General features: G+C 40.1%; 9 protein-coding genes across 11 annotated transcripts; 5 read left to right on the top strand and 4 right to left on the bottom strand.

Annotated features, from left to right (window-relative positions):
- Window positions 1-7,814: 7,814 nt before the first annotated feature.
- LOC104451021 lies at window positions 7,815-19,026 on the top strand. Of its 2 annotated transcripts, XM_010065765.3 has the most exons (17): window positions 7,815-8,134; window positions 8,760-8,952; window positions 9,696-10,001; window positions 10,084-10,173; window positions 10,698-11,168; window positions 11,320-11,427; window positions 12,530-12,660; window positions 12,743-12,875; window positions 13,572-13,917; window positions 14,012-14,529; window positions 14,629-14,808; window positions 14,881-15,039; window positions 15,245-15,319; window positions 16,114-16,294; window positions 17,364-17,554; window positions 17,872-18,087; window positions 18,223-19,026. In XM_010065765.3, exons 1-17 carry the CDS (start codon window positions 7,926-7,928, stop codon window positions 18,868-18,870), a joined length of 4,155 nt encoding a protein of 1,384 aa, XP_010064067.2. In that variant the 5' UTR covers window positions 7,815-7,925; the 3' UTR covers window positions 18,871-19,026. The 2 variants fall into 2 exon arrangements, with proteins under 2 accessions (XP_010064067.2, XP_010064068.2); XM_010065766.3 differs by lacking the exons at window positions 7,815-8,134; window positions 8,760-8,952 and having other exon boundaries at window positions 9,790-10,001; window positions 10,091-10,173.
- An 837-nt stretch (window positions 19,027-19,863) lies between these two features.
- On the bottom strand, window positions 19,864-23,510 carry LOC104451022 (DNA-directed RNA polymerases I and III subunit rpac1). The gene is made up of 9 exons (XM_010065767.3): window positions 23,306-23,510; window positions 22,980-23,165; window positions 22,447-22,576; window positions 22,251-22,331; window positions 21,956-22,146; window positions 20,840-20,935; window positions 20,644-20,737; window positions 20,332-20,448; window positions 19,864-20,231 (listed from the first exon to the last, which is right to left on the bottom strand). The coding sequence occupies exons 1-9, from the start codon at window positions 23,420-23,422 to the stop codon at window positions 20,128-20,130; spliced, it is 1,116 nt and encodes a 371-aa protein (XP_010064069.2). The 5' UTR covers window positions 23,423-23,510; the 3' UTR covers window positions 19,864-20,127.
- Window positions 23,511-24,427: 917 nt separating this feature from the next.
- On the bottom strand, window positions 24,428-29,793 carry LOC104451023 (putative uncharacterized protein DDB_G0270496). Its single transcript, XM_010065770.3, has 14 exons — window positions 29,633-29,793; window positions 29,369-29,460; window positions 29,076-29,287; window positions 28,639-28,711; window positions 28,338-28,412; window positions 28,148-28,258; window positions 27,608-27,650; window positions 27,180-27,276; window positions 26,739-26,841; window positions 26,565-26,660; window positions 26,343-26,375; window positions 25,555-25,654; window positions 25,143-25,227; window positions 24,428-25,049 (listed from the first exon to the last, which is right to left on the bottom strand). Exons 2-14 carry the CDS (start codon window positions 29,447-29,449, stop codon window positions 24,923-24,925), a joined length of 1,236 nt encoding a protein of 411 aa, XP_010064072.1. The 5' UTR covers window positions 29,450-29,460; window positions 29,633-29,793; the 3' UTR covers window positions 24,428-24,922.
- Window positions 29,794-29,934: 141 nt separating this feature from the next.
- LOC104452398 (style cell-cycle inhibitor 1) lies at window positions 29,935-33,169 on the top strand. Its single transcript, XM_018876428.2, has 4 exons — window positions 29,935-30,124; window positions 30,506-30,622; window positions 30,897-30,949; window positions 32,704-33,169. The coding sequence occupies exons 1-4, from the start codon at window positions 30,082-30,084 to the stop codon at window positions 32,935-32,937; spliced, it is 447 nt and encodes a 148-aa protein (XP_018731973.2). The 5' UTR covers window positions 29,935-30,081; the 3' UTR covers window positions 32,938-33,169.
- A 1,183-nt stretch (window positions 33,170-34,352) lies between these two features.
- LOC108960252 (pentatricopeptide repeat-containing protein At3g24000, mitochondrial) lies at window positions 34,353-37,606 on the top strand (the record flags this gene model as incomplete). The annotated part of the gene is made up of 1 exon (XM_039315082.1): window positions 34,353-37,606. A coding segment is annotated over one exon (3,102 nt), but the record flags the coding sequence as incomplete, so codon positions are not given.
- Window positions 37,607-39,475: 1,869 nt separating this feature from the next.
- On the top strand, window positions 39,476-42,427 carry LOC104451024. 2 transcript variants are annotated; one of them, XM_010065772.3, is made up of 4 exons: window positions 39,476-39,624; window positions 40,267-40,567; window positions 40,666-40,782; window positions 40,881-42,427. In XM_010065772.3, exons 1-4 carry the CDS (start codon window positions 39,614-39,616, stop codon window positions 41,994-41,996), a joined length of 1,545 nt encoding a protein of 514 aa, XP_010064074.2. In that variant the 5' UTR covers window positions 39,476-39,613; the 3' UTR covers window positions 41,997-42,427. The 2 variants fall into 2 exon arrangements, with proteins under 2 accessions (XP_010064074.2, XP_010064075.2); XM_010065773.3 differs by lacking the exon at window positions 39,476-39,624 and adding an exon at window positions 39,972-40,182.
- An 883-nt stretch (window positions 42,428-43,310) lies between these two features.
- On the bottom strand, window positions 43,311-48,153 carry LOC104451025 (carbamoyl-phosphate synthase large chain, chloroplastic). Its single transcript, XM_010065774.3, has 3 exons — window positions 46,578-48,153; window positions 45,660-46,352; window positions 43,311-45,103 (listed from the first exon to the last, which is right to left on the bottom strand). Exons 1-3 carry the CDS (start codon window positions 47,940-47,942, stop codon window positions 43,550-43,552), a joined length of 3,612 nt encoding a protein of 1,203 aa, XP_010064076.2. The 5' UTR covers window positions 47,943-48,153; the 3' UTR covers window positions 43,311-43,549.
- Window positions 48,154-49,068: 915 nt separating this feature from the next.
- LOC104451026 (thiosulfate/3-mercaptopyruvate sulfurtransferase 1, mitochondrial) lies at window positions 49,069-55,816 on the top strand. The gene is made up of 12 exons (XM_010065775.3): window positions 49,069-49,374; window positions 49,868-50,053; window positions 50,563-50,622; window positions 50,741-50,803; window positions 51,959-52,083; window positions 52,160-52,322; window positions 53,193-53,252; window positions 53,370-53,428; window positions 54,290-54,371; window positions 54,723-54,786; window positions 55,137-55,204; window positions 55,359-55,816. Exons 1-12 carry the CDS (start codon window positions 49,273-49,275, stop codon window positions 55,452-55,454), a joined length of 1,128 nt encoding a protein of 375 aa, XP_010064077.1. The 5' UTR covers window positions 49,069-49,272; the 3' UTR covers window positions 55,455-55,816.
- A 6,818-nt stretch (window positions 55,817-62,634) lies between these two features.
- Window positions 62,635-65,780, bottom strand: LOC104451027 (putative rRNA methylase YtqB). Its single transcript, XM_010065776.3, has 6 exons — window positions 65,496-65,780; window positions 65,070-65,136; window positions 64,748-64,940; window positions 64,567-64,640; window positions 63,853-64,008; window positions 62,635-62,886 (listed from the first exon to the last, which is right to left on the bottom strand). The coding sequence occupies exons 1-6, from the start codon at window positions 65,659-65,661 to the stop codon at window positions 62,763-62,765; spliced, it is 780 nt and encodes a 259-aa protein (XP_010064078.2). The 5' UTR covers window positions 65,662-65,780; the 3' UTR covers window positions 62,635-62,762.
- Window positions 65,781-67,855: the final 2,075 nt, after the last annotated feature.

Here is a 67,855-nt window from a genome sequence, read left to right on the forward strand (position 1 = left end):
TCTTCCACAAACTTCATAAATTCCTTAGCATTGTTAGTCTTGGGAAGAGAAGTCTTTAAGTTGTTTGCAACTGTCATTCACATGAACATTAAGTTCAGTTTGTTCGATCTTTCCCAAGCTTTATGGAAAGACTTTTCATCATTGCTACTTTCATCAGTAATAGCAGCTGGTTTCTCAACTTGAAGCGCTAAATCATGATCCATGACACCTAAGTGAAACTGGACTTGTTCACTCCAATCAGGAAAATTTATTCTATTGAATAAGGGAACAGATGAGGCGTGCGAATGGAGTAAAACAGGTACAAATACTGCAAATGTGCAAGAAAATACTTATACATTAATGCTTTGAGAATATCACATAATCAGATTCAAACTAAACGACACATATACATCATAGTTCTCATTTGGGTGATCCTATGATAAACAAAGATATATATACCATAATGATGCTAATAACTTTTATTTGATAATTGTAAATATATCTTATTAAAATTTATTTGTTATCTTTGGATATACAAACAAATTTAACAAGTCACATTAATTATCAACCATCATGTTCATGAATTATAAGAAAATAATTAACATTTGGGTTAATCCTTAAGTTCTTATAATAAATGAACTTCAATATACCCATAACTCCAATAATAATAATATAAAGCATATCAATTTCATATATAGCATCAATTAATCATAGGTAATTGAATAAAATAATTTACAATATCAAAAATTCAAAAGACTTCAAGGTTCGGCCACTTTGGTGACTAACAAACCATTCATAATATGAATTTTGAATATTGTAAAATACAAATATTTACCAAATTGCACACAAGGACAAAACCGTAATCAAAGCATAAGGGTAAAATTGTAAAATCATAATTCCATAAGGGCAGAATCATAAAATTATAATCCAGGGCAAAATGGTAAATAATCAGCAATAGCAGAATCGTAATTATAAATTAAACAAGGGCAAAGCAGTAAATAAATTGCGAGAAGGACAAAATGGGAATTTTAAAAATGACATAGGGGCAAAAACGTAAAAAGGGCGCGCGGGGACGTTAGGCGTGTGCCGAGCACGCGCCTTCATCCACCGCGGGCGCATGCCCCGCACGCGCGCGTCCAACGCGCGAGCGTGTGCGTTGCACGTGCCTGCAACTGCACGGGAAGCCCCGCGCACGTGGATCCCACGCCCGCAGCGCTTGCGCGGGCGTGGAGCCCACGCGCCTTCTTCCTCGCGCATAGACGCGATTCTTCGCCGTTTTTTGTCGTTCCGCCGCAGTTTCGCCAGCCGTTTCTTCTCCAGTAGCCCATCCCAAACACAAATAAAATAATGGGTTTTCTGGAGTATGCCGGCACGACCACATGGGTTTAAGTTTCGACGAAAATGACCAAGAAATTGGCCCCAAATCAAACCAAAATTTTCAGAACACAACCTCCAACACCGCGGCTTCCGCTGCTCGATTAGCGAACACCAATATACCGGAAAAACTCATGGCTAATGTTCCTCATGGCAGTGCGATGGTGTGAGTCCGAAATCAAGCGGTGGGTCGCTGGATTTTGCCTGAAATCGAAGAGTTTCTATCTTGCTCTTAAAATTCCGAATTTTTTTCATTTTCGTCATTTTCCACTCGCGCACGGTAACTTTTCTTCGCCATTTTCGTCCATGAAGAACGTTCCATCATTCGGATTTTCTTTATCCATAATCATCCGAAAATATTTTAACAACAATAAATAATACGAACAGGATCGTTCAACGAATCATCAAACATAAATTATAATCATACTTTAAATGGAAAAATCATGAGATCATAAACCAACTGATACCAACTGTTAGATAATTCATATAATTCTTTGATGCGGAAATTCAAAATAAACCAATGATCTTTTGATCTTCATGATTTTCACAATTAAATGAAGACATACCTTTCTCCATAACGTTGCACTTGATGATGATCGTTGTAGAAAACCGAAAGAACTCGAACCAAATGAAGAAATCCGATTTCTCTCCCTTAACCCACTAAACCTTAATGTATTCAATTGATGGAGGAGAGAATACCAAATTCCTCTTTGTTATTGTTGTTCGTATGTGGGTGGAGAGAGGACCGGATTCTATTTATACGTTCATTGAAAATGCGCCTTCCATCAAAACGATATACCCTTTCAATTTATTAGAGTCGTACATTCTCGTAACCAATAATTATTTATAGCATTTCAATAATTATTAAACCATATAATAAATCACATGATATGGGCCACAATAATTCTTACATAACTCCCCAGTGGGCCGATGTCCTCTTATCCACCAGCAAACTCATCATCGACGGAATAAGAAGATGGACTTCAGCTAAAGCCTAAAGAACAAAACCAATTGGCCTTGCGACTCTCTACTCTATCTAACCGAATCCAAAATGATTCGATGCATCAAAGTTTTACTTTTGAATCAAAATTTGAGCTTTGGTTCATAGATCGATTGCAACGCCCTAGTTTTTACGATGCGAAATTTTCTAATTTAAATTTCCTTAGAATGTTTAATATATACTTTCAGTATAAATAATAAGATTAGTTAGGAATAGACGTGTAGAATGTAAAAATCTAATTTTAGAGGAAAAGGTTACGATGTGGTAAGAGTTTCTATTTTTTATTATTCTTAATATGATAATCATTTAAGTCTTTTTTCCACACGCCCGATCAATTGCATTATATCTACGAGTGTCTTTTTTCTAATTTTTTTCAAATGTTTTCAGATGTTTAGAATTGCTTTTGACTCCTGTTCTATTGATGCTGGTTTTACACAGCTGCATACTTTTATCTGACGTCTTCAATAATATGAATCGGGATATTTAGTTCATGTCTCATTTTTTGTTTCGCAATTCAAATGTTAATCAAAATTAGTGGGGTTAGAAGTGAGGATGTTGGAAATTTTGATTTAATCGCCGGAGAGCTCGCCAGCCCTCAACTAGCTAGTCGTCGGCTGTTAGGGATTGGCCACAAAGGAGGAAGAAGGAGAGAAAAGAAAAAAGAAAGAAGAAAGAAGAAAAAAAAAAGGAATAATATAATAAAAATATTAAAAAATTAAAAGAAACAACAAAATTATACAATTCTACTAAATGCATTTCTTTCTTGAGAATAGAAATTTTATGCAGTTACTAAGTGCATTGTTATACTCAGAAATTGTTCCTGGAACAGAAGAAAAAAAAATCATTTCTAATAAAAAATTATTCCCAAGAACATAATCATTACCGAATGCGTCCTAAATGATCATTGCAATGATTCTTTTATAGCTCAACTCAATGAAACTTCTTATGCTACACTACCATGTAGTTGATAGGTTAGGACTATCTATTGGTAGCAGGAAGGCATTGCTGTAGCCCTTGAAGGCGATGAGACAACGTCTTTGAGATTTTTCCCTCTGAAAGTTATATGTGAGTATAGTCATCACTAAGATTTCTTGGTCTAATGCATTCTGAGAACATCATCACGGCAAATAAGTTTGTTTCTTGGGAGACTCATTACTTCCCTTTCCTAAAATCTATGACTCTTAACTGATTTTTCAATGGATTAGTAGTGCATCACCTCCAAATTTGGGGCTAGGGATGATGCTGGAATCAGGTCGCATATCCACTTCATAGTTCACAGGTGTCCTGAATGACGCCTACAAGTCGAATCATTTTCTGATGATGTACAAAAAGCCTTGATATCTGATTCCTTAACCCATTTCTTTTTGTTGAGTATGATCCATTCTTCTTGCAGATGGTTGTTATCCTAAAGAAATTGACTTATGGGGCTTTGCTTTCTCCCTCTGTGGCTTCTGAAGAGTTCCATGAAGGAACTATTGAGTGTTTTAGGGCGCTTCTTTTGAACTAATTGCTATGCTCTGATAGTTCTTGCTCGTGTAAGCAAATTACTGGGTTGCCTGCTCTTTTAGTTGATGATGATATGCTTATTCACCCTGTTAGATGCTCATGACAAAACTTGGGAGGGGAATGTTTACTTGTATTTCTTCAGACTCAGAGTGCATCTGCTGCTATTGGACACTGGTTATCACTTCTTCTCGAACTATGTAAAGATTTATCAGGCACTTCCTTGTTACACTTCAAGCAAATTCATATGGAATTAATGTTGGTGTTTATGCAAAGGCTGCAGACTTTCAGGCTATGCGCGGGCATCAAGGAAGTGCAAAGCTTCGCATAGAAGCCTCATTGACACTACGGGTTCTTGTTGCTAAGGTAATTCTACAAGGTATAGGAATTAAGACGGGAGTGGCCATTCCTGACATGACACTAGTACACGACTCTTGAACAGAGTAATTTAATGAGAGAAACCTAATCTTGACACGGCTTAACTCAAAAGCGACATGAAATAACACATTCTTATAGAACTGAATATAGGATTTTTACATAATCTATGCACTTAAAATCGGCTGACTGAAAACGTGTTTCAGTTTCAGAAAATTTCAACAGTATCGGAGTTGATGCACTGAGAAGAGTAAAAAAGGGCGCTGTGGTTCGAGGAATAAATTCTTGCTGCACACGTGGTTCGAGAAATGATGGTCATGGTCAGGGGGTGTCACGCCCCGATCCTCGAGTGCGCACACATCCCTTTGTGGTCGATACAAATGCGACGTTCTCAGGACACGTTGCCAACCCATTCATTTTAATGTATATGCGGAAGCGAATTACTAATCCACCAACATCAACAGCTTGGAATAGAAAAGCGGGAAACAGATTTACAAACAAAACGTATTTTTATATACACACTGAGTCATATACAAAAGTCTATAACTAAAAGGCTTCAAAAGGTGGTTCTCCAAAAAGAAGTTTACCTAACCAACCTACTCCTCAGGTCCCCTCAGCTAGGCTCCAGATCCATCACTCTGCAGTCCTGAAAGAAATTGAGCCCACGACGAGGTGAGATATAAATCTCAGCAAGTTCATACTCTAAACCCCGATTAGGAGGGTAATATGCCAAGAGGTGTCCTAACCACACAATCTTACAACCACAGAGACTTACCTCGTCTCAAATCCACCCTACAGATTAGCATAGTTCATATACACCATGCATAAAATCAATGCACGCAACAATTGAAACGCCTCATTCAACTCAATAAATCACAAGGGTCTCGATTATAAAGCCAAACCGTTATGACATGTTCTATTCCATGCCACATAGTTTTGTCTCATAATCAAGCTTAGCTAACCCAACTAACCATGCGTTCCAATTGTTAATTACACCCCTCAAGGGTAGGGCCAACTTTAAGTTCGGCAGTATTCTGACATTGCCGGGCGTCATTCCACCTCTTTTGAGCATGGCTACGTCTCTCAAAGACGGCTTTCTTGAAGGAGTGTAGCTCTAGAATTTACTGCGACCCAAGTCCCAAATGAATAGGTAACGTCTGGCTTAACAGCTCGAGACAGGTTCTTTTAACCAACATGCGACCATTCAATCTCGGCCCAAGACATCGTGCATTACACTCAAATACCTCAAAACTGTGAATATCACTTCTCCTTTCGAATGATTGTGCGAGTGAAATGTTAAGTCTGTTGCTTATCTTGCCTGGCATCATAACCTATTTGGCTTCTATCGTGCATTAAAACTTGACATTGCTACGCCTCTGACTTGAAGTTTATGGTGTTCCCTCAATGCAGGAATGTCTATGTGTCTTGGTTGTCGATGATTCTGAAGGGATTTCTGCATCTTCCCAGGAATTTCTCAGATATCTATTTTCTTCCAGCAGGATAAGAGACTGTAGAACGTGATATTGCTGAAATGTTAAGCAGGTCTGGGCTTGACCATGGTTAGGAGACAGGATTTTTTTAGTGCTTCTGGTTGAGAGGTCGAACTAAAACTTGTTTGGAGCAAGCTAACAGAAAAAATTCCGAAAATGGTGCTGAAGATGAGAACTCTTTTGCACTATCAAGTGCTCAGTAGCTGCTTGTTGTCGTGTACTTTGCTTCATAGACCGATTGCAAAGCCCTAGTTTTGATGACTTGAACTTTTCTAATTTAAATTTGCTTAGAATGTTTAATATATACTTTTAGTACAAATAATAAGATTAACTAGTAAGAGACATGTAGAATGTAGAAATCTAAGCCCCGTTTGATTCAGTATTTTAAGTGGACTTTGTGACTCTAAAGTCTATTGATCAAATGCAAATAGCGTTTGGTACATTTTTGGGGAAATAATTGCATCTTCAAAGAGCTCTAAGGGCCTTTAGCCCAAAGTAAGCTCGGAAGTACGAGAAGTTGCACTCTTCGAATGCAAGCCTTATCCCTCATTCACTGTTCATTTTCTTCATTGTTTGCACGAAGAAGCCAATTGGGGCTCGACAACCGCCGGCTTAGGAGGTCATGTGCGCCACCTTAGGCGAGGCCGTCCGACAGCCAGATTTGGCTACTGGCAATTGGCCAGGGGTTGTTTTGGTCACCAACAACTTAACTCCACCCAAAAAAAAATTAAAAACATTTTTTTTAATAAATTAGTAAATTCATTTCCAAAATATAATTTTTAACAAACGGCATTTAAGTTAAAGATATTTCCCAGTACACTTTAAGGTAATAATTTACCAAACACTATTTGCATTTCAGAGAACTCTTTTAGCCCAAAAGTATTTACATTTTCTCAAGGATATTTTTCCAAAATCGAACCAAGCAAGGCCCTAATTTTAGAAAAAAAAATATATTATGGTAAGAGTGTTTGTTTTATTATTCTCAATATGATAATCATTTAAGTCTTTTTTCGACATGCGTGATTAATTAAATTATATCTACGAGTGTCCTTTTTTTTTTCTGCCAAATGGTTTCATATGTTTAGAATTGCCTTTGACTCCTGTTTTATTAATGCCGGTTTTACACAGTCGCGCACTTTTTCTGATCTCATATAATATGAATCGGGATATTTAGCTTATATCTCGTCTTTTTCACAATTTCGTTTTTCTATCACAATTAGTGGGGTTAGAAGTGAGGATGTTGGAAATTTTGATTAATCGCAAATTATAGAAGAACTAAGAACCAAACCCGCGAGGTCGGAATGCATCTGAGTGTGGCCATGTGGAACCGGATCGACGCCCAAATTTTATTATTAACTTAAAAATTTTCAGCTGTAATTAAGACAATAATTAATTTAGTTTATAGTTAATATCACAAAAATCTTGGTGTTATTATAATAATTTTACCTCATGCTAATTTTTTATCACCAAAAATTCAAACAAGTATACTTGTAATATTTTACCTTTTTATTAATTTCCGTTAAATTTTAATATTATTTTACTGAATTCGATGATACATGAGAGTTGATGTATATACCGGTTGAGGTCTTATCATTTATTCAACTAGAGATTTTTCGTGATATTAGAAGTGAGGATGTTGGAATTTTTTTATTTAATCGCAAATTAGAGAAGAACTACTTAAGAACCAAACCCACAAAGGTCCGAACGCATCTGAGTGTGTTTGAAGCCCAAATTTTAGCATTAACTTAAAATTTTCCATTGTAATTAACATGATAATTAATATAGTTTGGGGTTAACATCATGATGAATCTTAAATTGGTGTATATCACGAAGAATCTTATATTAGTATGCTTATAACAAATTTACCTTAAAAATTTCAAACTGATATACTTATAATAAATTGTATTTATTTGGGGTTTAGTTTGAAATAAATTTATTTAAGGTATACTAATTTGAGGTTTTGGTAATAAAAATTTTAGTTTTGAATAAAGATTTTTCGTAAGATTAACTATGAAGATTTTAGTACGGAATATTTTTTTTTTTTCGAAAGTGATCGAATCTTCTCCTCTCTCTCTCTCGCTCTCTCTACAATTTTCCTCTCCCCCGCTTTGCCTTTCGCCCATTCGGTTCTTCTTCACGTTCGCGAGTCTCTCTCGCTCTCTCTCAGAGTCCCCCGGCGATTCTCGGTGTGGAAGATTAATCGAATGGAGCCGATGGAGGACATGGCGGGGAGGTGGTGCTTCGTGGACGAGGAAGAGGCGGAGAGGAGGAGCAGAGTGATCGCGGAGCTGGGGCCGTATTGCGTGGACCTGTTCGACCTGGTGCAGCACCCCAAGAAGCACTGCCCTTCCCTCCCCGCCCTCCTCCGCTTCCTCCGCGACTCGCCCCCCGACTCCCTCCAGCCCTTCTTCGAGTAACGTCCCCCCCGACCCCATCTTTGCTGCTTAATCCGATGCTGTTGCGCTTGTTATGATGCTGCGATTTTCTTTGTCTGATGCGGATTCCGTCTCCGTGCTCCGGGCCGTCGCGTTCGGTCTCGGATAGTGTGCCGCGCCTTCGGAGTTCGCGTCGGTGCCGTTTGTTGAATATGATGTCGTTCTGCTGGTTTTGTCTCGGATTGTCTCGCATTGTCGTTGTTGTTCGTTTCCGTGGAATCCGTGGAAGCAAGTAGTGAAATTTTGGAGGGATTAGGATGGATTTATGGTGTAGCTGCTGGCTTATGAGATGATTATTAGGTGGAGAACACGTATGAAATCGTTCTTCTGTTCGACATTTCAATACGCGTGGGAAATACTTTACTGAAATAGAAGGAGGAGAAGAGAAAATACTCGTAGAAAGAGTACCGCTATTTAACTGAAATGTTTGGTACCTGATTAAAGAGGTTGAAACTGGAACTTCTGTAGTTTGCTTACTGTTTTGGATAGTCGCTCAGATGCCTGCTATGTCTTGCTCATGTTTGTTGCTTTTCCCCTGTCTTGGGAGATGTATCTTTGTCCGGTCAGTATTTCTCATTGACCTGATCGTTTCGGTGCATCCAGCTATACGTTGTTTCCACTGCTGCATCTATTAGGTGCGGCGGTTGACGGCCGAAAGCAACGCGAGATTAATCCCGAAGAACGTGAGGTTCCGCCATCTCATAAACCCCATAGAGTGAGTGATATAGTGGCAGAAGCTGTGCTCCAGTGTTTGGAGGAACTTCTGAAGAAATGTTACCTGGGATCAGTCGATCAGGTGGTTCTGCTTTTCTCTTTTCCCTTATCATATTGTCTATCGTCTGTATTTCCTTTTGTTTCCCTTGCACTTTGTGGTCATTATTAGTGACGCCACACTTCTGTATACCGCATAACTGGTGAATAGGCCTGGTCCATATCTTTTGCATGTGATGCTGTTCGAAAAAATTTGAACTTTACTTTGTCCCTCTTCAAACTCTTCATACTGCGTGCACTGCTAGTGCTAGTGAGTGCTTCCGAGCCTTGAAGAATCTAAATGGTCATTGCAATGATTCCTTTGTAGCTCAACTTGGTGGAACTTGTTATGCTACACTACCATGTAGTTGTTGTTAGGTTAGGACTATCTGTTGGTAGGAGGGAGGCACTGCTGTAGCCTTTGAAGGCGATGAGACAACGTCTTTGAGAATTTTCTCTCTAAAAGTTATATGTGAGTGTAGTCATCACTAAGATTTCTTGGTCTAATGCATTCTGAGAACATCATCACGGCAATAAGTCTTTTCTTGGGGGACTCATTACTTCCCTTTCCTAAAATCTATGATTTTTCAATGGATTAGTAGTGCGTCACCTCCAAATTTGGGTTTAGGGATGATGCTGGATGTCAGGTCGCGTACCCACTTCATAGTTCATCGGCATCCTGAATGGCACCTCCAAGTCAAATCATTTTTAGATGTACTACAAAAAGCCTTAATATCACACTTCTTAACCCATTTCTTTTTGTCGGAATATGATCCATTCTTCTTGCAGATGGTTCCGATACTAAATAAATTGAATTATGGGGCTGTGCTTTCTCCATCTGTGGCTTCTGAAGAGTTCCGTGAAGGAATTATCAAGTGTTTTAGGGCGCTTCTTTTGAATTTGTTGCCATGCTCTGATAGCTCTTGCTCGTGTAAACAAATTACTGGGTTGCCTGCTCTTTTAGTTGGTGATGATATGCTTACTCACCCTATTAGACGCTCAAGACCAAACTTGGGAGGGGAATGTTTACTTGCATTTCTTCAGACTCAGACTGCATCTACTGCTATTGGACACTGGTTATCACTTCTTCTCAAAGTATGTAAAGTTTTATCAGGCACTTCCTTGTTACACTTCAAGCAAATTCATATGGAATTAACATGTTGGTTTTTATGCAAAGGCTGCAGATTTTGAGGCTGTGCGCGGGCATCGAGGAAGTGCGAAGCTTCGCATAGAAGCCTTCTTGACACTACGGGTTCTTGTTGCTAAGGTAATTCTACAAGGTATAGGGTTTAAGATAGGGTTAGCAATTCCTGACATGACACTAGCACATGACTCTAGAACATAAGTAATTTAGTGAGAGAAACCTAACCCTGGCACGGTTTAACTCAAAATCGACTTGAAATGACACATTCTATAGAACTGAATATAGGAATTCTACATAATCTATGAGCTTAAGATTGGTTGAAGGTAAAGGTGTTCCAGTTTCAGAAAATTACAACAGTATCAGAGTTGATGCACTGAGAAGAGTAAAAAAGGGCGCTGTGGTTCATAGAATAAATTCTTGCTGCCTGAAGATTTTTGTGACGCGTGTATGTATATTATAGATGTTGCAAATGCCTTCTTCCGACTGATTCTGTAATCTGTGAACAAAAGAAGTGCCTTTTCTTTCTATGATGAGTCAAGATCGTCCCTTAAATTGCTCTTGTTAATTTTTTCCTCTGAGCAGTTCAGATCTCTCTTGTGGCAAGAATATATTGATGAGAAAGTTTTTTTTGGTGGGATTGTTTGCAGGTTGGCACTTCTGATGCATTAGCTTTCTTTTTGCCTGGTGTTGTTAGTAAATTTATTAATGTTTTGGGTGTCGCAAGAACAATGTCAAGTGGTGCTGCTGGCAATATTGAAGCGATCGATCAATCAATTAGAGGATTAGCTGAGTATCTGATGATTGTTCTTGAGGATGATGCGAACTTGCTTTCCTTGGAGATGTCCTTGAATAGTAAGATGAATTCAGAAATTTATGACTCGACAGATTCCATCCTCAACGAACTTCGCAGGTTGCCTATCAGAGATCAAGGTCATGAAGTTTTAAGTGAACATTCAGATGTTAAGGTCGAAAGTAAGAAAACTGTAAATGAAATCCAGGAGCAGAAGAATGCTGGATCTAGCGAGGGGTTGCCAACTTTCACTGTGAATCGGACAAAAGAGTGGGTTGAGGAAACTTCAGCCAGTGTTCATAAATTGCTTAGTGCTACTTTTCCACATGTATGTGCCTTCAATTTTATGTGTTCTGAGATTATCCAAGGAAAATGATAATGTATTTGGCCTTGCATAAAGCTACTTTATAATCTCAATGATATTTTTTTGTACTTTCTGATACTTAATTGGTTGCTAAGCTTCGTACATGTTTTCTCAGATTTGTGTTCATCCAGCAAAAAGGTTGAGAAGAGGACTTCTTGCTGCTATAGAAGGAATTCTTACCAAGTGCAACAACACACTAAAACAGAGTAAATTGCTGCTTCTGGTGAGGGGTTGCCTCTTCTTTTTTCCTAGAAGGGATAATAATTTGAAGCAAATTGGTGTGCTCGTATAGGTTTGCAGTTTGTTTATGTTTTTGCCGCGTGAGAATTCATGGACCTCTACTCCTCCATTCTGGGAGCATGAAAAAAATCTGAGGCTAAGCCCCCTCCGATGTGCTTCATCTGCTATATATAAGTGAACACATTTTAAAGCTAAATCTACCATGTCTCTGATTGGTTGACTTGTTATCTTCATGTGAGCTTTCTGGGTAATCTTATTCAGAATTAGATTGTGCAGTCTCACTGTTAAAGTGTGCTTGTGTCTTTCCTTTAATTGGTGATCGCACCTTCATTTTGTTGTTCAAGGATACTCTCTTCAGGATAAAGGATTGTTAGATCATGTTGAGATCCTCACTTTTCTTTCTTTGGTAATTTGAAGAAATTCAACCTAACATCACTTTTATTTCATCTAAGGAATTAACTGCAAGTTTTTGCTTGACATTTAGCCTGTGTCAAGTGGGTGACCTTCTTTGACATCTAACTTATTAACATCTTGACCTATATCTTTCATCTCCATCATTACATACTAGATATTTAATTTGTAGTGCCATTCAAGATGGTAACAAGAGCTCCAAAGACAGTGTTATAAGGGGGACCAGCGAATATCTGAGTGATTTCTGTTAATTTTTCAAAGTATTCATGGAAAAGTTGGTATTGACCAATGATAATAAGGCCTTCTTCCCAAGTTATAATTACCTTGCTAAGAAAATAAAAGCCTTTGTAAAGTTGTTGTCACTCGACTTCTGGGAGTCACTTATTTTATTTTAACTCATGCCACTTAATAGCAATTAAATTCTAATCCCTATATTCATTAAGTGTGCTGGTTCAGTCTATTTTGAAATTAGTTTTCTTTCTCTCTCTCAATTCTGCCAAACTATGTGCTATCTACAAACTGTGAATACTTCTCCTTTGGAATGATTGTGCGAGTGGAATGTGAAGTCTGTTGCTTCTCTTGCCTGGCATCATAACCTTTTTGGCTTCTATTATGCATTGAAACTTGACATTGTTATGGCTCAGTTTGAAGTTCATGTAATTCCCCTAATGCAGGAATGTCTATGTGTCTTGGTTGTCGATGATTCTGAAGAGATTTCCGCATCTTCCCAGAAATTTCTCAGATGTCTATTTTCTTCCGGCAGGATAGAGACTGTAGAACGTGATATTGCTGAAATGTTAAGCAGGTTTGGGCTTGACCATGGTTAGGAGATAGGATTTGTTTACTGCTTCTGCTTGAGAGCTTGAACTAAAACTTGTTTGGAGCAGGCTAATAGAGAAACTTCCGAAAATGGTGCTTGAAGATGAGAACTCTTTTGCACGATCAAGTGCTCAGCAGCTGCTTGTTGTCATGTACTTTTCTGGTCCTCGCCTTGTTGTGGATCGGCTACTCCATTCTCCTGTATGTACATACGTTTATTGTCATTTTAATCTTAGTTGGTTCTCTCCTGTAGATTGATGCGGAAATTAAATAAACTTAATTTTATCGCCCCCAGTCTTATGGAAATATGATTAAAAGTTTGCTTTTCCCTCTCCCTTCAGTATTGGGTCCCATTTCTTCTCACTGGAGCAGTGACTGTGATAAGTCTTAACAGCTTTGTGTGTATGTACCTTTTCGGCGAGGAATTTATCTTTCTTTTTCTCCCCTTTCTGAAATTTAATTGATCTAGTTATGCTTTAGCTCAATCATCAAGTATTAATGTTTAATCATTGAAAGTCATATTGTACCTTTGCATCTCATTTATCAGTAATTTCACATTCATTTGACTACCACTTGGATTTTCTTCATCTATATTAAGCTTATGGGTGCCAGTGATTACTTATATGCTACGCTTTTAGGGGTTCTATTTCCTATAGCTGTTAGTACTTGGCTGATGCTGGAGCTGACTTAGAGTTGCAATTGCTTTCTTAGACATGTTAAGTAAATTATCAATAGAATCAAAGTTTAGTTGACAACTCAGTTGTGCTTTCCTCTCCATTGACATTCTTTTGATTTTGACTGGATATAAAATCCTTGAGTAATTTAGACTGCAAGATTTTCATCTGTAGAGCCTCTTGATCATAGATCCTAATTCTGCTTCTCCTGTGATGCATATAGGTAACAGCTGCACGGTTTTTTGATGTCCTTGCAACGTGCCTTGGTCAGCATTCGGTATTCGCTGGTTCTCTAGAAAAGCTTGTGCTGTCTAGATCATCTTCCAAGGGATACATCCGCTCTGTTGTGGAGTTAAAACACCTATCTCATTTGACCAGTGAACATCAGAGAGCCTTTACTGCTGCTCAGCATGAAGGTGCTCAGGTGAAAGAAATAGGATACCTTCAAGAAAACATTGAGAGAAGCGAGCTTCCACGAATGCCCCCTTGGTTTGTGAATGTTGGTAGTCAGGAACTATACCAGACCCTTGCACAAATTGTCAGACTTGGAGGTTTATCTTTATTGGCAGGTCATTCCTATGCTCATTTTCTGCAATTTCCCTCCGTCATTCAGGCAATTCTATGCTTAGCATTGTCACCGCCGCTCTTTCTGATTGTTTGTAGATTCAAGATATGAAGGCCATTTGTCGGCAATTGCTGATATTCCACTTGGATTCCTGCGAAAATTGGTTTCTGAGATTCGGATTAGAGACTGTAATAAAGAGAACTGGCAGTCTTGGTATTACAGAACTGGTTCGGGACAGTTACTGCGGCAGGCAAGCACTGCAGTTTGTATTCTAAATGAGATGATATTTGGATTATCAGATGAGGCCTTTGAAAATTTTGAGCAGATGTTCCATAAATCTACTGTAAGTGGAGATGAACTTCAGAAGCTCAACTCTGGTCTTGATGATCGTCATTCTACCACATGTCATGCTCATGATCCATCTACATGGAATCTCACACGTGAAAATAGCTATGAAAGTCAACTGATCGATTGCATTGGTAGAATCTTACACGAATATGTAAGTCCTGAAGTGTGGAATTTTTCATTTGGACAAAGATCCTCACATGTGGAATCTGACGGCAAAGATGATGATTTTCCTTTGCACTTTCTCCATGATGCTGCCATGTTACATCAGGCAAGCTCAGCTTTTCCAAACTGAATGTGCTTGTAAAATCTAATAATGTATATACAGCAGAAAAGATTAATATTATTCTGTTCTCTTCTTCTTGAGCAGGTGATTATTGAGGGGATTGGCATTTTTAGTATGTGTCTTGGCAAAGATTTTGTTTCCAGTGGCTTTATGCATTCATCTCTCTATTTGTTGCTTGAGAATCTTGTTTCTCCAAACTTCCATGTCAGAGCAGCTGCTGATACTGTCTTGCATGTCATTTCTAAAACATCAGGCTATCTGTCGGTGAGTTCTGATGTAAACTCTTATTTTGTTATATTATTAAAGGTTTCATAACGATGTTGTGGTAATTTGCAGGTTGGCCAACTAGTTTTGGAGAATGCGGATTACATAATAGACTCTATATGTCAGCAATTACGTCATTTGGATCTCCACCCACATGTGCCTAGTGTGCTTGCTGCTATGCTTTCTTACATTGGTGTAGCTGAGAAGATATTGCCATTGTTGGAAGAACCAGTATGACTATGCTTTTTAGCCTAGTTCATCTTTGTAACATATCGTGTGACTTTTCCCTATAAGGGCTCTTCATCAGTGGTGTTCTTGTATCATAAGTTGGTTGCCTTTCAACATTCTGTTTATGTAGTGATTTCTCCTCTGATAGTTGAGGATCTTGTAATGTTCTCTCAATGCTAATTCGCTGCCAATTTTGCAAATTTTACAGATGCGGTCTGTTTCACTTGAACTTGAGATACTTGGGAGGTATCAGCATCCAGATTTGACAGTTCCCTTTCTAAAGGTCTATCCGTTGTCAATAACAGCTGCATCATTACCACTCAGTCCTCATTAATCAGCACCTTTTAAGTATGCATGGACTTGGAACTTGCCATGCTGCTTTGGGGCTTGTGCAAAACACAAAAGAAAGAGGGAGACATGTGCACTTCTGGGAAATCACTATTTATAAGATATATTGAGTTGTGAATGACCAGAGAGAACTATGAACTTAAAGTTACTTGGCTCCCTCATTAGTGGACATCACCAGCTTCTTCCTTTAACTTCATCCTGCTCCATCTCTTTACGTGATTCTTCTTTTGTATGATGATCTTGACAAAATGCGGAGCATAATGAATCCCGGGTCTTCTGTCACTGAGCTTGAATCATACAGCTTGGTAACTTTGAGCATAGTTTTCCACAACTTAAATGTCATACTAGCATGATGGACCGTTACTGGACTTAGAATGATGTTTTAGTTGTTACAGAGCTTTACTATGCAGTTCTTTTTAGCTGAATTTTCCATGAATTCTCTTCAAAGTACGATGCTTTCAGCATGTTTGAGTCATAGACTTGATGGGAATGGAAAAACAATATTTGTCTCTGTTGACATGGAAAGATGAACTTATGTTTTGGTTTCCCTGACCTAGTGTCAGTTCAAATGCTGGACTTTTGATAATTATCTCTTCAATTGTATTCTAGTTATTGTGATCGCGTGGTAAATGCTTAACAAATTTTGTTCACTATGCACATCTGAAAATCATTCAATAGGAAGCTGAATGATGATCATATTGTTTATATCTAATATTCTGTGTTCTTCAGGCAGTGGCAGAGATTGCAAAATCATTGAAGCGGGAAGCATTTTTGTTGCCCATTGAAGCTGAGTCTTTCCTTAAGCATGTCAAGGCTAAAATTTTGGAAAAGGATCAGTGCTTGAGGACAGAGTCAGGTCACTCTTCAAGGTTGAATCACGAGGAAGGAGCTTCCTACTGCACTCAATCAGGTGATTCTTATGTAATAGTATGTTATTGCCTTGTTTGTAGGGTCATAGTTTATGTCAAAACTACTATAAATCTTGGTTCAATTTTGGAGGAGCGCAAGACTGCTGCTTCAACGTTGAACTTTAGCTTTAAATGAACCTCACAACCCCCTATACTTCCTCACAATTGTTGATTTGTTTAGAATCAATGGTTCCTTTTCCTAATCAATTGTTTTCAACCACCATGTTAGTATCATTTCTTTCAGAATAGAGTAAACTTTTCCTTTCTTTATTAAATGCAATGTTAGATTGTTGCTGACAATATTACAAGTGTAGGTTTGCAATTCTTGTATCATCCCGTTTTAGTTATGAAGTGAGAATTATGCATGTAGATAGACTGATCATGTATTTTTCCCTCTCAAAAACGTTCCCTCTATGTAATTATTTGGCCAGATGGATGTTGGGAGGGGCAAGAGCTGCACAGTCGGCATGTTTTGAAATCAATGCTAATCAAATATTTGTTCAGACAGTGTCACGTGGTTCTTATGGTTGTTCCTCTCAGATATTTCCAATACTCTGCCATTGATCTTTTTTTGCATCTTTTCTGCTCTTTTTGCAGTGAAGAACATTGAGATAGAGTTTTTGAGCTTAATCATGCACTTAGCACCATATGTCGACTTTCAATTGATATAGACGTTTTTGTTAGATTTTTCTTTTTCTTTTTTGACATTTGGATCGTAATTTTTTTTTCTTGATGATTGGATGTCATTTAGAGATTAAACGTACTTCCAAGTGTAATGACTAAGACAGACACTATCCAATTTAATTGTCTATTGTAACTTTGCATAGAAATCTTTGACTGTGCGCTCTATATGTATGTAGGATATGCTTGATTTATGTCTTCTCCATGTAAATAATTTATCCTTTTTTTTTTGGCCAAAATATAATTTATCCTAGTTCGGTGCCTAACTAATTTTGAATTTTTTTCCCCTTTCATTTGACTTGATGAAAACAGATGTAGCTGGTCGTCTCCTAGTTTATTGCCTAACTAATTCTGAATTTTTCTCCCTCTTGTTTGACTTGATGAAAACAGATGTAGCTGGTTGTCATTTTGCTGACCGTAGTGTACATGAAGAGTTGGAGGAAATCGCACTCAAATTGAACAGTTCCAAGAGATATAGACGAACAATTGGATCAATTACTGCTTCATGTTTAGTGACTGCAACCCCTTTGCTTGCCTCATCAAAGCAACCAATGTGCTTGGTGGCATTGGATATCCTTGAGGTACTTTAATCTAGATGCCTGAATCATTTTATCTTGAACATGGTGCTCTTTTCTGTCAGTAGTAGATAAGTCAATTGTTTATGCCTTTTTGGTAGTTGGAATGATGCATGATATTATGAGAATGGGAGTTGTTGTGGGTAGGAATGAAAGCAGGAGCTGGAATAGACTGATAATACGATGAGAATAGGAACAGTCAAAATCCCATATTGGAGGCTTAAGTTTAGATTCTTGAGTTTTGCCATGTTTGTGATAGTTTTTTGTCTACAGGAATATCATTTTGCAAACATTCCTTATGCGTGCTCACGTTTCTTTTGAAGGATGGGATATTGGCTTTGGCAAATGTCGAAGCAGCCTACAGGCATGAGACTCAAGCAAAAGAAGCAATTGAAGAATTTATCCAATCATGTTCGCTGTATCAGCTTCAAGATTCATTGGATGCTGCTGACCAGCAAACAGATGAGAATAGGCTACTTCCAGCAATGAATAAAATATGGCCTTTCTTTGTAGTTTGTGTTCAAAACAGTAACCCAGCGGTGCGTTAATTTTACAGTTCTACTTTTCCTCCCCCTACAGCATGTGATGGTTGAAGTACAACAATTTAAATAAAAACAGCACGCCAACTTTCAGAGCTATCTTCTCGGTGACATCCAAGTTGTTTTTTATGTCAGGTTGTCAGGAGATGTTTAGCTGCAGTGAGTTCTTCAGTGCAGATCTGTGGAGGAGATTTCTTCTCCCGCCGGTTCCACACTGATGGTGGCCATTTCTGGAGACTGCTGACTGCCTCTCCGTTTCACACCAAGCAGGATGTCAGAAAAGAAAGGATCCCGTTACAATTGCCTTATAGGAGTATGGTTCCAGCTTCAGAAGAGTCAATGGCTGAAGTTTCTACCCTCAAAGTGCAAGCATCAGTTCTTAACATGATTTCTGAATTATCCAAAAATAAGAAGAGTGCATCGGCACTGGCAGTAGTGCTAAAGAAGGTCACTGGCCTGGTTGTAGGCATTGCTTGTAGTGGAATTTCCGGCCTTCAAGATGCTGCTCTAAATGCCTTGCAAGGTCTCGCATCCATAGACCCTGATCTTGTGTGGCTTCTTCTGGCCGATGTTTACTACTCTGTGAAGAAAGACATACCTTTACCGCCTACATCTGAGTTACCGGAGATTAATCAAGTGTTGCCCCCGCCTTCTTCTCCAAAAGAATACCTACACGTTCAGTATGGAGGGCAGACGTACGGTTTTGAGATTAATGTTTCTGCTGTAGGAGTAATCTTCAGGAAACTAAATTCTCTCGTTTTTTCCAACCAAATGTACAGCTAGATCAGACTTCTCTTTGCTATCTCACTGATACGCATCAAGATTGCTTTTTCTCTCGTGAAGCCAGGGAGGATATTGGTAGGTCCTCTTGAGATATTGCAAATCCTCTGTAAATGCCAAAGCTGGTGCAGATCCTCAAGATCTATTTTCAAGCGGACATCTAGTATGCTTCCAAGAGAAATTGTGGATTGAGGGAACTCTACCAGCCTTGTCATTTTATGAGCCCTGTTGTCCAATGGTCCACCCCCTACTCTGCAATCCACCTCAAAGGAAATATTTCATTGACGAAAAGGAGGGTTTTTAGCATAATCCGCGGAGAAAAAGAACGAGCCCACAGCCAAGCGTAAAATGTCTCCCTTGCCAGCATTGTTTTCCCTTGAACCTCATTCTGGCCTTTTGACATGCGCAATTACGACTTATTATTAAGCGTACGCAAAGGGCTTAAAATTAGCTTCTGACTTGGCAACAGAGGCTGCTGCTCGCAAAGCGTCATTCATCGATTTTCGCATAATCAGTTAGACGGTTTAATATTCTCCCAATTGTAAAACTCTCTTCTGTTCCATCGTCCGATCACCTCGCACACAGCCACCATAATTGCCCATCGCTGCCCCTCACAATGGTTGCCTCGCTGAGCCCCTATCGCTTGCCACTGTCATCGGTGACTTCTCTCTCACATCACAGCCATGAACCACAACCCGAAACAGATCTTTCCCAACAGAGCTCGATCTTAACACCCTGCTATGTTCTGGCCTCTAATCCAACGTGATCAACTCGCCCACTACGATCAAGTCGCCTTCACCCACTTGCCTCCACGAGTGCAGTGGCATTGATGCGATCGACCCACGTTGGCGGGCTATCACCATCAATCCCAAGAAAAGTCGAACCTCACTGTGGCCAAGACAGGGATCAACCATAAGCGCTCCTGGAGCTTGTCCAAGTAACCAGTCTCAGGCTCAAGGCTGCGCTTTATTTCTATCACGATGTGGGGGAGAGGGATACAATCTCGGGCACTAATTGTGTTATATAACCGCTCATTTTCTAAATAGAGAAATGTGTATTTCACTGGTAAAATTAGACGAATACAACGATCGAACCAACTCAATATGATATCACTTACGAGCAAAAATGGGAGATCTAAATAAATGCCAATGATTCCCCATCAAATACAAATGCGTGGGGGAGCGGAGGGGGTGCGGGTGTCAAACATTCTACATAGAAGGCATCCGATCTCTGTTTGACAACTGTCCAAATGATGGAGCATCAAGAGAGATCGCTAATGACACGTTCGCATTTGTCCTCCAAGATCTTCACTGCCTCGGTAAACAAAACTTCTGGAGGTAATGCTCCGGTCGATTCGATGGTAACTAAAAACAGGCAAAAGAGAATTAATCAAGACTGCACTTGCTGCAGGATTTTATCTTAGCTATAATGATAAGTGAATGCACCTCGTTGGTTATTACTTACATATAAAATGATCCTTGACACGGCGTAAGGATAGCCTCTCCCAGTCGTCACCATCCCTGATGCATTCTCTACAGAGTGTGCAAGCTCGTGGTCTGGCAACAGTTGCTCTTTTTCTACCTGAACAACAACATAACCATCTCTCAAGAAAATCCAAGGAACAGGAACCAGGAGAGATCAAACCCTGACTAACAAACAGTATGAAATCCAGAATATCGCCAAAATTATTGCGAACTACATCTAGACGGCATTTCTCAGGATGGATGGCCATTGACTGTTTCTCCCATCAAAGCAGCTGAAGAAAGGGTGACTTACCATCAGCAAGATCTTCGATCTCAAACACATTAGCTGGGCATTTTTGCTTAAGTAATTCAGCCTTCTTGCCCTCAATTTCTTCAGTCAATACAACCTATACGAGCATGAACAAAATATTAGATAACACATTTGACAAATATATGCCTATGTGCAAGGCTGCTGCACCAAAAGAAAGTAAGTCACATAAGAGACGTGCCTCTGGAAGCATTCTGTACCAACAAGTGGCAACAGGAGACCACTTTGCATGCGTTTTCCCAACACCCTTAACAGCATGTGCTTCAAGTTCAATTTCCTGCGGATGACACCATTCAAAAGATTTACTAGATTTTACAAAAAGTTGCTCAATGACAAGTGCAATCACTACTCACTTTAATGGCTTTAAATATTTCCTTGAACAAGATGCACGAGAAGCTTCTAAAAAGCAGAAAGCATCTATTTGAAAAAGTGAATCAAATTAGCTAGAAATAACCACTAGTAAAATGAAGGGTTCCCTATAACAACTCTCAGATCACAAAGTGTTATGTCTCCTGTCGAACTAGAAATTGATCAACTAAATTGGAAATTCAACAATACTTCCGCCATTATCAGAAATTTACTAGCAAGCCAAGCACTGCACCATGGACAGCAAAGGTCTTCCAGTTCCATGAAAGCCATCTTGCCATCAGAACTAAAATATACTATATTCCCAAGAAACAGATAGCTAACTGATTGACTTTGTTGAATAAACCTTTCAAGAGAAAAGGGGAAAAAGAAAACTGATAAGAGCTCTTTCTTTGGATGGGATGACTGCAAGACCAGAAAGAGAAAGAATCAAGGAGTTTGCTGATAATTTGCTGCTAATTCAGTTCTATCGCCATGCAATACACTGATACACAATAGTTGGGGTAATAAGTTCTACCACAGCATGCAGCAATGCTTAGGCACACCAGTGCTAGGATATAGCACGACACCCTGCAGTTAAGACTCCTACATACAGTAAAAGCCCTCCTATGCTTTTAGTGAGCAAATTCAAAACCGATCTCCCTGCTATCTTCTCTCAAGTAAATTCCTAACCCATAAAGCACGTTCTGGCCCAAAATAAAATAAAATAAAATAAAAAAGGAAAGAAAAAGAAAAACCAACAAGCACAAAACGGTTTAAGGTAAAGTACAGATTCCTACAGCTCAGAACCGGAAACCATATAGCAAGATGTAATGCTTGTATCGATGCTGTTGAAGAGTAACATACTAGACTAAACTATGGTAAGAAGCGATAAAATAAAAATAAAAATAAAAATAAATTATGACAAGTATACGACATATAAGACCATCACCTGGCCAAAACCAAGCTTAGCAATGATGATATCAGGATACACACTAATTGGATTGCCTGCAAATTCTGGCATGGAGTCCTGACTGCAAGTAAATGAAGTGTAGGTTTCTGGTTTTGAAGTTGAAGTCAAACTTTCAGATGTCTTCAACAACTCACTCCCCTTAGGCAGCCACGTTAATTCATTTGATGTCGCTGTATATACGCCAAAAATTATTACAATGAGACATGAGACAAAACTGAGTAATTTGACATCCTTTAGAAATAACCAATTGATAATATTGAAAGAGATAATTTACCTGTGAGACGCTGCCCACGTTCTGCACATCGGACGTGGAGTTTGAAAACTATGGTATTCTTCTCATTAGATGTATCATTCTCTACAGATTATAAGTGAAAGTGGTACATCAACAATACAAAACTCACAAGGTGCCACCATAAATCAGTTCTTCAATACGACAAAGAAGTTGAACAGGCATGAATTTAAAGCCCCACCTGATAAATAATCGAAAAGCCTTGGGTCAACCTTGATGGGAATGAGACCCAAGCGATGAGCAAGAACTTCATCTTGCACCACTGATGTATTATTCGCAATAAGAACCTTTTCAATGGCCATGGTGGGAAGCTGCACGAGCAAACATGGACACATCGGGAGATTCAATTAATTTCAATCAATCACATAAGCCACTTGTAAAACAAAACCTAAACCAAGGTTGAATACGAACAACGAAAAAGCAAACTTTGAACCGATGAAATCTTGAAAGATAAAAACCCAAGAATTCTCTTTCAGTTGGATCGTCGATGGCCATTCATAGCTAAAGGAAGTACATACATTTCTTAATACGACAATAAAAACAACAAACTGCAAAAGAAATTTACAACTATCACTAAAGAAAAATCCCTCAGAACGTGCTGAAGCATTTATTCGGTATAGTTAAGGCGACACATGGATGTACTGGCCTAGTAACTGAAGTCGCAGATCGAAGGGAACGCGTTCCGAATTCGAAGCGAAAGACGGATAAGCACACCTCGGCCAAGAGGATCCTCCGGAGCGCGTTGGCAATAGAAGGATCGACGCCGACCATATCGAACTCCATGTCTTCATGGCTGATCCTGTTGACTTGGACTCTGAAGTTGTTGCGGAAATCGTCGAATCTCAGACTATTATCGACTCCGAGAGACGCGTAAGCTCCAGAGTACTGGACAGTATCTGTCTACAAGCAGCCAAGCAGCAGAGAAGCAGCTCAACGAAATCAATTAATAAGCACGAAGATTGCAAAGCAAAGCTGCCTCCTTGACGAGGAGAAGAAGATAGCGAGGGCAGAGAAGAGAAGAGGAGAGGAGAGGAGAGTACACTGGTGGGAGCATCGGCTTTGCAGAGGACACGAGTTCTGCGGAGCTCGAGGTGCGGGGGCAGTTTAGGGTTTTCCACTCCGGCATCCGCCATCGCCTCTGAGTCGGAATCGGACATGGGAGGAGAGAAAAGGGAGGAGAGAAAAGAGAGGAGATGCCAGAGGGTTTAGGGTTTAACGACGACACTCCGCTCGCGCCCAAAAACCGGTTACGCTTTTTATAAAGGAGTTCCTTTTATTTCCTTCATTTGTGTTGTTCAGCTCCGTTCAAATTATGTACAATGTTCCGACCAAAAAAAAAAATTATGTACAATGTAACACGTTTATTTTTTTTTTTTTTTTTAAATTACGACATAAAAATCTCAAATTTATCCACGTAACATGTTTATCCGAAAATGTTTTTTAAAATACAAAAAACTCTAAACTCATACAAATATATTATATTCACTTCAGATTTTAAGGTAAATGCGAGAATTTAAAGTAAATATGCCGCATCTATGACTTGGAAGCTTTTTCTAGCGCATTCCAGCCCTCCATGCCACCACGTTTTGATGCCACCATCACCTCTGAATCCGAATTGGACCTGCTTACCTTCGTCTCAACCCTGCCAAGGAGGTCTTGGTTTTATACTATAAGTTTTCGACGGTTCCTTTTTTTAGTCTATTTTACACTGACTCTCCTCTTTTCTCTCAGATTTTTACTGTCTCTTTGCAAACCGTCCAATACACTCGCACTTTTCGACTGTAAATTATTGCATAATTTCCCGCTATGATGAATTTTTAGCTATTTATTTTTCTCTACAATACAGAAATTGTGCAAATACACTGCTTCAATCCCCCCTTGATGTTGTGTTTGTATACTTCCTCAGGTATCTGATTCAGACTTACTCGACACCAGAGACGGAGGTGCGCGCCCCCTTCGCGTCATAAAAGTTTAAAATATAATATATATATGTGTGTGTGTGTAAGCCCGTGAAGCGGAGAAGAAAAGGAAAAAAAAAAAAAGGATGATGCACTTCAACCTTCCCTTAGCCACGCCACATACACGACCACCGGCAAGAAATGGACCCGTATCGCGCAAAAAGGGTCAACATCGAGGCCACACTACATGAATCAAAGTCGAAAGATAGCAATACAAATGGGGCAAACAATCTTTGTGTTATAGTTTTCTTTCCTCCTCAAATTGCAGATCCCATGCACTAAATGATTTGTCTGTCTCCAAGGAAACTTACAATAGTCCTATCGTGTTCTTATCCCAAGTTAGATGAGGAGAAAACAGCAGAGATGATCTTGCTCAAGGCTATTCTGTAACCAACTTAAAGATGAATCAGGGTGACTATGCCCGTGCGCAGACAAACAACAGGCACGGAACGTCCCGTTTGCACAACCCCACGATGGGAGTCATGACTATGCAGTGTGCAGGATAACAAACTTTGAACTTTCTAAAATCGTCATCTCCCATTGATATTGAATGGTTGACCCGTGCCCTCCGGTTTTTGGCTCTGTAGTATCATCAGGAGCTGAATTGCTCTTCAGCTGCCAGCTCCTAATGCCTCAGCTTCATGCTTCAAAATCTCGAAATCCCCAACAAGGCTGAACCAACCTAGGTTGATGGGAGCACTAGGCCACGGAACCAGGTTTTTGCGTCTTCAATCCAAACAAATTCTCAAACAATTTGGGCGCCATGGGAGGCATGTTCATGGCCTGAGGAGCCATGAAGTTGACTATCTTTTCGTGTACATGGTACCTGTCAGTACATTGGTAATTTAAAATGCTCACCTATACAGAGATATTTTTCATAAGCCAAGAGGCAAGATCAATTGAAGATGAACCAAATTACCTTATCTTCCGACTCTTGGAAGCACGCCGATCGACTACCTTTCTCTTCTTAGTTTGTAGTCTCCTTAAAGCATAAAAAGCAGCCTCTGGATATAATAAAATGGCAAATACCAAATGCTGTGAGACTACTATCTGATGAACAAATGGAAAAGTTTTATCTTCCAGTATAATTAGTGATACAGTTTACTGGGGCCAATTTAACCCTTGTGATGTAATATCAATCCCTCAAACCAACGGATGAATTGTAGCTCAGGAACTCCAATCACTTCAGTTGCAAGCCAAGCATTTTAAGGACAAAGGCAACAAAGTGCCACAAGTCATAGGCAGAGCTACGCCCTTCTTATACCCCTCATCAGTAAAGGACACTAATGGAAAAGATGCATAAAGATGTGGAGTTACGAATCATGCTATACCTGATGATGTTGGGTCAACTGTCTCAAAAAATTCCTTCAGCAACTGCTGATAAAACTCTGTGTCATCCAAAAGTTCTGTGTCACCCTCTGCATTTGCCTCCTAATTACAGCAGGAATAAAATAGTTCCTCATCAGCTATAAAAGGAATGACGAATGACCATTCATGGTCTCACATGCAAAATAAGAAAGATTGGTTAAAAGATAACTTTTCTTCAGTTCCTTTTCTAGACCCGTCAACGCAGTCGACAGCTCCATGGATTTTTAAGGGTTTTAGAATTTGCGCTGAGTGTCCTACCAATGCATGGCAGACATGGATGGATCAATTTCACATTGCATTGTTGATTCCTCTTGAGATTAAACTTTCATTTTTTCTCCGCCGGGGGGGGGGGATGATTATGAACGGGCAGAGGCCAAACATAAAGAGAATTCCTGTAACCTCTTTCTACGTGACATCATAGGGCATAAGTTTGCTCCTTGTATCGTGACACTGCTCGAGATCAGCGGTGTCTAATCAAGAGTGGCCCACCGATTGCTTATTTGACCAAGAGTATGAAATAAAAACTATTTAAAAATAACACCACCATTACAAAGCAAAAAACTTAGTCCTTGAAAAGCTCATAATGAATGCGGCATGGCATATCAACAAGGTATGTAATATGGCTTGCTATACACATCCTGAACAATTCACGGCATGCCCAATTCCCATAATTATAGCATGACTCAGAGCATAGCACATCCAACCATGTTCCCAAAACACTATACAGGACGGGTGGCTTGCATTTAATTACCTCTTTGTTGGTGTTATCCACATGCTCAGGTACCTGGCCAATAAAATATTAGGTAAGAAACAGCAGGTGCAGATAGGTTGAACTTCACTTGCCATGCAACCTCAATCCAAGTATCGGTTGTAAAAAAAAAAAAAAAAAAAAATATATATATATATATATATATATATATATATTTCTATTTTACCCACAAAAAAAAAAATCTATTAAGGATTTTTAACTTACCGACCCAAAAATGCCAACAGTTGACCTTCTCTGTTGCATCTGCTTAACCATTCGGCTGGGATCCCTCATGTAAGTAGACACTTGTTCACTGATATTCTGCTCAACAGCGAAAATCAAATTATTCTTCACCCACTTCTCAGAAAATTTTAATTAAATTGAGTTCCAGGGCCAAACCTGATTAAAAGCATGTAATTTGTTTTTCATAGCTGCAGCACCAGTTGTCACCTGTGTTTTTCTATGCCATTTGTCTACTGACTTGTCTCTAAAATGAGCCATTCTATAATGCATGAGCAATTAAAAATTGAGTCAGCACAAATCACTGAAGACATGAGGAAGCATGTGCACCAGCAAAACAAGAAGAAAATTTCATGTGGACGTGAGCCTATAAGTTCATCAATTGCCAGACAAGAAAATTCTCCTAAGGCCTATACAAAATAGAGCTAACCAGGCAAAAATGTTCATATATTCACTCATGTTGATATAGTGAGCAATATGAGATGTTCTGTCTATCACACATACAGGCGAAAGAAAGACGATATTTACATCCACAGCTGAACCATCAGCCAGTTTTATGTCAAAAGGTAACAAGCTGATGTGGCCATATTTGCATAGTACCTTCTATGCATCTGTGAAATTTGCAACCATTCGTCATCAGTATGCCCATTGTTGCTCTTATAATCCTCCAATTGCCTTTTTGATTGAGCAGAATTACCTAAAGGGCGCGACAATCATAAGATGAAAAAAGATCATAACTATGCCATTCATTGTCCCTTCATAAGACAACTGAGATTTGGACATGTCAAATTTCTGTCCTAAAGGACATGACTGTCAAAACATGCAGAGTCATCTTCATCTAATTAAGTTGATCAACAAATATGAAGAAAAATCATAACTGTGCATTCACGAATTTCCCTTCCTAAGACAACATACATTTTGTACATTGTCAAAACTTGTGCGTGTATAATTTAAACTGTCAAGAATTCTGTAAATTTCTTGTTAAAAAGCCTAACTTCTGAATTACAGAGTAAACCCTTTTGCTGTACCTTCTGCTGAATGAGCAATGGCTGGATTATTGTCGAGCAAAGCCTGCCATCATATGTGTGATGTGAGATATATTGAGAACACCGATCAACATGTCATAATGACTAGTCGTTCTTTTAAAGCAAAAACAGAAAGCCAAGCAATTAAACTGGATACGAAATTCCAGTGATTTATTTCATTAAAAATAACAATCACAAGATCTCAAAAAGCTAGAACTGAAAATACATCATTAAGCTAGATAATTGTGACAAAACCTTTTTCTTATTTTGCAGTAAAAACTAGAGCTCGCTATTCATAAGTTAAGCGTCCAAGAAAGCTTAATAACTGGAACAGACAGCATAGGCTATCTAAGCATCTAAGAATGCTTAATAACAGAAACAGACAGCATAGGATATAATTTATTTCTTTTGTTTCTTTTGGTTTCTGTCCATGCTGGTATACTCATAATTATTTTAGTTTCAAATTACCTTCACATTAAACCAAACCAAACACAGATAAACAACATCAGCCAATGGTTCTTTCAAGTTTCAAGACAGAAATACCTCCTGCAGCTCCAAAATGGAACCCAACGTCTCCTTGGTGGATGCTATCACATCTACATAGGCTTTATTGACATTTTCATCTAACCCGCAAAATGTAGACCTTACAGATTCCTGCAACAGCATGTGAACCTCGTATAAAGATATGGCATGAAACAATTAAAAACAAAATAGGGGAACAAGGGATCTATACCTGGGGTAACCGGTTTGAACTTGAGAATGCTTTCTGAAGTAAAAATCTCAATTCAAGAGTTTTGTCCCACAAAGCCTTCAGGTTTATAGGAGAAATATCAATGAATCATAATACAGAAAGAAAGTAAAAACGCAGAAAAGAAATTAACAAAAATTAGATTATATATGGGTGCTAGATCTGCAAAGTCTATTGCACACTTGCCAGGTCGAAGACATTGAACAAACCAAGTTATTTATAAACTTTCCGGTGGACGGGTTTTCCTGTAGTGAATTATCATTGTAAACTTCTTGAAATGACATACCTTCTGATTCTGTACTGCTTCACCTTTTAGAAGATCTTCATCCTTATGTCGCTTGAGATTCTTCAGTATGTCTCTGCAAAATGTCAAGTGAAGCCACGGAATATAAGTTGCCATTAATGAATATATACATGCATGTTTACGAGAATCTATCCTCATTAAATGCCACCACTACCCAGTATCCTCAATAATTCATCCTTTTCCTACAACTACTACTACTATGAAAGCTTGCTTCATGAATTCTCCTCAGAGACTAATTTTCAAAACATGACCTGAGCAATATGATCAAAACTAACTATAGACTGTATATGTAATCTGCAATCAGCAAATTATGAGATATTAGCTGCAATGGTGAAACCAGACACACTCAGGACAACATCTTAACCGTCAATGCATCCGCTGTGAACAATAAACAAAGCTTAAAAGAAGGGAAATCTCACTGCTCCTGGTTCTGAAGATCCATATACTCCTTCTCCAGTTCTTTCATCTCGTCATCTGCTCTACCATGAATCTGCCCCTCCTCGTCACCCGAACTGGCGTCTTCGTCCTCATCACTTACTTCTTCTTCATCCTCCTCCTCCTCCTCATCGCTGCCATCATCCATTCCACTATCACCTTCTTCGACATCAAGGTCGGAATTCATCTCCTCAACCTAGAACGGTCGACAAAATCGATCAGAATGAGCAGATTAAGGGCACCCGACCAGATAAAAACCGCCGAATTCCCCACTCACCAATGGCTTCCCATCCTCTAGATCACTGCCGTCCTCCGAAACGCTTCGAACCTTTCTCGCTCGCTTAGAAGATGTTCCCATTGTAAAAATCCCTGAGATACGAGAAATCAACCACAACCAATCGGAATACAGCCCCTACCTAGTTCCACCAACAAGTAACGAAAGGAAACGCAACACGAGCACAGTCGACCGACAAAAATCTCAGGACTCGAAAGCGAAGAACAAAAAGAAGAAGAACAACAACAACAAGAGACGGAGAATTACTCGCGAATGTCAATTCCGGAGAGCAAAGAAACTGGAAGAGAAGCTGCGGAGATTGCTTGGGCGCCCCGACCGGCGTCGAATCGTCGCCTCGGTGGGGGTGACTTGGCTGGGTTTAACAACAAAAACCCTCGCAACAGCAGGCGTCCTCGTTCAACAGAATCAACAACGCTTAACGCAAAAGGAACTGGGCCGAGAGAGAGAGAGAGACAGAGACAGAGTGGAAGTGCGAAAAGCCCAATATAACTTATAGCCCAGCTCTCAAGCCCATTTATGTCTGCTAAGATAAGAAACAAAATTTAGCAGAGACGAAACGAAGGAAGCTGCTCTCCAGGCGCGCAACCCAGGAAGACCTTATTAGTGAAAGCTGTGAAGCGGAAACATTCCTGAGATTCTTCTCATCATCATCAACCCCTGTCCTCAATCAAATCATATCAGTCGGCAACCGTAACATGGATAGCGAACGAAGGTCCAAGGATGAGAAGAGAAGCCAGGGTAAGTCCGTTCTCTAACTCCTCCTCCTCCTCCTCTTTCGGTCGGAATTGCAATTCCTGCTTCCTGCTTCCCTTTTGTGTGTTATTCCGTCGCTCAAAAAATGCTGCCGAAACACAAAACAAAAAAACCCCCCGAGCCAACTGTCCTATTGATGTTGTGGATCTAAGACGAACGGAGGAAAAACCCCCGTTTCAATCGTCGCTGAATTTTGTCCTGTGATCCGTCTCTGTGGAGGAACTTTCTCTGCCGATGATGAATACGATCAATCACGCCCTAACCTTTTATACTCCTATTTATTGTACTGGTTTTCGGAAGAACTGTGAACTTCAATTTTTTTTTTTTTTTTTTTTTTTTTTTTTTTTTTTTTGGTGGTGTCTGCAGATGAGAGGAAGAGGAAGAGGCATCGGACGGACGAGGGCGAGGAAAATGAAAGCAGAAAGAGCGACAAGAAAGAGAAAGGAAAGGATAGGAAGTCCCACAAACACCGTTCCGATAAAGGTGGGGCAGAAAATGGCTGGAATTTCATTTCTCCTAGTAAATTTTTTGTTACTGCGTTGTCATAGATACAAAGCTTTGACATTTGGATATCTGTACCGGTGCAAGTTATAGTTAAATTGTTCATGGCAGATGCAAGTTACTGATTGAATGTCTTCTTCTGGAATTGACTTGTTGTTTGCCATCAGCATACTGCTGCTACCACTTTTCTCATCACTAGTGCAGAATCCTACTTTAAGTGTCCTCTTTAACGTTGTACCTGTCGATACTGCTGCAGAAAAGAAGTCCAGGGACAGCAAGGGTAAACAGAAGAGAAAAGAGCGACGCTCGGTAATTTTCTTGGCTCACAGATTGATTGCTAGTAATATCTCTAATGTTTTTATGTTCCATCCTTCATGTTCGGACATGGTCTTTTTCGACTTCCTCTCTGCTCTCTTTGCTGTGAAAGAAGAAAGAATGAACAATATATTGGAACTCTTCACTGTTTCTGTGTATAACGTTTAGTTTATATGCTTGTATGGTACATCGTATATCTTAATTCAAGACTTTATGCCTCTTACTTCCTCAAGATGTTCATTTTGCAAAATTGGATGATGATATCCCCTAGTGGAGTCTCCACCCTACAGCATGCAAAAAGCAGAAATCTCTTCATAATCATAAGACTGTTGGATGGAACATGCTACAAAATTTAAATGTGCTCGTTTGTAGAGATGTTGGAATCCTGAGTCATAAGATAATTTTATTATGAGGTAAGGTGCTTTGTGCATCTTAAAAGGGGTAATGACATTGCTAGGGCATGAACTTTTGGCCATTTTGTAATCAAGTATCTAAAATTTTTCTTTTTAATTTAATCGAATACCCAAGTTTTCAAATTGAGCCGAATGTGGTGCCTCCATTAGATACATGGGTGGAAAATGCTGGTATGGAACTAATGTAGTTAGTTTACCATTTGATATGGTAATATAGACATGTGGAAAAAGTTATGTCTAAGTTGGCAAAAACTTAATCATTGTCGGTCCTCTCTCTCTATCTCAGCATGGCAGCCCATGACTTGTTTAAAAATCAACATATTAAATGCAAGGTGAGGAAATATTCTTAAAGAATGTCTAAAGAAATTTTGTATGGCCAAAAAGTTTGTTAAGTAATTAAAATGTCTCTTCAGTGCTTTAATTTTCCTTTCTATTTGTTTGTTTGCTTCTCATGTATGAGCTCGATTTCTCCCCAGCCCACCCAAATCTAAAATAGAAAAAGGTAATTCAAGGTGGAGACCTCAGATCTAAGCACACGGCCCTAAATTCGGAGTCGCTAGCTCGTGTCTGAGCTTGTGCAACCTCAATATGGTGGTGGTGGTCATGTGCAGTGAAGGTTGATTGGAGAGAGTGAGAGAGAACTGAAGAGAGGGAAAGGGACTTGCAAGCTAGGTGGGGTGAGCAGTGGACATGGAACCTGGTGTAGGGCTGCAGAGGCCTCACATTGAGTGATAATTGGGAAAAAAAAAGTTCAGATATTTGATTGAAAGACGGATAAAATTTCAGTTAGCTATAGTTCATTCCTTGTGAAGACTATTTCCCCGCATATTCTCTAAAAATAGTGAAACCACCTTAAGTTCTTTCTTAAGCATGACCATCGTCAATTTTCTAAATTACTATCTAGTTGCAGGATATGTAAATAGCTCCCTTGCTTATGTAGTAAAGAATCGTGATTTGACAGTTGGACAGTCAGATAGTAGATAGTTCCTCTCGGGAACATGCTGTTTTGTCTGCAATTGCCTGTGAAGTTAAACAATTCTTATTTAGGATGTCTGTGTTTGAGGTAACAAAGTTTCCATATCTTCCTGGATTTGACTTTCATTATGGGAGAGTTTCTCAATATTTTCATTTTCAGTCCTACTCCTCCGCTCAAAGACATGATTCGACCAAACTGTACGTGTAACTACCATGTTGATTTTATTTACTTGCATGTTTGGTAATCTCATCTTAGGTTTGTCTTGGTATGGTGTTATGTCATGCCCGGGGATGCTTATCCTGTCAGGGTTTTCACAATATATTGGATACAAATGATATGATTGATTCTTCTTTTTCTAGAAACATGATATCCAAGAGCTGTCAAGTGATGACTATTTCTTGAAGAATAACGAGTTTGCCACCTGGCTAAAGGAAGAGAGGGATATTTTCTTTAGTGATCTCTCTGCAGAGTCAGCTCGTGAACTTTTTTCGAAGTTCATGAAGGAGTGGAACAGGGGGAAGCTTGAATCTCGATACTACGAGGGAATTGCGAGTGGACAACGAACAGCCCATGTTTGGAAGATCAAAGTGTAGTGGGAAAAGTTTACAGGATCAGGGAATCTTATAGCTAGTGTTTGTCCTTTGTAAATGCAATGACACTGTTATTTTCACGCTCTCTTCTCGAGGAATATAGTACAGGTAATTTAAAAGGTTCATGTATGAATACAGAAAATTGCCTATTAATTTCCTTGTGAATAACTTTTCCCAGCGAGAGTGATTGAAGCAGAACACAGGATTAATTTGCAGAGAGATATTGTTATTTGCATCTTAGCTCTAATGTTTGGATCGGATGGGATTTCGCGGAGTCTCCTCAAGCATTTTTACTCTTGCGATTTGTTTTCTTGATAGAGTGTCCTCTTGTAGTTGTTTTCCTAATCCTTTTAAGTTGGTCACTGCATATGGTTTTTTGTCTCTCTTTGTTGTTTCCTCTTCTGGTGGGTGAATACTAGATTTGGTGTTGCCATGTGAAGAGTATGAAGCAAACTGTTTCTGGACAACATTTAATCTGAATGCGGACGGGATTCCCATTCCCCAAAACTAAAAGTTTCGAATATTTACGTATGACATATTTTGTAGTCTGATTTCATCTGCGTTGATATCATTATTTGTATCGCCCCCCTCGTTTGTATAGTATATTTTCCGAACCCCTAGTTTCTTTCTCCCTCCTTGTATGATGGACAATAATGAGGGGTTCAGAATCTTAAAGGAAAAATGGAATGATAATACTTTTTAATCCATCATTTGAGTCTTAAAAATTGTGACCTGGCATTTGAGTTTTTAAATTGTCATATTGTGCATTCAAATCCTAGAATTGGCTTTACTAATCCATGCGACTATTAATAAACCGATTGAACTTGTTGAAACGAAGACGATGTGCTAAAAAAAACATATTAGAGAGAGGGAGGGGATCGCAAGAAATGAAGAAAAATCAATAAAAAGATTAAAATGTGCAACATAAATTTTCCCTCCAATTAGAACTAGGGACACGGAGGAAATAGCAAGTATAAAAATTTTGAAAAAAATACACAAATGATCCATAAACTTTTGTTTAATGTATAGTATTGTCTCTAAACTTTATGATTTAATAAATATAGTCATCAACTATTGTAGCTGAATAAAATGTTAAATGTTATCCTTCCGTTAATTTAAATTAATGAAATTTACATAAAGGGGCGTTAATTTTAAACAATGGATAGCCCCAAAAAAAAAAATTACATAAGAATGATTTGAGTAAGATATTATTTGAGTGGACGAAAGACTACATTTAACATTTGTCAATGATTTAGATTCTGCACTGAACAAATTAAGAATGATATTGCACAGTAAATTAACGTTTCGGAATTATCGGGTATCATTTTCCTTTGAATTTTCCCTCCAGTGAGAAACGCATCTCTGTCAACTGGAACTGAGTTGTTGATTCGGCAAATTCTCTGCAGTCTCATGCGTAACTGGTGAATCAATCCTCCCCAACTTCAGAACTGGCTAGGTGCTCTAGATTGCTACCAGCTCTCCACTCCCATCATCTCTCTCTGCCCTTCACTTCCTTTCCCACAATCTTTTCCCACCGTGACTTCTCTACCCTCCGATGCACCCGACCAGCCGCCGTCCACCCCCAAGTCGCCGCCTTTCTTCAGGATGGTTTCTCGCGAATCACCGACGAAAACGTCGGTAAGGCGTTGCATGCTCTGTGCATTACGGGCGTGTTCGACCTGAGTACTTTCCAGGCCAACACACTGGTCAGTTTCTACTCGAAGTTCGGTCGCATCGAGCGTGCCCGGTACCTGTTCGATACAAATCCCGTGAAAAATGAGGCCTCTTGGAACACCATGTTATCTGGTTATGTTCGCGTGGGACTGTATCCGGAGGCATTTGAATTCTTTGTCCGGAATTGGGGTCGAGGTCTTTGCCCCAATGGCTTTGTTCTCGCTAGTTTGGTTACTGCCTGTGATCGGTCGTGTCGTATGGTAGAGGAGGGTGCTCAACTCCATTGCCTTGCTGCTAAAATTGGCTTGAAGGATGACGTGTACGTGGGTTCTTCACTTTTGCATTTTTATGGAGCGTATGGCTTTGTTTGCAACGCCAGGAAGGTCTTTGAGGATATGCCTTACCGGAATTTCGTCTCCTGGACTTCTCTGATGGTTGGTTATCTGAACAAAAATGATCCTACTGAAGTCATTAATTTGTACAAGTGCATGAGACATGAGGGAGTGATTTGTAACCAAAATACATTGGCCACTGTCATTAGTTCTTGTAGTTTGCTAGATGATACATGCGTAGGCCATCAAGTTCTCGGACATGTCGTGAAGCTAGGGCTTGGGCATTGTGTTTCCGTGGCAAACTCTCTTATATCTATGTTTGGTAGCTTCGGTGATATCGAGAAGGCCCAATATGTCTTTGATGTCATGGATGAGCGTGATACAATATCGTGGAATTCAATAATCTCTGCTCATGCAAATAATGGACTTTATAAGGAATCTTTCAACTATTTTTATCTAATGCGGCATGCTAACTGCCAGCTAAACTCAACTACACTTTCAACATTGTTAACTATATGTGGTTCTTCAGAGAGACTGAAATGGGGCAAAGGGATACAGAGTCTGGTGGTGAAAGTGGGATTGAATTCCAACACTTGTACATCTAATTCTCTTTTGAGCATGTATTCAGAAGCTGGAAGACCTGCCGATGCTGAGCTGGTATTTGATGAAATGTCAGAGAGGGATGTAATCTCATGGAATGCAATGATTGCTTGTTACGTTCAGGATGAGAAAAGCACAAACGCCTTGCGTCTTTTGGCAGAAATGCTTTGGATGAGAGATGTGATAAACTATGTCACTTTTGTGAGTGCGTTGGCTGCCTGTTCAAGTCAGGAATTCGTCATCCTAGGTAAGATTGTTCATGCTCTTGTAATTGTTGCAGGACTACAAGATAATTTGGTGATCAGCAATGCGTTGATTTCGATGTATGGATTCGGTCATTTGATGGTTGATGCTGAGAAGGTATTCAAGGCTGTGAGAAAACATGACAAGGTATCTTGGAATGCACTAATTGGTGGCTATGCTGAGAATGAAGAACGTGAAGATGCTCTAAAAGCATTTAGACTAATGAGACAGGAAGGACCCAGTGCAAATTATATCACCATTGTCAACATTCTCAGTGCTTGCTCGACTTCCAGCAACCTGCTGACACACGGACAGCCCATCCATGCTCATACAATCGTGACGGGACTTGAGTCAGATAAATATGTCTGCAATTCCCTCATCTCAATGTACGCCAAGTGTGGGGACCTCTCTTCAAGTGATCACATCTTTAGTCAATTGGACGACGAAGATGTAGTAGCATGGAACGCAATGATCGCTGCAAATGCCCACCATGGCCATGCAGAGGAGGCCATAAAACTCATTGCAAAGATGCGGACTGCTGAATTACATCTTGATCACTTCAGCTTTTCTGGAGGATTTGCTGCTGCAGCTAATTTGGCCTTGTTGGAAGAAGGCTGGCAGCTTCACGCTTTGGTCATGAAACTTGGGTATAACACAGATCTTTATGTCACTAATGCGGCAATGGATATGTATGGAAAATGTGGAGAAATGGACGATGTATTAAGAATACTTCCCGAACCAATGAACCGGACACGGATGTCATGGAATGTTCTAATATCAGCTTTTGCCAGACATGGGTGCTTTGAAGAGGCAAGGGAAGCTTTTCATGAAATGGTAGAGCTAGGAGTGAAACCCGATCATGTGACATTTGTTTCTCTGCTTAGTGCATGCAGTCATGGGGGTCTGGTAGATGAGGGTCTTGCATATTATGCATCCATGACAACAAATTTTGCTGTCTCGCCAGCGATAGAGCACTGTGTGTGCGTGGTTGATCTTCTCGGCAGAGCAGGAAGGCTCGCTGCAGCTCAAAATTTCATCGAGAGAATGCCAGTTCCTCCAAATGACCATGTATGGAGGAGTTTGTTGGCTGCATCCAAAGTGCATGGCAATTTGGAGCTTGGAAAGAAAGCTGTGGAACGCCTGGTTGAGTTGGATCCATCAGATGATTCGGCATATGTTTTGTATTCTAACATGTGCGCCACTTCAAGGAGATGGGAGGATGTGGAGATTATAAGGAGGCAAATGGGGTCCATAAGAAAGAAGCCTGGTTGCAGTTGGGTGAAGTTGAAAGACGAGGTGAGTTCATTTGGCATGGGCGATAAGTCACATCCACAGTCGAAGCAGATAAATGAAAAGTTGGCAGAGCTCAAGAAGATGATAACGGAAGCAGGCTATGTTCCCGACACAAGCTATGCTCTTCAGGATACAGATGAAGAACAGAAAGAACACAACCTTTGGGAGCACAGCGAGCGACTAGCTCTCGCATTTGGTCTGATCAACACTCCAGATGGTTCGGCCATTAGAGTTTTCAAGAACTTGCGCGTGTGCGGCGATTGCCATGCTGTCTACAAGTTGGTCAGCCAAATTGTGAGCAGAAAGATTATTTTGAGGGATCCATATCGGTTTCATCACTTCAGCGAGGGCCGGTGCTCATGCTCTGACTATTGGTAGACAAAGTGCTCTCTTCAAGGTTGCAAAACATATTCATTTTGCTTTGTTGTATCATGGATAATTCCATTGAGAAACCACAGATACGTTAATCAAAATTTTCTTTTTGCAGTTAGGGAAAATAAAACGCAATGCTCGTTTCGAGCTCGATGAAATTACGGTTTAATCTCCCATTTCTTTACCGGGCCAATTTCCACACAGAAGCAAAGTCTTCTTATTCACATAGAAAATTGGAATGTGAAACTCAACACCGAGAAACCAAACTAATACAGCATTGGCCATGAAGTGATCCCCCAGAGGACCGTGGAATAATTTTACTTGACTTCGTTTCTTCGTGGGAAATATAACAGTTTTTGAAAAATATTTTTCAGGAAACATTTTCCAAGAAAAATGATATTATTTTTCGATCTTTTAGCTAAAACCTTAAAACGAACTAAAAAATATATTCTACCATTTGGTATGGAAAATTTCATTTGATTCTCTTGAAAAAATTGCCAATTTTTTTTAAATATTATTTTATATTTTCTTTTCTTTCTTTTTTAATTTTTTTTTTTTTTCTCTATCAATCGCTTGCTATGGCAACGATTGACTTACTATGGCAACAACTAGCAACTTGCAATAAGTGAGGAATGAGCTTGCTCGAGGCCATCAAGGCTTGACCTCGCTAGATTTGGTGAGCTTGTCCCTCACTTGTGGCTCTTCCCATGGCCAATGATTGGTAGAAGGAGAAGGAAAGGAAAAAATAAATATAACTAAAAAATATATTTTTAAAAGAATATTTGTATAAAAATGAACATTTCATTAATCAAGAATTTGAATCCTAATATCGAGGATCCACGCCCAGCCTTTGTGGATTCAAGCCCTAGTGTTGAGGACTAAAGCTCGAGCATCAGGACTCACGCATGGCTTTTGTGGACTCGAGCTTGGTTGTTGGGGCATCAAGCACAGGCACCAAAGCTTTGAGCCTAGCCTCAAGGGACCCAGGCCTAAGTGCCAAAGACTTGATCCTAAGTGAGGAACTAACGTTGGGGTTGCCGTACCCAAACGTAGTATTTTGAGTCCAAATGTCAATATTTAGTTATATTTTGAATGTTTTCCAATTTTTCAATGAGTAAATCTTTTTTCTTGAATCTAAATATAGATTTTCCATTAATTAGGAAAATATTTTTTATCGATCAATTTTCTTAAGCGAACCGAACGTACGAAAATGAGGAAAATGTTTTCCTAAAAAATGTTTTTTTGCAAAACAAACAAGATATTGGTCACTAAGATGACTATGTTGATATCAAGGGATCTTAGCCAATATTAAGGATAAATAAGATATTGGGCATTAAGATGTTTACAAACTAAAAGAACCTTGAGGTAAGATGAACATTTGAAAGGAGTTCGTCGAGGGTAAATGGACCGAGAAGAATGGTGATATGTTCAAAATGATACTGCATTTATTTGAGGAAAATTTCATGATAAAGGAAAATATTTTTTGAAAAATCATATTTCAAGAAAATGGATAGTTTTCCTTATGTAATCAAAAAATGATTTTTGATATCTAGATTGTATTTGGAAAATTATTTCAATCTTATAATTTTATATCAAAAGAATAACGGATGTTAAAAAAATTCATTTCTTTTTATTTTTCTTTCCTTTCTCTTTTTTTCCTTCTTCAGCCCGATCATTCGAAAGTGTTTTTTGATTGGTTAGTTTTTTCCGGACTAACCAAATGGGTGAAGTCCAATAAATTAATTTCCAAAAAACACCTTGACTCAAACAAATGCACCTTAAAATTGTTCTCTCTCTCTCTCTGTTTTTTCCCCGAAGGCTTAAGATTTACTTTGGGTGTTAATTAATGAAATCCTTGTAAATCTTTTTAAATATCATGGTATCTGACCACTAAAAAAAAAAAGAAAAAAAAAGTAACGCCATGGTAAAATCGCGTGTGAAGTCGCGAGGCAGCGCCATGTGACGTGACACGTGGCGCCGCGGTGCGCAGCCACGGCCTTAGCCTATTTACACCACCATCTTTGCATCATTTCGCCGGAGATCCTTCGTCTTCCCCGTGTTCCCGTTCGGGTTCGATTTCCTGACCGTTTCTCTCCATCTGCTTCTTCGATTTTAGGGTTTCTTCTGCTTCCGTGCGCCCTCCTGCATCGCCGGCTCCGCCATTTATGGGACGCAGGTATCCGCGCTCGCTTCTGCTGGTCTTGCCTGCCGCGCTCTTGGTTTTTCACTCTTTTCCTGTCGGACGAGGGCGGATTCGGTTGTGCTCTGGGCTCATGATTCATACACTGCGCACACTCGTTTTTTTTTTTTCCTCTTTTTTTGGGTGATCGGTTTATCCTTGTGGTCTGGAGCTGTGAAAGATGCAGCAATGCCACCTTTCATGGTTACCTTGACTTTTATGTCGTCGCTTTCAGATTTTTGTCCTGCCCTTCGTGCGGTCGTGAAAGTCTAATCCACACCTCGCTTTCCTTCCTAAGTGAGAAGAGAAGAAATAGAATAGAATCGCTAAATATAAAAATGAAAACTTTTTAAGTTGTAGTCACGCCAGTCTTAGCTACTCTTCAATGTGTGGTCTTGGTTCACCTTCATCTGGAGATGCAGAGAGCTGCGAGGGAGGGAGGCGAGATGACTGTAGTTTTTGTTGAGTTTCCGGAGAGTAATGGAGGGAATTTAGAGATCGCATCGAATCGTGCTTAAATCCGACTGTGCTTCAACCTTCGAGCCTGCTCTTCACGTTGAAAAGTTCAATTTTTTTTATTATATTATTTCAGTGCACGCGTGCATTCGTTAAGCGTTTCGAGTTGTGCCATTTTGGCAGTGCGAGGACGCGTCCTGGGTTCGGGGACACGAGGAGGAGAGCGAGTCGCGGAGAGCTTCCTGAAGTCGGGGCGATATTCATGTCGAATGCCAGTACCAAGGAAGAATGTCTGGAGAAGAGGCTCTTCGGCCTTCCCCACTCCCACGTCGATTTCGTGAGGAGAGTCAAAGCTGGAATGATCCTGTTCCTCTTCGAATACGAGCAGAGGGAGCTCCACGGGGTCTTCGAGGCGGCTTCAAATGGCGAGGTCGACATTATCTCCTCTGCTTATGCTTCATCGGGGAAGCAGTTCCCTGCTCAGGTACTACTTGGCCCTCTCTCTATCGTTTAAAGTCCTCACTCTTTGCTCCCCCGAGTGTGCCGTAGCTTCTTCCTCAGCATGTGATCTTGTTTGTTCAGGTCCAAGTTAGCAGAATTTGGCACTGTCATCCACTTTCTGAAGGAGAATTCCGTGGGGCCATTGAAGGCAACTACTTCAGTGGCCACAAGTTCAATTTCGGTCTCTCCTATGATCAGGTCAGGAATATGCCTTTTCTTAACTATACCATATGACCGATGATGAATGGTAATAGCCTTGGAAGCAGAACTCATCCTTCCAACTTCCTCACGTCCAGGTTCACCAGCTTCTTTGTTTGTTTGACTCCAGAAAGATCGGAGATTTGAAAGATACAGTTTTTAATTCATGCGCGACAACTGAATTTGTAGAAAGACGTCCTATACCTTTGCATCTTGATGGAAAAGTAGAAGGCGCTCATTTGGCAGACACAGATGCTGAAGTCGAGTCATCTTACCCGGCCACAGAGTTGCCCGGATATTCTGAGAGATCTCTTCCAGAAGATTGTTTTTCTCTGGTTTCTGAAACAATGGACAAGTCAAGCCCTGCCAGAATCTCGTCTGATACTCTTAGTCTTGCTTGCTCTTCGCCTTCTCAAACAAGACAGAAATTGCATGAAGTTGAAACTCAGTGTGCCGATGCTTTAGGAAGTCAGTTGATCCAACTTCATGGCATCGCAGAAGATAATGCTCGTCCTTGTTTGAATGCTGACCTTGGTGATTTCATACCTTTGTCCTTCCATGACGATGTGAACGCGCCAGAAGACGAAGATGAAGACGAATCCGTGATACCTAGTTTATGGTCAGACGACCTCTGCTTCAAGCCATACAATCCAATTATTTCGGGTGTTGATGGTTCTGTGGATCCATGTGAACTCCCTACCTTAGATCCACAAAAAAGTCTGTTCCCTACGATTGGTGAATCATCCTCTGCAATCATCCCTTTACGAATCATGACAGACCACCAAATGAAGGAAGATGACGATCACTTGAATTCTCTCTCAGGCAGCCAAGAGAACAGTATTTCAGAAGACACTGATAACTTTCCCTGCGTCAAGTGTCTGTATTCTGACTCGTTACTCCCGAGCGAGAAAGGTAGCGTCTTCTCTCGTTTGACGAAAGGAACCATACAAGAAAAGCATGATCCCGATGATGGGGTAACATCAGTTGATGACATTATGGAAAAGTTGCAACTGAAGCGTGAGGCTTGGATGAACACGGCAAAAGATCAAAATACTGCTCTGAAGTCTGGGGCTGTGAATAATTCGAGAAAGAGTGTGTTCAAGCGGCTAGGTTTGCCTTTGGAAACCAGCGGATCAGAAGGGCAATGTGTTTGGGAGGTGTCGATGGGAGGCAGCAAGTGCGCCAGGAAGAAGAGAAAACACGAAGTACTGTGACAGCACCGCACTTCGGAGTTAAAATAATGCACATTATCACATGATTGACTAGAGTAGCTCAGTGGATACCTGGGCCCCTCATGGCTGAATGGAAGAACCAAGATTAAATTGTAGTAGGCAAGGAGTGGAACTAATGGCATGAGTAGTGGACGGGGTCGAGATAATGTCCTGTCCAATGAAAGTCTGCAAAAAGTACGCCACTGAGTTCAGTGTTTGGTGAAATCTACCCTGTGTTGGTGAGAGTTTTGCCAAAAAATACTAAAAGCATCATATAAACTGAAACGGTAGGGCAGACTTATAAATATGAATACTATTAGGCCATTGTGCTAGAGTTTATGTCAGACATGTTCCGTATATTATCATAGCACCGGAATATACACATTTTGGTGAGTGATATAAGAAGCATAAGTATATGATCTCCTCATTTCAAATCAATGTCATGCTACACATAACCATAGAGACTCAAAAACACTTAGGATCTGTTTAGCAACTGCCAAATTCTGAAAATTTATATTCTTTTATTCCTGAGAGTAAATTAAATTCATTTAGTAAATTTTTTATTCTTGAGAATAGATTTGAAGTAGAATCGAGAAGTTAAAAAAGTTGATTATTTATTCACGGGACAATTCTAGAATCAAAGCCAACCTATTTTTTTTATATTTTCTCTTCTTTCTTCTAGTTCTTATTCTCTCTCTTCTTCTTCAACTGCCGCCGCCGCCCACAACCGACGGTCACTGACGAGTCTCGCTTGGGCCTCCTTGACCACCAGTGAGGCTTGCCCAACCCCGACAAGGCTCAATCGAGCTCGTCCAACTACCAGCAGGGCTCAACCTCGCTAGGCTATCGCAAGCTTAGCCTTGCTAGATCTAGGTGTGAGCGAGGTCAAGCCTTGCTCAGCCATGGATCAACCTGAGCCTCGTTTAGCTCCTAGCGACGCTTCAATGAGGTCATCAGTCCTCGTCTGGCGGTCACTAGTCATCCCAAGACCGACGATTGAAGAAGAAGGGAAAGAAAAGACCAAAAAAAAAAAAAAAAGGATAAAATTATTTAAAAATTAAAAAATATATATTTGAAATAGAAATTCTAAGGATAAAAGATTAAACGCATTTATTTCGGGAATTGAAATTTTAAACAATTGTCAAATGGTTTAAAATGCTTAGAAATTATTACCGAAAAAGAAAGCCTTTATCAAACGTTCACTTAAAATCTAGGCAGAAACATTTAGAATCGATATAAAAGCTGCCCTCTCTTCTCCTCCCCTAGAAGAAAGGGAGTGAACCAAGAAACTACAAGGGAAAACAAAGCGCAACCCACTTCAACCAACGTCCACCCCATTTTACTGGAATGAGCCAAGCCATTACCAAGGTCATATCACATGCATATACAAGCTGCTACTCAATGTATGACTACCAAATTCATACTTCATCTGCTTAAACAGAAAAGGGTGACTTAGATTGTAATACAAAAACATTCTAAAATGGCGGATCTTACACCATCCGACATCTTATGAGAAATCGATAAATCTAGAGTGGAGACAAAGCAAGCACAATCAATCATAGGGATGGAGACACAGACTGCAATCTTTTATTGCTCAGCGTTTTTATTGCTTCCTCGTCAAAGAAGTCCTGAAGAGCAATCATCTGTATCGAACTGCTCTTCAAGCTCCTTATTGCCTCTACACTTGCCAAAGCTCCAGCAACAGTTGTTATTATGGGAACCTTATAGGCAAGGGCCATCCTTCTCAGATGTCGTCCGTCAATCGAGTCAAGTGCATCACCGGAACTAGTTATCACCATCAACTGAATTTCTCCATTAGCAATCATATCACCTGCATGGGGTCGCCCCTCATGCATCTTCAGCACTCGTTCTGCTGGAATACCCGCTAATTCAAGAACATGAGCTGTCCCTGAAGTTGAGATAATTTTAAAACCAAGATCCAGAAAAGCTTTTGCAATCCTCTCAAGGTGGGGCTTTGTCAAGTCATTCAAGCTGAGGAAGACAGTCCCAGAAAGAGGTAGCTTCTGCCCAGCAGCAATTTGAGCTTTTGCAAATGCAACAGGAAACTCATAATCAATACCCATGACCTCACCAGTGCTACGCATTTCAGGCCCCAACAGAACATCACATCCTTGGAACTTTTCAAAGGGCAGAACTGCTTCCTTTACAGAGACGTGCCGGGGGACAACCTCATTAGTGAAATTTAGTTCATGAAGAGATTTCCCAGACATGACAAGGGAAGCGTACTTCGCTAATGGGTGTCCAATTGCCTTAGACACAAATGGGACTGTCCGGGAAGCACGTGGATTTGCTTCAAGCAAGAATACCTCTCCAGAAAGTGTTATTGCGTACTGACAATTCATAAGCCCACAAACGTTGAGCCTCTTTGCCAACTTTGTTGTCCAAGACCTAATTGTTGCCAAGCACGAAGGTGGTATTGTTTTTGTAGGAAGAGAACATGCTGAGTCACCAGAATGGACCCCTGCCTGCTCAATGTGCTCCATGATCCCACCAATCACCACATTTCCATTTAAGTCTGCAAGTGCATCAACATCAATCTCAATGGCATCTGATAAATACTTGTCTATCAATACAGGACGCTCTGGGTCCACCTCCACAGCATTTTCCAGGTATGTCACAAGCTTGTCATCACTGTACACTATTTCCATCGCTCGGCCACCCAAAACATAGGAAGGCCGAACGACAACTGGATATCCGATATCTTTTGCAATGGAAAGAGCATCATCTTCGCATTTGGCAATCCCTCCTTTAGGCTGCTCAATTTGTAACTCCTTCAGAATTGCATTGAATCTCTCCCGGTCCTCCGCAGCATCTATAGAATCAGGGGATGTGCCCCATATGCGAACAAGCCCAGCCCCACTGGCACTTGTTGGCCTATGCTCATCTAGATACTGCTGGATAGGGAGGGCCAGCTTCAACGGTGTTTGACCCCCAAACTGAACAATGATTCCATCTGGTCTCTCCAGATCAATAATATTCAAGACATCTTCAATTGTCAACGGCTCGAAGTAGAGACGGTCACTTGTGTCATAATCAGTGGATACTGTCTCAGGATTTGAGTTCATCATAATTGTCTCATACCCTGCATCCTGCAACATAAGAGAAAATGCTTTGAAAAATACAGCCAGAAGAGAGGTGAAAACATTTAGAAGAGTATAGCATTTACAGCAAAAAGGTATATACTTGCACGACAGGGAGTATTATCCAGTGACATGATCTCGACAATTCTTATGATACAAAAATGGTTGGATATAATTGAATGCAGAGTGGCATAGAAAAGGGGGCCATAAAATTTTACAAAGATCTACTCTCCAGTACTCTAAGATGTGGAAGAAAATATTCAATGAGATTATCACAACCATACTTTTCCCATTGGCAGAAAATCCCTCACTGATAACCTAACCACAGCACACTAAGATCTGGCAACAAGAAAAGATTCAATGAGATCGAGATAACCAAAAGACCTAGGGACATGCAGCACAACAAAAAAAACAAACCACACTTTTCCCGTTGAGGGAAAATCCCTCGCTGATATCCTAACTTCACTGCACGAGAATTTACTTAAAAACTTGACATGTACAATGGATACAGAATAAAAATGTAACTCCGCAGGATGAAAGGACATATCATGAAGATAAGGCAAACCTGAAGAGCAAAGGATGTGTGACAGCAGCAATAGTCGAATTCAATCCCTTGACCTATCCTGTTTGGTCCTCCACCTAAGATCAAAACCTTCCTCTTTTGGGTTGGAGCTGACTCACATTCAAAATCATAGGATGAGTACATATAAGGAGTGTTTGCCTCAAATTCAGCTGCACAAGTATCCACACGCTTATATGCTGGTTTAACACCCAAAGACAGCCGCTTCTTTCTGATTTCCTTCTCAGTTGAATTAGTTGCAAAGGCAATCTGCTTGTCACTAAAACCTCTCCGCTTCACCTCGTAAAAATCATCCTTTGTCAGATTTGACAAGGAACGAGAAAGAAGATACTGTTCTATATCAATGAGCTCCTTAAGCTGTGTGAGGAACCACTTGTCAATGTCAGTCACCTCATGAATATCATCGACTTTCATACCCCTCTTCATTGCGGCATATATGGCATGAATTCGATCTGGGTTAGGGACCCTTAGGCTGTATTTCAACTGGTCCCAATCCCAATCAAGTTCCTTTACCTGAGCACACCCCCACCCAGAGTAGCCTAATTCCAAGGATCGAACTGCTTTCTGAAAAGATTCCTGAAAGGTACGGCCTAATGCCATTGACTCACCAACAGACTTCATCTGGGTTGTAAGAATTGGTTGTGACCCAGGGAATTTCTCAAATGCAAACCGAGGGATCTGCATCAGAAAAAGATGGAGATATAATTAAAGGAAGACTGACAAAACTAAGACAACTTCTGTTCAAGTTATGTGCTTTCAACAAGTTACACGATATCACTAGAGAAAGCTCAAGGCACAGGTATAAGCAGAGACAAAATCTGGCTATTTCCGCTGTAAATATACTCCATACAGGGAGAAGGAAACACAAAACAAGAGCAACGAATAGAATAAGGGGATCCTTACTTTAGTCACCACATAATCGATAGATGGCTCGAAACTAGCCGGTGTCTTCTTGGTAATGTCATTTGGAATCTGATCCAACGAATATCCGACGGATAATTTTGCAGCCATCTTGGCAATGGGAAAGCCGGTAGCTTTGGATGCTAGAGCAGAGGAACGCGACACCCTCGGATTCATTTCAATTACCATCACCTCTCCGTCAACAGGATTCACAGCAAACTGCACATTCGAGCCACCGCACTCGACCCCAATTTCCCGAATTATTGCTATGGAATAGTCCCTCAAACGCTGATACTCCTTATCCGTCAAAGTTTGAGCAGGTGCCACCGTGATCGAATCCCCCGTGTGAACACCCATGGCGTCAATGTTCTCGATGGAGCATATAATAACCACATTGTCAGCTAAATCTCTCATCACCTCAAGCTCATATTCCTTCCAACCCAACAGCGACTTCTCCACCAAAACTTGTCTCGTCAAACTCGCTGCCAAACCCGCCTTACAAATGGTCTCAAATTCCTCCTTGTTATAAGCAATCCCACCTCCCGTTCCTCCCAGAGTAAACGCAGGTCTAATAATCAAGGGAAACTCCCCAATCTCATGGGCTATTTCTATACATTCATCCAAAGTGTTTCCTATACCGGAGGGAGGAGTTTTAATACCTATGGTCTTCATCGCCTGCTTGAACAAATCTCTGTCCTCCGCTTTCTTGATGGCGTCGAGCTTCGCCCCGATCAACTCGACACCATACTTCTCCAAGACCCCGCTCTCGGCCAGTGCGACAGCGAGGTTCAGCGCGGTCTGGCCGCCCATGGTGGGCAAAAGAGCGTCGGGGCGCTCTTTCTCGAGAACTTGCTCGACCAGCTCAGGCGTCATTGGGGTGATATAAGTCTTATCAGCCAGGTCAGGGTCGGTCATGATGGTGGCGGGATTGGAATTGATCAAGACGACCTCGTAGCCTTCCTCCTTGAGAGCCTTGCAGGCTTGGGTGCCGGAGTAATCGAACTCGCAGGCTTGGCCGATGACGATGGGGCCGGCGCCGAGGATCATGATCTTCTTCAAGTCGGTCCTCTTGCCCAATTTGGCCGGCGCGCCGTGGAGCAGCTCGTGGTCGGCTGAACCGGCGGCGGGGGCGGCGCATATGGTGGGTTTCCGGAGAGGAGGGGCGGGCCATAGTTTGGAGAGGAGCTTGGGAGAGGAGAAAGGACTGATCTTGGAGGAGGAGGAGGAGGAAGACAGATCCTTGGGGGAGTAGAAAAGGAAGCGAAACTGGAGAGGTCGGGAAGAAGAAGAAGAAGAAGAAGAAGAGAAGGAGGAAGAGGGAGGAGTGAAGAGAGATTTGGAGGAGAGGCGGTTCATGCAAAAACCCATTTTTTAGGGGATGGATATTGGGGCCCTCGGAAATGGAGAAATGGAGAAATGGAGAAGAAGAAGAAGAAGAAGAAGGAGAAGAAGAGAGCTCGGTCTCTCTCTCTCTCTCTACTGTGTTTCTCTCACGCTCTCGCTCTCTCTCTCTCTCTCTCTCTACTGTGAGCTTCTGCAGCGTGAGCGTCCGAGCCTCTGTGACGACGTTTTAAAACATTCACGCCAACCCCCAAAAAAAAAAAAAAGAAAGAAGAAGAAGAAGCAGAAAGAAAGAAAGAAAGAAAGAAAGGGAAAGGGAGAAGGGGTTAGGGTTTATCTTGTGCACTTGCGGGCCGGGCTTTTGTGCGTCATTCCATGATGTCGCCTCGGCCACATCTTTTGGAGTCCAACTTCTCGTGGATGATGATGTCATTTCGAACAATTGCCCAATTTCATGCCTCCTGCCGTCCAATCTGTCTCCATCCACTCTTGCTAATTTTGATCGCTATCAATTTATCTCGCTTTCTTTCTTTTTTTATTGTCCAACTCATTCGGAATCTTTTTTTAGTTAGTGCGATTTCCCTTTTTCTATTGCACGCGATCAAATTTATTTATAAAATAAACCTATATCACAAAACACCTTGTAATTGCATCTATCAATTATTTTTACTCAAACAAAGTAAACTCATTCGAGAAAAATCAAATTTACTTCTCCAATGAAAACCCATTTTCATAACGATGACGCATCTTCATAATGATGATGAAAGTAACGTGATCCAACATTTAAAAGAAAAACAAAACGAACCCTTTTTTTTTTTTATAAAAAGAAAGGTACAAATTTTATTAACCAAAAAATAGCTATTTTTAACGTTTTAATTTTAATTAATTGAGCACTGCAATTTGCCCCTTCTTATATAAGAAGGAAGAGTTGTCAAGATTGAAATGGAGATAATTTAATTTTCGATGCGGGTTTTAATTCTCAAATCATGTTGGATAAAAATTCAAGAGTTAAAAGTTAGAGATTGAGTAAAGTAAGACTGGTAAGTTTTTTTTTTTTTTTTGTTTGTGGTTATTTTCGCCTTTCAGGGTCAGCGGGAAAAGCAAAAAGACGAGTAAATCCCTCAAGTCAAGACCCACAAGGGAACTACAGCGAGCTTTGGGCAGCAGCGGCGGTAGCATCGCGGGGCCCCAGACGAAAGAGCCACGGTTTGGAGAGCCGTCGTGGCAAATCTTCTCCTCTTCTTCTCCGATAGAGAGACAGAGACAGAGACAGAGAGAGATCGCACCGCCGAATCAAAAACACCGATCCCGACTGCAAAAATCTATGGTGGTGGTAGCAGCAGCAGCAGCAGCTTAAATGGCGTCATCCCTCATCGCAAGGACCTTTCTTGCTCATCGCCTCGCTCCCTCCTCACTCCCCCTCGCTCGCAAGGCTCCGATTCTCACCTCCCTTTTCACCGTAAGTTCGCCTTTCTACTGGGTTTTTGGGTTCCATGGCGTTTCGTCGTAAAGTTCCGGTTTTTAACTCCATCGGTGATTCTTTAGTTTATCTTTCCAGTTGGAGTGGTCGTGTCTCGAGTTCTTTTTAATTCGATTGCTCTTCGGAGCTGTCGTCCTCTCGAATATCGCATGGTTATTCTCGGTCCTCGTTTGTATACATGGGTCTGGAATTGCTAAGGCGTGCGCGTTCTTTGCTCTCATCATCGGACGATGCTCGTAGTGTCGGAATCACTCTATGGTTCTGTGAAGTGAAGCGTTTCGCAGTCGAAATTTGGCTGAATTTTCCCTTCAGAAAAACCATGTTCCTGCATTGGACTAGGCCTTCTTCTTAGCTGACGAGGTTCATAAATTAATTTGGATGATGGTTTCTCATGCAAGGTCCGGTTGTTTTTGGTTGTCATTATGCACGATGATTGCTTACTTTTGTGTGTCCCTTTCTCGATTGCTTGCAGAAGAGAACTCATTGCACCTCACGCGGCTTGAGGTTTGCAGCTCAACAATTTCGTCGAACTTTCCAGCCTATGGCTTCTGCAGTTTTCCAAACGAGAGCTGACTATTCTACACAATCGGTGTCTACAAGTGAACCTGTTGTTTCGGTTGATTGGCTCCATGCGAATCTCAAAGAGCCTGACCTGAAGGTATCGGCTCTAGCCTGTTATTGTTGTTTTATTTTTGGCCTCATATCAGTCTGAAAACAACTCAATGTCTTTGCCCTAGAAAATCTAGCTACGCTGTGTGCCTGTTTCTGCTTCTCCTTCGGTGTGGCAAACTGTTACTAGTTATCCTTCCATGCCTTACGATTTTCACAATATAACCATTGAGTCGGGCAAAAAGATTTTGCATTTTTGCTGATACAAACGGCATCATGAGTGATTTCACCTCTGTTTGGGCTGGAAGAAACGTAGATGAGGGGAATGTATCTATTTTTGGTGTGACTTGAATGAACCTCATTGATCTATGTTTTTAATTAGTGACTTAGGAGAAATTGCTCTACTTTGGTCCATCCTTTATGTTAGTTTCAATTTGCATGTTCACCTTGTGCAATATCTATCCTTCCTCCTGTAGTGCAGTAAGAAACCTACATTCATTTAAAAGCACATTGAAGTAAATGCTTGAGGACATTGCTTACTTAATTTACCTTTTACAGGTGTTAGATGCATCATGGTATATGCCAGATGAGCAACGGAATCCAATTCAGGAGTACCAGGTGTCAAATTGAATGTGTTGTACTTCAATTTGGACTATGCTGAGTCATGCATGATTGGTGTACGTTTTTAATCGATGTCTTATGTTGAACTTGATTTTGAATGATATCCTGTGTTCAGGTTGCTCACATTCCTGGTGCTCTTTTCTTTGACGTGGATGGAATAGCAGATCAAACTACAAATGTGAGATTATTTTCTTGAGCTTTTGAAGTATTCTGATTGCTTTTTTATGCATATTCGCATCGCCTTCTCAAGCTCTATGAATTGATAGACATGTGTGGTATTCTGTGAGATGAATACCCTACTCTTTCGTTCATCCTGTCATTCATCCTAAGTAGCGCTTCTGCATGAATAGCAATTAGCTTTTGCAGGTAGAGCAATGTATTGACAACACTTTTTGGTCATTTTGCTTAGTTGGCAATTTTAGAGTTTTTCTCTTTCACGCATCTGTGATCTCAACACTATTTTTGCATCCTCTCACTCCCTTATTTTAATCATCATTTCACTTGTGGCCTCTTCTCATTTAAGACCATCAGTTTTCAATCCATATAAAAAGAATATTTATAATGTATAAGACAAGAAGTTGATATCTTAAGATATAAGAAAAAATATTTAAACTATTTTTGTAAAAAAATAATTTTTACTGTGTGAAATAAATTATATATCCATGTACATGTTAATTACTCTAGATATTACAGAGTAATCAGTATTTTTATTTTTATCCGCATATTGGCCATGTGCCTAGTTTAACAATGATGCACCTATCTTGCCAGGTTTATTTGGAGATGTGTGCATCTGCATAATAGGACTGTAGTTGCTTAGGTTTGCATGGGTTAACTTGCAATTTGAGCTAGGGCTTCCTGTCTGCTATTCCTCAAAAAGCTCTTAGCCAAGTGTGAATGACACTGCATGCGAGTTTTTTTTCTGTTGATTCGTCTTTATTATGTTAAGCTCTCTTTCAGTCCAGATTGCATAGACAGACGGGTGAATTTTCATTTTCTTCTTTCCATTACGTTGAGAAGCATTCATCAATTGTAAAAGTAAGAAGTTTCTAATGTAGGCCAATAGTGGACCATTCATGACCTTTTCCGTATACTCGTCTGCACGTTTTAGCACAATAAAAAGTAGTTTCAATATCATTTCCTGTGTTTTTCTTTTCCTTAATCCATCAAGCATGTCAGTGCTATCGAGCAATGAGGAGTACTGTTTATTCCTTTATAACATATGATGTTCTCTGTGTATTTTGTTGGAATCTCTGTTTATTGCCGCATCTCATTTATCACGATTCATGAATATCTATCTGCTAACTGGTAATATATGGATGACAAATTGTTTTAGCTGCCACACATGCTGCCATCTGAGCAAGCTTTTGCTGCTGCTGTCTCTTCTCTTGGAATTGAAAACAAGAATAGCCTGGTTGTCTATGATGGAAAAGGGCTTTTTAGTGCAGCTCGTGTCTGGTGGTGAGTCACAGGTCAATGATTAGTTTATAAGTGATTTGTGCTTTTCTTCAGAATTATCTATCTCATCTTTGTTAAGGATGTTCCGAGTGTTTGGGCATGAAAGAGTCTGGGTGTTGGATGGAGGTCTACCAAGATGGCGGGCATCGGGTTATGATGTCGAATCAAGTGCTTCTAGTGATGCTATTTTGAAAGCGAGTGCTGCCAGTGAGGCAATAGAGAAAGTGTATCAGGGACAGGCAGTAAGTGGACTGATTTACAATTTGCAACTTTTTTCGACTATGATATTGAGGCTTGGTTTTTTTTTGCTTCTATGCAAAGCACAAAGTATCTCTTTTATTTTCACAATGAACATCACCTTAAAGAGAAAAAGGCAAGCTTAGGAGAATGATCTATCACTGCTAGTTTTTGGGGGCAAAGAGTACTTGACATGCTTGATTGGAGCATGTGTTTGTGAAGTTTGCTTATAAGAGTGGCTCATCTTCTGTGTTATTGATTGGTTAGGTAGAATTCAAAAGTCATCCATTTTGTTTATACTCTGAAAGTTGGATTATCTTCTTTGATGTCTCTTGCATAAATAGATATGAAAATCTTATATCTGGTGACTGTTTATCCTCTCTGATTTTTATCCATTTGCAAGTTGTCTTTTGAGTGATTGATTTTACTTCTTGCTTCCTTTGCTCTGTACTAAGTACTAGCATTCTAGCCTGTGCAATTGAAAAAAAAACTTACAAATTCTTATCCTACCAAAACTTTTATGTTGATGACTCAGTTTCATCTATATGCTTAAAAAGGATACCTGTCTCTCATGGTCACCTTTATGACCACTTTGGTTCTACGCAGTGCATGTGGAGATATTTCTTCATCTTTTTTATTTTTTTGTATAGCAGCAATCATCTTTTCCCTATCACTACAATAAGTCGCTTGAGAGGAATTGTATGAAGGAGAGCTAGTTTACTGATGTCATGTCCCTTGAATACTGATTCTTTGACATCTTTTCCAGTCTATATTTTTCTTGGAGAATACGGAAGTCCTCTTTTTGTTATCTTCCTATTTTCATGTCCTGAAGTTATTCACGTTGTTTTTTTTTTTCATTGCTCTCTGAATCATAGGTCGGGCCAATCACATTTGAGACTAAATTTCAGCCACATCTTGTCTGGACACTCGATCAGGTTAAATTTCCATAAGTTTTTTTAATTTGTGTGTTAATATTATTATAAGTTTTTTTGTTACACTGTTGTCATTTTCCCCGTGTTATTACATACTTTCTATCCTATTCTAAATTGCAGGTGAAAGGAAACATTGACGAGAAGAGTCACCAACACATTGATGCCAGATCAAAGGCCAGGTATAATTCATTCACACCTGTGAATTTCTCTCTAACTAATGCTTTTTGCACTATTGCTTGTTTTCTTTGATTTGAGTATCAGATTTACCTGTCTTGGCACTGACATTAGCAGTTGGCTAGACAAAATGATCTTCTGTAAACTTGTCATTGCATCCTGAGTATGTCATAATATAATGAAAGGGGTATGCTGAACTCAAATGGATCATTGCACTAGATTTTGGATTTTCTTTCCCATTCCTCTTAACAGCAAAATATCATTTTGTTATGAAATAAAACTTGAGCATCGTGCCACTCCTGTGCTCAGGATAGGTATTCCGCGCTCAGAAGAGGTATTCATTTGGGTTGGTTGAGCTAATGTACTCTAGGAGGCAGTTTGACGAGGTTTAGCTTGCCATGATCAGTAATGGTCCCTATAAGTCATGTCACAAAGTCGGTGCCTAACCTGGAACTTCTCTACCCCATACTTTTCCCTATGGCTTCTGACCTCTAAATTGAACTATGGATTAAGTGCCTGTGGAATCACGTCAGTAATAAGGTTAAAGCCCAACAGAATATTCTTAGCTACATTCTCTTGTAATTTCATAGCTATTTCTTTAATATGAAGAGGAAGACAACAACTTAGATCATCTTTGCTTAACTACAACTACACAGTAACTGAGTACGGTTTTCAACTTTTGTAGATAGTATAGTGGTAGCCACCACATAATAGAAGCAAATAAGTCGCAACGAAAACCACCTCCACCAAAAGCATAATTACATCATGCTTTAATTTTTTTGAGATATATTGCTATCCAATTGTGCCTTCTTGTCTAAGTTTAATTTAGCTCTTACGAATTTCCTGAAGCTAAGATATTTTTGTAGATTTGATGGTTCTGTGCCAGAGCCTCGAAAGGGAATTCGGAGCGGCCATGTACCTGGAAGCAAATGTATTCCTTTTGCACAGGTAATGATCTAAATTGAAGTGTCACTTTTCTCACTAATGACCCTGAAGATGCGCAAGAGTTCTTGAAATGTAGGTTTACGTCAAGATTTTGCTTGGACTTTGCAGTCGATATTTGGTTTTTGCTTGAGCTTTAAGTATGACTTTTGAATTTGTAGTTCGGACGCAAGTAATGTTCACCTAGGTCATATCCCTGTATGATTCATTGCTTGTTTGTTCTTTTTAATATTTTCTTGGTGGTTGTGGGTATCAAAATTGGATTAAATTTTGAATGTAAGCAGAAGATAACTTTAATATGATGGATTACTTTCCTATGCCTAGTCATGATGCTTGACCTCTTTGTGCCTTTCACAGCTGTTGGATTCTTCACAGACATTGTTGCCGCCTGATGAGCTTAAAAAGCGATTTGATGGAGCAGGTATACCTTTCTCTTTGCCTATATGTTTGAACATTTTTGTTTCCGCACCTCATTTCAATTCACTTGAATCAAAGGCACATTTAAAGGTTAGCACCTGAAATCATTTTTTTAATAGTTGCTTTCCTCCAACTTCATCTTCGTAATTCTCTAGATTGGCGCCTGGATACCTAGAAGTTAACTACAAAGATAATCTCTATCTACCTATTCTTATTATCAATTTGGAAACTATGTTGCACGATTCAATATGATCTCAATAGGCAATATGTAGAAGTGATGATGCTAGAAAGTTTGGACATGTGTTGAACTGAAATTAAGATTTGCATTGATCTGTCTCACGTAAGTCTCTACAGGCATCTCTTTGGACAGTCCTGTCATAACTTCCTGCGGTACTGGTGTTACAGCTTGCATTCTTGCATTGGTAAGTTCTGTCTTCCTACATGTTACTTTTAGGCCTTCATTTAGGAGACACAAATCCCCCAATTTGAATAGTGGAAGTCTTTTTGACAGAATGTAAGGGTCGTTATAAGTGAGTATATGAGGAAAGTGCTGTCATATCTGTGTTTTTTCTTTAGGGACTTCATCGTCTTGGGAAGCATGATGTTGCTGTTTATGATGGATCATGGACTGAATGGGGTGGCCATCCTGACACTCCTGTCAACAAATCATGAGATAAAAGAGCACTTCAAAATGGGACATGCTACCGAATTGCTCAGTATGAAATTTACATTTGGCTGCTTGATTGTGACGAGAGCGATTGTCTAAGAAAAAGGTGGTTTATTTTGCCTTTGTCAATTGCAAATTGCTTTGAACATGGGAAATTGTTTACGTGAGAATAAAGGTAATTAGTGCAAAGTCTGAGTTGGATACCTTCGAAATAAGAAAAATCAATCGTTTAGAAAATCTGACAGGTGAGCACATATTGCTAAATAGGTACCTGTTAGCCGTTTGTATATGGATGCCATTCTCTGGAAAGGCATATCTGAACAGGTGTTACCCAAGGGAAAAAAACCGATTCCGATATGACTCTGAACATTATCCGTGCATCTATGCTTGCTTCAAATTCTGGAATATAGCCTTTGCAACTGGCTTCTCTTTCTATCCTTGCTCAGGCCTCATTATGGTCATGAACAGAAAATGTAAGAAATCAATTACATGCGCTTTAAGTCGCATTTGGGATTGTGATACATTTTCATTCTTTTGGACCACGCCATGTCACTTTGCAAATGTCTATCCCAAGTAACTGAGATCAGTTAGACTATTTTCAGATAAAGTACCAAAAGTCTTAAACTTACTACATTTGTATTAATTTAGTTATAAACTTTTCAATTAAACAATTAGTTTTAGACATTTTTATATTAATACCAATTGAGTTTATCTGGTTAATTTATGTGAGAAATTGCTAACATGGACACTGGTGGTCATACGTGGCAAGGCCGACATTGACGTGAACGAATTTTATAATTTTTTGATACTTTTTTAGAATTTATTATTTTCTCTTCTCTTTTCTTTCTTTTTGTCATTTCTCATTTTTACGAGGACGAATTTTATAATTTTTTAGTTTTTTTAGAATTTTATTTATTTTTTTATTTTTTTCTCTTCTCTTTTCAATTCTTTTTTTTTTTTTTTCTCTTTTTCACAATTGACCATTGTCAACCACAAGCTAATATGGGCGAGAGGGCCTCTGCACCCTTGCCAACCATAGATGAAGTTGTTGAGCCCCACCCAAATTCAGGTGAGGGTCGAAAACCTCAAGGGTTCAATGCCCTCGCTCGTGGCTGGCGAGGGCTTCACGCCCTCGCTTGGATTTGGGCAAGGGTCTTTGCACCCCGGCCTAGATATGGGCTTAGGCCCTCACCTATGGTTGGTGTCAACCAACTCATCGGCGCCGACCAAAGGTAAGGAAAAAGGTAAAAAAAAAAAAGATAAATAAAAAGAAAAAATTATTAAAATATTCTGAAAAAAATTAAAATTATAAAATTTGTGCATGGCGATGGTGCTACGTAGTACCGTTATGTTAATAATTTTCGACCTAAATGAGTTGGATAGTCTCAATTAGTATTAATACGAAAAGTCTTATGATTAAATTAGTTCAATTAAAAAATTTAAAACTAAATTAATACCGAGACAATAGGTTTATGACTTTTTTTTACTTTTCCCAACTATTTTCCTATTTAGTTGAGGCAGGACATGCAAAGAACACTTCCATTGCAAAATTACCCAGACGGGTAAAGGCAGGGAGAAGAAAAAAAGAAACTGAGAGAACCAATGCTACATGATTATCTTTCAAAAATGAAAATGAGAACCGGCGCCAGTGGTCGATTTAACATCTGTAGCTTTCAGCAAACCCGCTTCTTCTTTGATAGCCCAGAAGCTAATGCTTTTGCAGTTTCAAACTCTTCCCTGCATATACCAAAATCAACGATGAACGTGACCGTACATTGCTGTGTATGGTAAAAAATTGTTGAAGGATGGAACCGTCTTATCAAATATCAAGGATGGCCATTTAACTCCAAGACCCAACTCAATGGAATGGATCGTGAATTTATCAGCCAATCAGGACAATTGACAGATTCACACTTCATAGACTCTCCTGGGCGTGGTAACTTTTTTTTTTATTCACTTTGGTTTAGAAACATGTCCTGAAAGGCCAGATCTAGAACAATCAACCCACGACAAGCTTTTTTTCTGAGGATATAAGGCTGCTCTGGAATTTTACCATCAGCGTACTACTTTAACTGTTGACTCAGGTAAGATCTTCTCTACTTTCCTTGATAGATAGCAATCAACCTGAACACGGTGATAGAGAATGAGAGGTTCCAATCTAAGCACATGCAAGATACCATAGTGCGATGCTGACGCACCATCGCAGCAAATCTCTCCCCGAAACTATCCAGCCCTTACAAATATTTCCTAATTCTCACTATCTTTTCATGCTTCAAGCCTTTAGCCAGAAAAAGAGAAGGTTTCCACCTCTTGGCTGGGATGAACACCACTAATTCAGTCACTGCCTACATTGCTGTATGCATTTTATACGCTTCTAGATGGGAAAATATAGGTACGGAAACTAAAACGTCGGAACCCAGTTAGACATATTTCCTCAAACGACACGCGTAGTGCAAGGGCCAACAGGCTGCTCATCGTCTCTGGTCCCCAACAAGGGATTTAGGACCAACAATTATCGACGTGATCTGTTTGGACAACACGAAACATGATGAAAGTGCTGGTCGTATTTGTGTGGTCGTATTTGTGTCTTTTCTTTAGGCACTCCATCGTCTTGGGAAGTGGAGAGAATTGTCCAAAAAGTCTAAACTTATTACACTTTTGCCAATTCAATCATAAACATTTTAACTTTGTCAATTAAGTCCTAAACCTTTTCACTTCTTGCCAATTCAGTTTATTCGGCCAATTTTGGCTAGAAAATGATGACATGGACGCCGACAAGACAGTCTTCACGTAGGACCGCGCCAATGTCTTAACGTTGATAATTTTTAATAAAATTTTTATATTTTTGAATTTTTTGAATTTTTTTTGTTTTTCTGTTTTTTCTTTTTTTTTTTCTTTTCTTTCTTTTCTTTTTGGCTTTTTCTTTTGCCATTTATGGTCCGGCCACCCGCCACTACCATCTTCGTCTTCTCCACTAAGGAAGATGCGCCTCTTGCCTTACCTCTTCGCCTTGCTGTCGTTCATCGTCTTGACCAACAACTCCAAGCCACCCGAGCTTGGCTAGGGCGAGGGCTGGCCTCGCTAGATCCGGCGAGGTTGGCCCTCGCCCGGCCTCGCCGTCGTTGTCGCCCGGCCGACGCTTGGCGAGGCGCCCTAGCCTAGGCGAGGGCTACCCTCGTCGGAGCTCCTCCTCGCTCGGCCGGGCCTCGCCCGTGGCGGCGAGGCCAACCGATTGGCTGTGGCCCGTGGCCGATCACCGGAAAAGGCAAAAGAAAAAGCCATAAAGAAAAAAAGAAAATAAAAAAAAAAAAAAGAAAAAAAAGAAAATTTCAAAAAAATTCAAAAAATTATTAAAATATTATTAAAAATTATCCATATCAACTGCAGCGGTTTATGTGGACCACGTCGGCATCCACATCAGCATTTTTCCGGCCAAAATTGGCCGGATTGACTGAATTAACAAAAAGTGAAAAGGTTTAGGACTCAATTGATAAAAATACAATAGGTTTAAGACTTTTTGGACAATTTTCCATGGGAAATATGATGTTGCCGTTTTGATGGATCTTGGACCGAATGGGGTGCCCAATCTGACACTCCTGTTGACGAATCACAAGATAAAAGAGCACTTCCAAATAATACACGCCACCGAACTTCCAAGTATGAGATTCAAATTTTGGGCTGCTTGCTCGTGCCAAGAGAGATTGTACAAGTAAAATGTGGTTTTATGTTTTCCCTTTGTCAATTGCAATTTGTTTTGAACATGGTAATCGGGCAAAGGAATAAAGTATTCAGTGCAAAGCGTGAGTTCGATTTCTTGGGAGGAAAAACGTTGAAATTGTTTTGTACATACGACAGGTGAGCACATATTGGTAAAAAAGACACCTTGTTAGCCTTCCGTAGATGGATGCGGTTCTCTGGAAAGGCACATATCTGAACAGGTGTTACCCAAGGGCAAAAAAACCGAAGCCAATATGAATTTAAACGTTGTTCATGCACCTGTTTTTACTTCGGATTCTGGAGTATAACTTTGCAACTGCCTTCTCTATTCATCCTTGGCTTAGATATCATTACAGTCATGAATAGAAAATGCTCGAACTGCCTCGGCATCGCCAACATTGTGCAACCGATTGAAGCACCACCTAGCCAAGCAATTCTGTGAGCTCCCTCACCTCTCCAATTCACCCACCTTTGTCTGTCGGGACCAATTCATACAATACCTCGACAATTATGAGTGGCATTTCGAGATAAAGCCATATTACCAATGGTCCACTGATAGCACGTCATACAATGATCCAATTGGTAAGTGGCGGCAGATTGTGGTGAGAACATGGGCTAAGGCGAGCACGAGCACTATGTGGCAAAGTTCCTTTTCTTGTAATGATCTGCTAGCTTGCGCTATTTCCCGAAAGTTACACAATATAGGTTTAGCTCTGATGATGAAAGTATCTGTTAATGGAGATACTAAACGCTTGTAGATCACCTGTTATCATATGTATGATGATACTAAAATTGCATGAGTTTATATTTGCCTTATCCACTTCTCTGTTTCTGTATTCTTTCATTCACAGTCTGGACATGAAAAGTTGCTGTACGCAGGAAAACTTTTACAGCATATAATCTTTTGGAAGTGACTTCTCTTCTGCGCTGAATCTTGCCTTCTATGCTTGGCTGTGACAATAATTTTCTTGGCATCTCTTTTCCATGATTGCTGATGACCGCCTCTTGCTTGTCTGATTCTTGCTGATTTGTCGCGCGCACAGAGGATCTGTTGCTTAAAAGACCTCATAGGGCGTGCTATTATTGATCAAATGCCCACAGCTTTCTATTTCCCTCTCTGACTATGATACTTGTTCCAGAATCCATATGTTGTCAGCATCCTTCTGCCCGGTTACGACAGGGAGACGGACCCTTCCTCCGCTACGTTTTTTTATTTTTTTGGTAAGGTAAGTATTATAATGATTTTAACCAACAAATGTACAAAAAGGACAAAGCACCAAAAGCTTACACTCATAGAGACCGACATGTCAGTACAAGTGGAAGGGTGCCCGAAAAAGGAGAAAAAACCTCCTCAAAGCTTACAGCAAAGAAAGCGGCAGCAAGGCAAACCGCAGAGACAACAGCCCCGAGGGCCAGCAACAAGCCACTACAAGTGACAAGCAAAAACGACGACAAAAGACCAAGATCAAAAGACCGCAGCAACCGAAGAAACCTCCCAGGAACGAGCAGAAAATAACCTTCCTCCGCTACGTTGATTACATCATAAGTCCTTTTTTTCTGTCGATTAGAGAACAGTTCTTCTGTGTGGAACTTTAAATCGTATGGATATGAATCTGTTGTCTGTTGGAATCATGATACTTGCATCTGAAAGTGGTTTTCTTTTAAACATCCATCATGTGGTGAGTTCAGCTTGCGGCAGAGGGTGTGATTCGTAATTCCTAACCACCATATAAAGCGACGGATTCGGCATTTTCTCGAACTCGTACAAGCCCGGAGATCCGCTTCTTTCTTCTCTTGAAGGAAATTGAGAGTAACCAGACCATATTCTATTATTAAAAGGGCTGTTATTTACTAATGCTGACACCATCTTCTATCACCTCCATAAATCACTCGAGAAAGATGAAGTGGTGAGGAATCAGGAGGTTATCTTTCCAAGAAGCACGCTGATGACTGTTCCACCAATTGAACATACGAGGAGAACAACAAAGAGTGGAGGATATATAAGATCCTCCACAAGGGAAAACTGATATAGTGACATAAAAAGAAGACAGACATAGGATCGATGAAATTAGCAGTGCAACACGCTTAGTTTGTTGAAACTGGTCTTAATTAAATTCAGAGGATAAACTTATGTTGCATTTTGGAAGCTACGGCTTTCCTCTTTATGACAATCATTAATTGTTCTCTTCTTTAAGCCCGTCATTTAATCTTTTTCCCAGATCTGAGCTTAAAGCAGGAGTGCAATGTATTCGTGCTGAGCCTTCTGAAACTTTTCTAACGCTTGAATTTTGTAGAAAGAGAAAAAGAAGAAGCAGGAGAAAAGATCAAAATCCTCCCCATAGAAAATAAGCCGAGGAGAGATAAAGATGCGTCCGATCAAGAACATGACCCCTTATCTTCTGCACCAACGGCGATTGATCTTCTTCATACATCACCATATGCTATTTTGTAGTAGAAGCTTCAGAATGAGTGCTCCTAATTGGTTTTGGGAATTTTTACTATTATGGAGAGAGTGATTGGAACATGCTGGAATTATCTTTATTTTCATTTATTTATTTATTTTTGCTTTGTAGCATTTATTTAAGGAAGCTAGCACTAGAAAATAACTGAGATTCCAACCTTATAGTTATGTCGTGCAATTGTCGTGCACTTAAATACATTTTAACAAACATTACTTGAATTTCAAAGTATCCCTTTTAATTCAAAGACCTTTGCATTTTCTACAAACGCACCTAAGTTCTTGCGTTTCATTAATGAATTACATACCGAAAGTATTTACGAGCAGCTGTGAGGATACTCCTAGCCAAATGACTGAGGTCGGCACTTGTGTTAGCTCAGGGATAAGATGGAGGAGCACTTGTTGTAACCTTATATTTTGTTCAAAGGATTGTGGCTGCTGATTCGTATAATCTTTAGGGACTCCATCATCTTGGGAAGCATGATGTTGCTGTTCATGATGGATCGTGGACCGAATGGGGCGCCCCCTCTGACACTCACGACAAATCATAAGACAAAAGAGCACTTCCAAACGATACGTGCTGCCGAATTTCTCGGTATGAGGTTCGCATTACAGCTGCCTGACTGTGACAAGAGAGATTGTACAACAAAAATGTGGCTTTTGCTTCCCAGGGGGAAAGGACCCATTCCAAGACGACTTTGAACATTATCAGTGCATCTATGTTTGCTTCGGATTCTTGAATATAGCTTAGCAAGTGGCTTCTCTTTTCATCCTTGCTTAGGCCTCGTTATAGTCATGAACAGAAAATGTAAAAAATCAATTACATGCGCTTTGAGTCACATTTGGGATTGTGATACCTACTCCATTCTTTTGGACCAGGCCATGTGACGTTGCAAATGTCCTTCCCAAGTCTCAGAGATCAATTAGACTATTTTTCCATTTAGTTGAGGCAGGACACGCAAAGGATCCTTCCATGCAAAATTACCCAGAAAGAGGCCAGGACAGGGACCTTAAAAGAAACTTAAGACAAAAGAAAGAAACTGAGAAAGCCAGTGTTATAGAAAAGTGCAAACAGGACATTCCTCTCTTGAGGCAGGATTGAATCTCAAAAATTTATAAGCAAATCAATGCTACATGATTATCTTTTGAACATGAAAATGAGAACTGGCGCCAATGGTCGATTCAACATCTGTAGCTTACAGCAAACCCAATTCTCTGTTGACAGCCCAGAAGCAAATGCTTGTACAGTTTCAAACTCTTCCCTGCATATACCAAAATCAACACTGAACATGACCGTACATTGCTGTGTATGGTAATAAACTGTTGAGGATGAAACCCTCAATCAAGGATGACCATCCAACTCCAGGCCCCAAGTTAATGGAATGGATCATGAATTTATCGGCCAATCAGGGCCATTGACAGATTCACATTTCATAGACTCTCCTGGGCATGGTAATTTTTTATTTTTATATTTGGTTTAGATACTCTCATGAAAGACCACATCTAGAACAACCAACACACGATAAGCTTTTTCTCTTTGTGGATATAAGGCTGCTTTGGAATTTACCATCAGCATACTATTCTAACTGCTGACCCAGGTAAGATCTTCTCTACTTTCTTTGATAGATTGTTTTCAACTAGAACACGGTGATAGAGAAACTAGAACACGGTGATAGAGAAAGACGTTCCAATCTAAGCATACGCAAGATACCATAGTGCAATGCTGATTTCCATCGCAGCAAAACTCTCCCCGAAATTATTCAGTTCTTACAAATATTTCCCAATTCTCACTATTTTCATGCTTCAAGCCTCTGGCCAAAAAAATATAAAGGTGTTGGCCAGAAAAGGCGTCCACCTTTTGGCTGGGATGGTTAACACTAATTCAATCGTCGTCGTCGTCGTCATCGTCGTTGTCATAATAATAATAATAATAATAATAATAATAATAAAAACAAGTTAACGTGCTGTGTTATGTCAACACCTGACGTGGTGAGACACATTTGATAATCACGTTAACCGTGTCGTGTGACTTGCTTTTAGGAGTGTATCATAGTGTTAATACAGGTCGAGCCATTTATGAAACATGTCGTGGCCGGTTTAGCCATATTCCTATTATACTCCTATTTCAATTCAACATGACACAACACATATTATCAGTTCCACACAAATTATAAGCAGTAGCTAATATATGGCAGGGTCTAGACCAGAATGTAAACAAACAGCATTACCTTCCATTTGGATGTCCCACATAGACCACGGTGCTGATTAGCCCTCCAGGTTCTATAATACTCCCTGCAGCTTCCAATGCTAGTCGTGTTGTTTCTGATTTAGTGGTTATTGCTTTATCACCTCCAGGAAGATAGCCCAAATTGAATGCTACAAGCCTACAGGGCACGACAACTTCTTTAAAAAAAGAAGAAGAGAGGAAACGAAAGACTTGGGACAAAACTGCAGATCTTTGAGTGAAATGCTGTCATATACTTCGCACACAATAGGATATCAACTAGTGCTATTAACTAATATCATCAGTCATTAATTGATTGTAATCGCAAGATGGTATAGCTTTTGGCCAAGTTTCAAAACACCATAAGCAAGAAAAGGTAGAGGCTGGCCTGCAATATTGCAAGCATATGTGAACTGAGTAAGAAGCTTTTTTGATATTAAAATGTCTTGGGTAGGAGATGCAAACTGAGTGTACACTACATACAAGAATCGTTTAACTTGGTCGATATACAGGAAGACCGTGGCTTTGCTTGAATACATTACACATAGGAATAGTTTAATTTGCTTCAACAAGACAAGGAATTCAGAGGATGTGATTGCTCGTGTCGATTAGAGTATCAAAGATGAAAAGGTCATTGAGCAAACCGACAATGACAAACTGAGTGGAGTCAAGTTTATTTCATCCAAAAGCTGAAATAAGATGCCGAGGAGCAGACTACCTCACCGAGGCATCATCAGGGTCAATTTCCGCCAGCTTACTATGACACATGGGGAGAAGCTTCACGAGCTCCATCTGCACACAACCCGCTAGCAAAGCCGTCAGCAATGCAAGAGGAATGGAAGCTAAGGAGATAAACTAAATATAGTTGTCATCACTGAGTGGGCAGTGCAGAAGAGGACCTCTTGGGTGCTGAGGGATTGCCCCAGGAAGCAAGAGGTACTCCGCAAAGCATCTTCCTGGATGTCCATTCCATAAACACGACCCCTACCCGATTCGCCCGCGACTAGCTTGACCAGTGCTAAGGTATCATGACCATTGCCGCATGTGGCATCGACGACGGTGTCGCCTTCCCGAACCACATGTTTCCAGACCCTGGGAGAGAGGAGGGGAAGAAAGAATGCAACCGTGAGGCTTTTGGGGAAAGAGATTAAACAGGCAAAAGTCTAAAGAAAGCAAGAACGGCAAAGGAAAGGACGGACGTGGGGAGGATGGAATACCCACGAGTGAGCTACATCGGTCGCCCTCCTCCTCCCGAATATGTATCCAACCATTTGATCTTCCAGTCCTCCTAAAAAATTCACAACATCGGACATCCTCCATCAATCGATGCAGCGGAATTTCCATGACCACGTGAACAGCCCGAAAACTCGGAGGAGAAGACGGTCATGGGAGAAAGGGAAAGAAGAAGCATCATCATCATCATTTCGTCCTCTCCTCCTCCAAAGTTCAAACGAATGGATCGTAGAAATGTAGGGGTGTCCCAAAACCCGCCCGGACAGAGACCCCCGGACCGGCCCGGCCCGACCCTAAAAATGGGGTATTTTGAGGTCTTGCAGTGGAAGAGCAGCTTAACCAGAAGATAATCAAAAGCAAATGCAGTGTAAAAAGAGGAACGGAGAACAGGTGGTGCAGGGAAGAGAAGCTAACCGGGAAGAGGGAAACCGTTAGAGATGGAGGCATTGCGGTTTGGCAGGGAGGAGGAGGGATTGGAGAAACAGGTGAAGTGGCGTTTCGCCTCCTTCGCTCTTCTAACGCATGATGATGCGTACCCCATCCATCGGCAACTCGTCGGCGGCGGCAATCGCAGCGACATTTTCTCTCTCTCTCTCTCTCTCTCACTGAGCCACGACCGAGTTCGAGATCATCGGCCGCCGCTGCCGGACGGTGTCGACGACCCTGAGACTCTCGTACTCGGAACTGCTTAGTGAATTATCCCAAAATCGGCATTAAAAAGGGAAGGACAAAAAAAAAAAAAAAAAAAGCCTATAATATGATGCTTTTATTTTGTAAGAAAATGAATAATGTGAATTTTTTTAAAAGATCATTTATAAAAATAAAATAAACGAGAAAGTTTTAAATTATTTCCATAATTAAAATATTTTTATTAAATAATAATTTTAAAATATATATAAGTATTATCATTTTAAAGATATTTTTAAATGATTCATTTTTAAAGAAATTAAAGAAGTAAATACGATGAGAACAAAAAGAAATTAAAGGTACTTTTGAACAGTTGATGAAATCAAGTGAACCGAGTGCTATTACGGCCGATCGCGTCCCAGCAAAACTGCATAGTTCAGAGTATATGACTTGGGGCTGTTCTCTCGTAAAGCACAAGCAATGCGCTGCTCACACAAGGTATGTCCCTGACAAGCGCTAAAGATTAGGTCGTTATCGTCATCCTCTCACATGATCAGAAATGGTAGAACAGAACCCTTTAATGGGAATGCAACTCATAATTCTAAAACTAAGTTTGTTAAAATAATTTGTTTATGTGGTGCCGATGAACGAAAAGGTGCATGCACGACTAGATTTGGAAAGTAATTACACCGATTCAAATTTGAATCTTTCTATCACAGCGTTCTTGAACCATTGGATCAATGTCATGTCTAATTTGGACTTGTGGAAAGCAAGTTCTCACTTCGAACTATTTATTACGAATTAATTGTCCCATTGGTACAATCAAAGACCATGCTTCAGTTGCTCAGTTAACAAAACCAATACTATGATTTGAGATCATTTTATGCAAGTTCCGATGCTTTGACGAATTCAAAGTGGTCTCTACAGGGTATAAAACTTGAAAATCCTAGAGTCCCACCTCGTCATTCTTTTGCAACCAGTCTCTATGTCGCTTCAAACTACTTTCTATTGGATATTTCGATAATATTTTGAAATATTTAAAATTATAGTTTTGATAAAATTTATAGTCGCATTGAAGACCGTCATTATTTTTAATGGTCATATAACAATTTCTTAACAGTCATATAATGACTGTTTAATTTTTCTCCTCTTCAAGGGCATCATCTAATCCTGTTCGCCTATCAGAAGATAGAGATGCCCTCCTAAATCTGAGCTGAAAGTAGCAGCGGAATGTGTGCATGATTAATTTGCGCAAGTTACTCTATACATTCCTAATGTTCGGCTTTTCCAACCGACTCAGGCCAACCTTCAAGACTTTCCTCAGCCCCCACGCTACGGTGGTAATCAGTAATTATTAACTATGTGAAACAACTGTCACTGATTTTTCGATCAGGTGTAACCTTCTGTTGTCTTTCTTGTGGTCATTTCGGAGAAGGAAGATGAAAGAAGAGAGCGGTGTTTTGAGGATGCAATGCTTTGAGGAGGGACAACGTATGTTGCTGGATGCTAGCTTTTGATTGTGTTTTTGTTGCCCGAGAGAAAGTACTAACAATTAGTTTTTGTTGGTGTCTTCGTTTGGTTAGTGCAAATGATTGACTACAGTATATGTTATCTGCTTGTGGGTGTATGTACACACACACACACACACACACACATACAGATTTTCTGGAAGAATCTGCACAGATAGTCAATAGTATGGATTGAGAACAAAAAGGGGGATGTTAACTTTCTTTGTGTAGAGGTACTTTTGAAACAGTCGACAAAATCTGGGTAACAAGTGCTTTCATGATCGTGTCGTGGCAAAAATGCATTGTCCATTTCGTCAATTCGAAGGAATTGAGGATTATGGGTTGTTCTCTTGTAAAGAACAGGTATTGCGCTGCACATACGAGGTATGTTCCTGCTAAATACCATATATCTGGTCTGTATCATTTTTCACCGCATGATATGAAATGGTAGAACCCTTTATGGAGAATGGAACTTGTGATTCCAAAACCAAGTCATTTAAAAGAATTTGTTTGCGTGATGTTGATGCACGAACAAGTGCATACACAGCTAGAATTGTGAAGTGATTTCATAAGCCAAGAGTTTGAATCGTCTGGTCAGAGCACTTGAACCATGGAATCATGTTACGTGTGATATTTACT

This window comes from Eucalyptus grandis, chromosome 6, assembly GCF_016545825.1.
Source record: "Eucalyptus grandis isolate ANBG69807.140 chromosome 6, ASM1654582v1, whole genome shotgun sequence".
Taxonomy (NCBI): Eukaryota; Viridiplantae; Streptophyta; class Magnoliopsida; order Myrtales; family Myrtaceae; genus Eucalyptus; species Eucalyptus grandis.

Coding starts and splice junctions, on each gene's coding strand:
- LOC104452398 (XM_018876428.2), top strand. CDS start 30,082: ATGGATAGCGAACGAAGGTCCAAGGATGAGAAGAGAAGCCAGG. Junction 30,623..30,896: donor CAAACACCGTTCCGATAAAG/GTGGGGCAGAAA, acceptor ATACTGCTGCAG/AAAAGAAGTCCAGGGACAGC. Junction 30,950..32,703: donor AGAGAAAAGAGCGACGCTCG/GTAATTTTCTTG, acceptor TTCTTTTTCTAG/AAACATGATATCCAAGAGCT.
- LOC104451026 (XM_010065775.3), top strand. CDS start 49,273: ATGGCGTCATCCCTCATCGCAAGGACCTTTCTTGCTCATCGCCTCGCT. Junction 50,623..50,740: donor ATCCAATTCAGGAGTACCAG/GTGTCAAATTGA, acceptor TCCTGTGTTCAG/GTTGCTCACATTCCTGGTGC. Junction 53,253..53,369: donor TTGTCTGGACACTCGATCAG/GTTAAATTTCCA, acceptor TCTAAATTGCAG/GTGAAAGGAAACATTGACGA.
- LOC104451023 (XM_010065770.3), bottom strand. CDS start 29,449: ATGGGAACATCTTCTAAGCGAGCGAGAAAGGTTCGAAGCGTTTCGGAG. Junction 26,661..26,738: donor AATTACATGCTTTTAATCAG/GTTTGGCCCTGG, acceptor GCTGTTGAGCAG/AATATCAGTGAACAAGTGTC. Junction 25,050..25,142: donor TCCAAGAGTCGGAAGATAAG/GTAATTTGGTTC, acceptor ATGTACTGACAG/GTACCATGTACACGAAAAGA.
- LOC104451025 (XM_010065774.3), bottom strand. CDS start 47,942: ATGGGTTTTTGCATGAACCGCCTCTCCTCCAAATCTCTCTTCACTCCT. Junction 46,353..46,577: donor TCGATTATGTGGTGACTAAA/GTAAGGATCCCC, acceptor TTTCTGATGCAG/ATCCCTCGGTTTGCATTTGA. Junction 45,104..45,659: donor ACACATCCTTTGCTCTTCAG/GTTTGCCTTATC, acceptor CTTATGTTGCAG/GATGCAGGGTATGAGACAAT.
- LOC104451021 (XM_010065765.3), top strand. CDS start 7,926: ATGGAGCCGATGGAGGACATGGCGGGGAGGTGGTGCTTCGTGGACGAG. Junction 14,530..14,628: donor ATGCTGCCATGTTACATCAG/GCAAGCTCAGCT, acceptor CTTCTTGAGCAG/GTGATTATTGAGGGGATTGG. Junction 14,809..14,880: donor AAACATCAGGCTATCTGTCG/GTGAGTTCTGAT, acceptor GGTAATTTGCAG/GTTGGCCAACTAGTTTTGGA.
- LOC104451027 (XM_010065776.3), bottom strand. CDS start 65,661: ATGTCGCTGCGATTGCCGCCGCCGACGAGTTGCCGATGGATGGGGTAC. Junction 64,941..65,069: donor GCGACCGATGTAGCTCACTC/GTGGGTATTCCA, acceptor CCTCTCTCCCAG/GGTCTGGAAACATGTGGTTC. Junction 64,009..64,566: donor CCTGATGATGCCTCGGTGAG/GTAGTCTGCTCC, acceptor CGTGCCCTGTAG/GCTTGTAGCATTCAATTTGG.
- LOC104451024 (XM_010065772.3), top strand. Junction 40,568..40,665: donor GGAAGCAGTTCCCTGCTCAG/GTACTACTTGGC, acceptor TTGTTTGTTCAG/GTCCAAGTTAGCAGAATTTG. Junction 40,783..40,880: donor TCGGTCTCTCCTATGATCAG/GTCAGGAATATG, acceptor CCTCACGTCCAG/GTTCACCAGCTTCTTTGTTT.
- LOC104451022 (XM_010065767.3), bottom strand. CDS start 23,422: ATGTCCGATTCCGACTCAGAGGCGATGGCGGATGCCGGAGTGGAAAAC. Junction 23,166..23,305: donor AAGCCGATGCTCCCACCAGT/GTACTCTCCTCT, acceptor GGCTGCTTGTAG/ACAGATACTGTCCAGTACTC. Junction 22,577..22,979: donor GGAGGATCCTCTTGGCCGAG/GTGTGCTTATCC, acceptor TTGCTCGTGCAG/CTTCCCACCATGGCCATTGA.